The sequence below is a fragment of the Perognathus longimembris genome, chromosome 18 (genome assembly GCF_023159225.1).
Source record: "Perognathus longimembris pacificus isolate PPM17 chromosome 18, ASM2315922v1, whole genome shotgun sequence".
Lineage (NCBI taxonomy): Eukaryota > Metazoa > Chordata > Mammalia > Rodentia > Heteromyidae > Perognathus > Perognathus longimembris.
The window spans coordinates 35,792,161-35,864,249 of record NC_063178.1 but is presented as its reverse complement, the minus strand read 5'-3'; the positions used below and the strand labels follow the sequence as shown (position 1 = coordinate 35,864,249).

The following is a 72,089-nucleotide window of genomic DNA, read 5'->3' as shown; positions in this document are numbered from 1 at the left end:
CTTTTCTTGCTACCCTGGCTAATGTTGACGTTAACCCTCACCAGCCTTTCCAATTATTTTGGCAGCTCACTCCAAAGTGGGGTGACCCCCTTATTTTAGCAACTAAGGAAGCCCCCTTAGGAACCTGGTCGCCAGACTTAGTAGTAGACTTATGTGATCTGGCCGCAGGCAACTGGAATGTGCCAGATCACTTGAACCCGAACCTGAATAAGCGACTTCCCGAGTGGTGTGAGCAGGAGTCCTGTCCAGTTTGAAATAATCCTGCAGTCTCTTGGTAAAGTAGACTAAGGTTATAGGTTCCTGGCTAGGTAAGGTCAACGCCCCTGAGTCAGCCTGAAGAAGTTACAGAAGATGGATGATCTTCACCCATCAGCCCCCCTTTAAAACCAAGGGACCAGAGTTGTTTTTGGGAAGATGAGGCAGGATAAACTAGAGGCATGCAAAACAGAGGTACAGAGACTATACTTGTGATTAATGGTGACAAGCCCTTTGGTTACTACTTTGGGCCCTACTGGCCCATGTCTTATCTCTATATCATCCCCTAGACATGCAAGCCATTGAAATGGACAGAAGGGAGCCATGATTGGCTCCCAAGGTACAAAAGAGAAAAGGGGGAAAATGAAGAGCCAGACTAAAGCCATTTTGAAGTCAGGCCCCACTTTACCACGTGAACCTGAGATAAGCCTGCCCTGAGAGCAAACCCAGGCCACCAATTATCCTGGCTATCAGGACAAGCTTATTAGGGCCCAGCATGCAGGAAACTCCCCACTTAACTCTTACCTCCCCGGAATGCCTCGAGCCCTGAGCCAATCAGATTTGTACCCGTATCCTAATCTTGTTTGAACACCTGATTGCTGTAACTTTGTTTTTTGCCTTTATAAGCTCTGTGAAATTGCAGCTCGGGGGCTTCCTCCTAACCTCCGCTGCGTTGGAGTGTAGGACGAGGCTCCGAGCCACGGCTCGCTTGAATAAAGCCTTGCCTTGCTTTTACATTTCGGAACGTCTGGCTCTCAGTGGTCTTCTTGGTGGTCTTCTCGCGACTTGGGCATAACACTGTAAACATTGGTATGAAGAAACAGGTATTCAAGTGGTGAAACATTTAAAAGACCTTATGTGCCCTAGACCAATTTGTAGGGCTATTAATAGCAAGCATTGTAGCCTTTATTTCCTTAGCTGCCTCTGCTGCAGCGGCTAATGTGGCTTTAACACAGTGTGCAGACAGCTCACTACGTTAATCATCTTGCTCATAATATCACACAAGCCATGCACTTTCAAGGCAGGATTGATAAAGTAGAACAAAAATTAGAAGCATTGTATGAATCTGTGTTGTCACTGGGAGAACAAATTCGTGCCTTGCAAACTTTGCAAGGGGTGTGCTGTCATGTCATGCTGGGTTTGATTTTATTTGTGTGACCCTCCATAAGTATAATGGGTCGAACTATCCTTGGGAAAAAGTTGTAGCACATCTAAATGGTATTTGGCACCATAATAATTTGTCCTTAGATCTCTTTCAACTCCATCAGCAAATAGCTGCTCTAGTAAAAAGCTCTGCCTCTGGACTCTAAAGTGGCAGAAACAGCAAAAGAACTGTTTGAGCAACTTCAACAGTATGTCCCTTCCTTAACTAACATTAAGGGGCTGCTAATGACATTGCTTGGCCCAGGGATACTTTTGCTGATGGTTTTCCTATGCCTGCCTTGCATTATACGCATATTGCAAAACTCTTTCATGAGTTTAGCCAGTCAGCTGCATATGGTCAAGCTCCAAGTAAATGAATTTTTGCCCGAGAGGAACTGCAGCCAGAGACCGGTTTGAGGGCGGGGCCAGCTTGACTGTCCTAAGACAGGGCCATCAGCTTTGCTCTGGAGAAGATCCCCAGGACGAGTAAGGCAGGCTGGGCGACCCCCCCAACCTAAGACAGGCGGGTTCGCTTCTTTAAAACAAAGACGGGGGAAATGTCGGGAGCCAACAGCGAAATTCATCCTGACTTCCGGCTTACTCTCAAGGGCGTGCAAGGTCACGGCTTAGGGAGCCAACAACAGAGTTCATCCTAACCACTGGCTATGTTGTTATCTCAAGGACATGCAAGGATATGGTTTAATTGAAGGACAGAATTGATCCCGAGATGTTTTATTATGTCAACAAGAGTCTGTTATGTAAACCATTCAACTCTATCTTGTTTTACTTTCTGTTGTTTTTTACCGATTTCAGGGCCTTCCTGTTTTCTTAAACCTTAGTTAATCCTATGCTATTTCCTGATTGTCAAACTGTATACAAGCTGGAATTTAGAAATAAACATGTCTGCAGTCTTGAGTTACAATCTCAAGATGTAGACCTCCCGTACCACCACCCCCCCCAAAAAAAAAAGAACTAGGCACTTGCTGAAAGAGGCAAACAGAAGATGCTCCATGATGCTGGTGACATCCTGGGAGCAAAGCTCGCTGGATCTCCTCATGGACCTCAGAAATTTGAGCTGCTTAATGTTGATCCAGATTTTAATGTTAGATGGAAATACCCTTCCTCAGCCACCAGCTTCTCCCGGATGGAAATAGTGATGAGATTTGTCTTTGTATCCCATCTCTCAGGCCCATAACCTGTTCATTACTTTATTGATTGATAACGTGAGAAAAATAGACAAAAAGGAACAGGACAGAAAAGTTAGATGGGGGGCTGGGGATATGGCCTAGTGGCAAGAGTGCCTGCCTCATATACATGAGGCCCTGGGTTCGATTCCCTAGCACCACTTATACAGAAAATGGCCAGAAGTGGTGTTGTGCCAAGTTGCAAGACCACCCCCAAGAAGACCACCAAGATTCAGACACTCCGAAATGCAAAAGCAAGGCAAGGGTTTATTGAACGAGCTGCCAACTCGGGCCTCGTCCTACCCACCGACACAGCGGAGGTTAGGAGGAAGCCCCGAGCTGTGATTACACAGGGCTTATAAAGGCAAAGAACAAGGTTACAACAATCAGCTGTGCAAGCAAGATTAGCACACAGGTACAAATCTGATTGGCTCAGGGTTCGATTCTAAAATGGGGTTCACGTGGTGGGGCCTGACTTCAAAGTCTGGCACCTCATTTCCCCCTTTTTCTTTTTGGTACCTTGGGAGCCAATCATGGCTCCATTCTGTCCATTTCAATGGCTTGCATGTCTAGGGGATGATATAGAGGTAAGGCATGGGCCAGTAGGACCCAATGTAGTAACCAAAGGGCCTGTCACCATTTCTTACAAGAATATTCTCTGTACCTCTGTTCTGCATGTCTCTAGTTTATCCTGCCTCATCTTCCCAAAAACAACTCTGGTCCCTTGATTTTAAAGGGGGGCTGATGGGTGAAGATCATCCATCTTCTGTAATTTCTTCAGGCTGACTCAGGGGCGTTGACCTTACCTAGCCAGGAACCTATAACCTTAGTCTACTTTTCCAAGGGACTGCAGGATTGCTGCAAACTGAAAATTAACTTTCAGCTATACAGACTTACCATTAGCTCTATAGTGTTTAGTATCCAAATGTAAGCAACAAAATAATACATAAACTTCTCAACTGTGCTCTAAGGGTCGGGTGGCTATACCCGTATTCCTGAGCAAGCTCAAAACTACCTAAAATAAGGGGGTCACCTCACTTTGGAGTGAGCTGCCAAAATGACATCAACACTAGCCAGGGTAGTAAGGAAAGAAGGCAAAAAGAAAATTATAACAATATTCAGTCTAACTTTCTTTTCTTGAGGCGAAGGCGAAGCGGCTGAGTTGGGTGCTTGGAGACCTCCCATGTTCCATCACGGTAGTTGTCATCCAGGGCAAAGGGGTCAGCTGGCCTGGCGTGGGAGCAATGGACCCAAGTGGTGACGCCATCTACTTTAAGGGCCGTGGGAGTAGTCAGTAGCACCACGTAGGGTCCCTTCCATCGTGGTTCTAAGGATTTGGAGTTATGCCTCCGGACGAACACCCAATCTCCTGGCCTGAATAAATGGGGGATAGGGACAGAAGCAGAATCATATAATGCCTTGAGTTGGGGCCACATTTTCTTGTGCACGAGCTGCAAATAATCAAGTTTACACAAAAATTCAATATCATCCAAATCAGTGAGCAATTCAGTCTGAAGGCTAGGGATAATGGGCGGAGGGTACCCGTACATTATTTCAAAAGGAGTAAAGCCAAGTTGATAGGGAGAATTTCTTACCCTAAGTAGAGCAAAAGGAAGGAGTGACACCCAGTCTGCGCCAGTCTCTAAGGCCAATTTAGTTAAGGTCTCTTTTAGAGTCCGATTCATTCTCTCTACCTGTCCTGAACTCTGGGGTCTACAAGCACAATGCAATTTCCAATCTGTCCCCAGTGCAGCGGCTATTCCCTGACTTACTTTTGAAACGAAAGCCGGTCCGTTGTCCGACCCAATGGTGGATGGGAAGCCATACCTGGGTAGGATTTCTTCCAGGATCTTCTTAGCCACTATATTCGCAGTTTCATGCTTTGTTGGATAGGCTTCCACCCATCCTGAAAAGGTGTCTACAAAAACTAGCAAATATTTGTATCCAAATTTTCCAGGTTTGATTTTTGTGAAATCTACTTCCCAATACACGCCTGGCCTATCCCCACGGAAGCGAGCTCCTTTAGTAACTTGTTGATTGGGGGCATTGGCAAGCTGACAGGCCTTTAACAGATCTCAATAAGGACACAATCTCAGGTCTACAAGCTTTCTTTACTAAACAGATGTATGAGCTTAAAATTCTCACTGCCAGTCAGGGCTTTGAGTAAATGCGGGGGGTGAGATTTTAATCTATCCTCTCATTTGACAAACTTACCCTTACTAACCACTATCACAGATGACTGGTAGATTCCTGCCCAGTAGACAGACATGGGCATTGGAAAGGCTTGCTTACGAACTATTCTTATAGGACTTCCCGGCTTTAACTTTTGAAAGGCCAACAGTAGTGACTCTAGGATCTGACACCATCTCTGCCATCCAAGCAGTGGCTTACTGCCTCTGGATGCTCCATCACTTTTGTCCCAGGAGGAGTGACTTCCCACTGGACTTAGACTCAGGGCCTGAGCGCTGTCCCTCAGCTCTCCAGCTCAAGGCTAGCACCCTACCACTTTGAGCTCCACACAACTCTGTTCCCAGCACTCTGCTGGCTGATTAGAGACAAGTCTCTCACAGGGACCTTTCTTTGCCCGGGCTGGCTTCGAACCGCAGATTTCAGATCAGTGAGTCTTACAAAAGGCCACTTTACTCCAATTAGAAGCAACAAGGTGGTCCACACAGAAGTAGTTTTTAAGCATGCTCTCTTACCTGGAACTTATTAAGGGCCAGTATTAGATCTTGACAAACTTGTAGGAATCACCTGTGCTTCTCTGTGGGCCTGCTGGAAACTGTTACAAAAAAACCTACAAAGAAGCTGGAATGGCAATTAAACATTTTGGTAGCCATAATTCTCCTTTTCTCACTTTGCGATAATTATTTAGGACAATTTTACTTCCAAATTTCTTATCTAGAAATGTATTCTTGATTTCCAAAGCCTTTTTACTAACCCAACACTTTAGCTTTTATCTGCATTGGAAAAACTGAAGCTCACAGACATTCTGAAACCAGGTGCCGCCCTTTGCCTACAGACTGCTTGTTTCAAAAGAGCCTCTTTTTTTTTTTCAGTCCCAGTTACTGCATGGCATGAAGACCTTTGAACTCACATGACAATTTTTCCTTAATGCAAGAATTACAATTAAAAATACTTATCCATTCAGCTTTCCAATATATTAGTGAGAAACATTGGCCCATTTTGCCATTTCTTCCTACATACATAGAGTTAATGAGAGTTTACTTCTATGCCATTAGTTTAATATATATTCTGCTTAAGAAGGCTGGGTGGGGGTCCCCCCAGAGTTCTTTCTGTGGACACACACTCTGTGAACCATCGCCTGTACATCTTTCCAATGAGCTATGCAGGTTTGACACAAGAGACTGTTAGACTTACAAACAACACAGAGATGACAGCGCAGCATGGTGAGGTCACTCCCTGCCACCTGTGGGTAGAGGTAAGGCATGGGCCAGTATTGGAATTGTTGTCGACCGTCCGCATCCACAGGACTTATAGGGCGTAGGGGAAGGGTAGTAGATTTGTGAAGAGATGTAATTCTTTGGCGCCGGCGAGTTGATTGAGCGGGGCCCTCCGGGGCGGAGGGCACAGCTGAAACATCTTCCTCAGAGTCCTCCTCTTGGAGAGTTAACTGGGGTGGGGCGTATGGAGGGGGAAGCATTTCCTCCTCTGTGCTTCCTCCCTGGAGGACAGGTGGATATAATTTCTTTTCTCCCCTCTTAGGTTCTCTCTTGGCACCCCGTGTTTTTTGAGTGAATATTGGGGTAGGGGAAGGAGTGGAGGAGGGAGTTGGTAAGAAAGGCCGAACCCAAGCTGGAGTGTCCCTGTCAACTAGTTCTTTCCAGGTGTCTATATAAGGAATCTGGTCTATATAGCCTGAACGAGGGGCTTCGATTAGGCTTTGTAAGGTACTGATCTTAATGATGTCAAAGCTTCCCTCAGGTGGCCAATTAACTCTCTCAAGGGTGGGCCATTCTGACTTGCACAGGGTAATCCACTTTTCCTTCTTAAGGGCCACACCTCGGTTCTGAGCTATCTCCTTGATCTCCTTCCAGTGAACTAGAGTCAAATCTAGGGGGCTAGATGGAGGACCCCAAGATAGAACGTTACCCATAGCTCTGATCAGATGTTTAGTCCAAAAGGCTACAAAAGAAAAGAAACCAAAACAATTAATACAGAAGGAAAAAAACATAGGCAAGATCAAGAACAAGAAAAACTGGAGATTTCCCAAGTTGGCCCACACATCCCCCTGCAAGGATGCAGAAAGAGTGAATTCAAGTTGAAAGCGGGGCTCCAGAGATCCCCCTTTAAGGGTGAAGAGTCTGGGACATCCCCCGGTCTCACCAGGATTGTCAAGTAAGTACATCTGCTTCGACAACCCCTTCAAGAAATAAGCAAAAGCAAGACAAACAAACAGGCACATTACAGGACAAGACAAATGAACAGCGCTGTTTTCTTACCTTCGGAGTCTGGGATCTCGGGGTCTCTGGGGCTATCCCGGACGAAACCCCAAATGTTGTGCCAAGTTGCAAGACCACCCCCAAGAAGACCACCAAGATTCAGACACTCAAGTGGCAGAGTGCTAGCCTTGAGCAAAAAGAAGCCAGGGACAGTGCTCAGGCCCTGAGTCCAAGCCCCAGGACTGGCAAAAAAAAAAAAAAAAAAAAAAGTTAGATGGGTATTCGGGCACTGAGTTCTACACCTGTAGCCCTGGCTTTAAACAGAATTTTTCCTTCACACCAAACTTTTCTGCCAAGATTCTGATGTGTGCAATAGGAAGAGGTTGACCTACATAACAAATGGATTCCCTGCTAGACAATAACTTGTACTGATCCAAAAGTAACCCTGCCCTGTCAATCAATCTCTCTTTCTTCCTCACAAAACAGCTAGGAAATACTTTGAATATCTTCCATCTCAGTATGACCTATAATGTCAAGTTTCTCCAAGAAAGAGCGCCTATCAAAACTGAAGTTCGTTACATAATGAGTAACATGATGTATTTACTCTGGTCACTTACAGTAAATATGTATCAATTCATTTCTTACTCAAGCAGCAGTGCACCCTAAAGTCATAAAGTTCCACCTCCTATCCACAGGTAATGAAAAATGTCAGGCAATTTCTGTGTTAGTTATTCTCATATTCAGTGTTCAAGGTTTTAGTATTACGTTCTCAGCACCTGTCTAAACATAGTGTTCTGGAAGCAGATAGAGCAGAGTGAAGTCCTACAGATGGAACTCTTAGGAGCAAAGGCGAATATTGGCATGAGGAAATTGCTTCAGCTTGTTGAGAAATGGACACCTACAAAACCTCTCTCGTAGTGCTATGATTCTTGCCTTATCCGGGCCATACCAAATTGGAACTTGTTCTTTGCCCTGACTTGCCGAGCCTTGGAATCCATGTTTCCAAACACAGCACAGTGTCTTCCCCAGATCATTGTCATCACAAGAAACCTGCTTCTCTTGAAAGGGCCCGAGTTCTCAGCTCTGCTGCCAGGAACTGCTTTCCTGCCCTGCTCGGTTAAACTGGCTTCCCATAGACTCCTAAAGAAATCCAAAGAAAACAACTATGTGATGTTTTGAAATTTTTTAAATAGCTCTTCAAAGATTACGTTAGCACTGGTCTGACTTACAATGCACACACATAAAATGCCCTTGGCATTGGGTGCCCTGAGCCGTCTGTGCATCCCTGGGATACAATCAGCCTGGCGGGTGAGTTCCAGTACCGACGGTGCCATGCCACGGAATTCCAGTGGACAGAGAGAAGCTAAGGAACTTAAATGCATTAGATTAAGAAATTACACTATTAATGATGCTTTAAGGAAACCGGTACACATTTTCTTCATTACTTATTCTACAACACCTTTTATGGCTCCAAATTGACAGCAGAAATGTAGAATGAGTGCCACCTACGATCAAGAGAGAAGTAATTCTAGGTTCAAAAGAGACCTGGACAAGGCATGCATGTAAATAAAGCCAGAGGGCTGTGGAGAGGCCCAGATATCCAGAAAGTATGTATTATCTACATACACTCGGTGACCTACTTTAGATTGTTCTTTTTTTGGAAACCATGCAACTACTCTAAGTGAAATACATTTTGAAACAGAACTATGAGTCCTGGACCTGCAATGGAATACACAATTCAAAACTCAGATGTTGTCTTTTTTTTTGCCAATCCTGGAGCTTGCACTCAGGGCCTGAGCACTGTCCCTGGCTTCTTTTGCTCAAGGCTAGCACACTACCTTTTGAGCCAGAGCACCACTACTGGCTTTTTTTATACAGGAGGTGCTGAAGAACTGAAGCAAGCACTCTACCAATAGGCCATATTCCCAGCTCATGTATTTTTTTTTTTTGTGGCTGAAAACCTTAGTCAACATATTTACAGTATCCAAATATGTGACAAAAAAAGGCTCAGTGATCCAAAATCAAACAGTGCACAAAGAGTAAAAAGACAAAATACTCACCACTAGTTCAGAAAATAGAAAAACCAGAGTTCTGTGCCAGGGGCTGGAAGAGGACAACTTAGAATTCTAGTTTCCACGTGCTATGGGTCTATTATGCATGGACTAATAAGAAGACAGGCCTTCTTCAAGATTTGGCCCTTGAGTGAATTTTAAATTTCCATTTTGGGAGGGGGTGCTTGAACTCTGGGCCTGGTTGCTGTCCCTGGCTCTTCAACTCAATGCTAGTTCTCTACCATTTGAGCCACAGGGACACTTCCAGTTTTCTGGAAGCCTATTGGAGATAAGAGTCTCACACGTTCCTACCTCAGCTGGCTTTGAACCTAAATCCTAGGATCTCAGCCTCCTGAATAGCTAGGATGGCAAGTGAGAGCCACTGGTGTACAGCTGATTTTAAGATCCCTACATGATAGCCCAAAGGTTCACAGATTTTCTAATGCTTACCAAATTGTTTTGTTTTGGTACATAAGGGGGTTGGAACGGCTTTGTCACTGTCCCTTGAGTTCTTTTGCTCCAAAGCTAGTGCTCTACCACTTTGAAGCACCGCCAATTTGGGGGTTTTGAGTGATTTAATGGAGATAAGATGGGCCTGGGATGTCTTTAAACATCTATCCTCATATTTCAGCCTCTTAAGCTAGGATTATGAGCTAGGAATATGGCTTGGCGGTAGAGTGCTTGCCTAGAATGCAAAAAGCCCTGAGTTCAATCCCTCAGCACCACATACAGAGAAAAAACCAGAAGTGGTGTTGTGGCTCAAAAGGTAGAGTGCTAGCCTTGAGCACAAAGAAGCTTAGGTACAGTGCTCAGGCCCTGAGTCCAAGCCCCAGGACTGGCAAAAACAACAACAAAAATAGCAGCTAGGATTACAAGTGTGAGTTACCTGCACCCAGCTCAAAATTTATCCCTTTGCCTGATTATTGTCTCCCACTCACGTGAATTCATTATACAGCAGCTGAAACCAGGGACTTACCCATAGAATACCTGTAATTCAAAAGAACATTTCAAAGAGACCCAGACAAAGAGCCTCTGGGGAAGGTACTTACTTACACCCACTCAGCTTTTGTAAATTTAAGGGTTCTGTCGGTCTGCCCGCAGGGAGGGTGGAGTGTTATGTTGTAGTCTTGTGCACCACCCAGCGAAGTGGCATCTTGCTGACTCTGAGCAGGACATGAGCACGACTCCCTGTCACTTTCTGAGCATCAGAGTTTTGGAGACTATGACCTTTAGCTAAGATCGGAGAGCCCAGCTGCCATTCCAAACTCGCTAACTCCTCCAATGCCACATTGAGAGATTGGTGGCCGCTCCTCCGGAGACATACCCCCTCTGCTCCCACCTCACCCCCTTGATCTCTTCCCTTCTCTGCCACCAGACACTCAGTGCTCATCAGCAAGGCACCCACTGCTAAGTGGATTCCTGCTTTTGTAAAACTTTTTCACCTTGGTGTTGATTTCCATCACTGTAATAAAATCTTAGGACACAGACAATTTAAGGGACAAAGGATTTATTTTGATTCATTACTTCAAAGGATTCTGTTCTCCATTCCTGAGACCCATGCACTGGACACAACATGACCACAGTGGGAAAATGGAGCAGAGAATTACCACACCTCCTAGCAGCCAGGAAGGAGGCTGAGGGAGACACTGAAAATGACAGAGAGAAGGGAGGGAGGAGAGTGGAGGGAGATGGAGGAGGAGGACAGGGTGGAGGAGGGAGAGCAGTAGAGATTCCTGGTGGAGCCTTCAAGGACATACCCAAAATGACCTGTTTCCTCCACCCAGAAGTCTACAAGTGTTCCAGAACAGCCCAGTCCACTGGGAACAAAGTTTTAAAAGCAGGAGTATACTGGGAATATTACATTATCAAAGCACAAAAAGAGGAATATAGTCTATTAAGCAAATTAAAAACACACTAGATATGCAGGCACTTGTGAAAAGGTTTTGAAAATGCTCGGTATCTTGATATTTGGTCATTTATTTCTTAATTTGAAAAATATACATGCGGGCTGGGGATATGGCCTAGTGGCAAGAGAGCTTGCCTCATATACATGAGGCCCTGGGTTTAATTCCCCAGCACCACATATACAGAAAATGGCCAGAAGTGGCGCTGTGGCTCAAGTGGCAGAGTGCTAGCCTTGAGTAAAAGGAAGCCAGGGACAGTGCTCAGGCCCTGAGTCCAAGGCCAGGGACTGGCCAAAAAAAATGTATATATGTATATATATATAATATGTTTAATATTATATATAATATACATGCCTCTTACAGCAAACTATAATGCTATTTAACATACTTTCTAAGCTCCTTTTGTAACTTGTTAAGATAGACTCATCAGTAACCTGAATATAGGTAATTTCAGAAGTTATATTTAAAAGCACACTTTTTCCACATTATTGAAAATATGACACCAGTGACTACTTACATAAAATCCATAAACTCTTTCATTAAGGAGCTTCTCATTTTGTTTGTCTTCTGTTGATTCTTTGGGTAGAGCTCAGGGTCTGTGTTGGGCCTGCGCTTTTTTGCTCAAGGCTAGCACTTTACCCCTTGAGCCATCGTTTGCATAGCTGACTTTGGAGCAGTCAGTAAGAGTCTCATAGACTTCCTGGGTTGGATTCAAATAATTTTCTGTTCTCAGCCTCCTGACATGCTGGGATTACATATCTGAGACACTTGGGCCAGGCACTTTTGATGTGAATGATATATGTTTCCATATATTTTATGTAAGTTACCTCAGGGCTATCATAATGATTTGACTTAGAGGAGCTCCCACCATTACTCTGCCCAAAGGAGATGTTTAAGGGCCAACATTAGGAGTATTCTGAGGGCCTGACCAACGGACATGGGAACATCCATGTACTGAGGAGGTCAGAGGAGCCCCAAATGCCTTAGACTGCATACCCAGGCACTCACCTTGGAAAATGTCGTGGTACTCCTACACACTTGGGAAGGAGAGAAAACCCTGTGCTGTGTTTCTCAGGACATTTGGGGATTTCTGCTAACATGACAAAGTTGGAAATTATCTCAGTGGAAAGGATATTAAAGGAAGGGATGGCCCAAAGTATGGGCTGAATATCTTCCCACCTATCAAGGAGTTCAGATTTAATATTCTGGGTTAAACTTCATGATAAAAAGTAGAATAAGGGGGCTGGGGATATAGCCTAGTGGCAAGAGTGCCTGCCTCGGATACACGAGGCCCTAGGTTCGATTCCCCAGCACCACATATACAGAAAACGGCCAGAAGCGGCGCTGTGGCTCAAGTGGCGGAGTGCTAGCCTTGAGCAGGAAGAAGCCAAGGACAGTGCTCAGGCCCTGAGTCCAAGGCCCAGGACTGGCCAAAAAAAAAAAAAAAAGTAGAATAAAATAAATGTCAGATCTTCACAAACTATTCTCTCAATTATTTGAAATCTGTATTCCTAATTCTATCTGAAAATTAGGTTCTGTCCGGTTGACCTTTAGTTTGGATTGCATGTCATCAAAATCTACATGCGACGATTCCTTATTAATTTTATGCAATCTCACTCTTGTACATATATACTCATACATATCTATATATTGTTTAAAGACACTTAAACATCCAATAAATCAGAAATGACTCCACTTTCTTTTTAAGATCAAGCTTCCTCAGTGAATCTTACTGTTGAAAACTACATCGTTATCCACTCTGAGATTTTCATCACTCACGACACTAAACATCATATACAATATGGAACATTACATATACCACAAACTTGGCTATTTAATTAAAAAAAGCTATCAGTTATAAAAGTTCATCATTCATTTAGATGGGATACTTAAGTGTTTTTAGAACTTGTTACTTCAGAGTTCTTTGCATGCCATACCTGGTGCTTAGATGAGTATTTGTTCACAAAATTAAAGACAAATGAAGTATGTCAAATGATGTGCTCTCCTATTACTTACAAATAACATTGTATCCCAATGCTGGTGGCTCATGCCTGTAATCCTAGTAACTCAAGAGGCTGATTATCTAAAGATCCAAATTGAAAACCAGCCAGGCCAGGTAAGGTCTCCAGTTAGCCTAGAAAGGCAGAACTGGGGCTGTGGCTCAAAGTGGTAGAGTGCTAGCCTAGACAAAAAAGAGCTAAAGGATAGTTGACAGCCCTCATACCAAGTTCAAGCCAGAAGACCAACAAGCAACCAAAACACACGCACAAAAACATCATAGATGGAAAGATTTCTCCATTAAGGATGGATTAGGAGTTTCATTCCTTCTAAGGCCCTTAGGGTATTTGAAACTAACATTGTAACTACAGACTCCTACATTCGCTAGAATTCAAGCAGATTACACACATACATCTTTAAATGTGTTTGTGCATAGGGACTGACTAGCCAAACTGAGTTTGGGTCTCTAGGTGGCTTTTCTTGTTCTAGGTCATCATATATAAATTTTCACTAAAGATTGAGTCATAGTTCTCATGTGCATAATATACAAGCAACATATAATACCCCACAGAGCTATATTCTTTCCTTTTTGTATTCCCACATGACATTGAAAGGGCTGACTATATATACAGAAGGATTTCTCACATGAAAAATGTTCTTGTGGATTCTCATCAGTGTGCAATGTTTGATTCTATATAAGAGTAGATCAGTTCACAGATTTCCTACGAGTGACACTCATGGTTTATTTGCACTGTTTGTTCTTTTTTTTTTTTTTTTTTTTTTTTTTTGGCCAGTCCTGGAGCTTGGACTCAGGGCCTGAGCACTGTTCCTGGCTTCTTCTTGCTCAAGGCTAGTACTCTGCCACTTGAGCCACAGCGCCACTTCTGGCCACTTTCTGTATATGTGGTGCTGGGGAATCGAACCCAGGGCCTCATGTATATGAGGCAAGCACTCTTGCCACTAGGCCATATCCCCAGCCCCCACTGTTTGTTCTTTGAGGGAGCCAACCCTCCATGATGACTCAAGGCTTTCCCAGAGCTGCGATGTTCATAGTTTTTCTCACCCGTGGATAGTCAGGCCTAAAGCCTCTCACAAAGATGGTTTCTATGGGTGGTTTCTGCCTAGTATATGTGCTTTGGTGTTGTCTTAGATAAGTTGACTGACTGTAGACTTTCCCACACAGATGATACTCCTGAGTTCTCCCTCCAGGAGGATTGTTCTTACTTTCCAAGGTTACAGGGTGTACCAAAACCTTCCACACACAGGTTGCATTTTTGTGATTGCTCTCTCATTCTGGCAAGGCTTAAATGAGATACTGAATGATTTCACTCACTGATGACATGCACCATTTTTTTCTCTAGTGTGTACTTTAATATGGTAACAAAGGCTGGAGTGGAAATAGAAAACTTCCCCACAGAAGTGACACTCTCAGGGCTTCTCTCCAGTGTGTATCCTCTCATGTATAGCACAGTAAGATGACGTAGTGAAGGCTTTCCCACAGGTGCGACATTCATAGGGTTTCTCTCCAGTGTGTGTTCTCTCATGTGTGGCACAATACCTTGGACTAGTGAATGCTTTCCCACAGGTGCGACATTCATAGGGTTTCTCTCCAGTGTGTATTCTCTCATGTCTTGCACGATCAGATGACTGACTGAAGGCTTTCCCACAGGTGTGACATTCATAGGGTTTCTCTCCAGTGTGTGTTCTCTCATATGAGGTACGTTGAAATGACCGACGGAAGGCTTTCCCACAGGTGCGACATTCATAGGGTTTCTCTCCAGTGTGTGTTCTCTCATGTGTGGCACGTTGAAATGACCGACTGAAGGCTTTCCCACAGGTGCGACATTCATAGGGTTTCTCTCCAGTGTGTGTTCTCTCATGTGTGGCACGGTGACATGACCGACGGAAGGCTTTCCCACAGGTGCGACATTCATAGGGTTTCTCTCCAGTGTGTGTTCTCTCATGTAAGGCACGTTGAAATGACTGACGGAAGGCTTTCCCACAGGTGCGACATTCATAGGGTTTCTCTCCAGTGCGTGTTCTCTCATGTGTGGCACGGTGAAATGACCGACTGAAGGCTTTCTCACAGAAGTAACATTCATAGGGTTTCTCTCCAGTGTGTATTCTCTCATGTGCAGTGTGTTGAGATGACGTAGTGAAGGCTTTCCCACAAGTGTGACATTCATAGGGTTTCTCTCCTGTGTGTATTCTCTCATGTGAGGCACAGTGAGAAGGCCAAGTGAAGGCTTTCCTACAGAAGTAACATTCATAGTGTTTCTCTCCAGTGTGTATTCTCTCATGTGTGGCACGAGAAGATGGGCTAGTGAACGCTTTCCCACAGGTGCGACATTCATAGGGTTTCTCTCCAGTGTGCAGTAGGCTATGTTTCTTAAGGACACTTAGCCTTTTGAAGACTTTCCCACAGATGAGACATTCATGCCATTTCTCTTCAGTGTGTGTTCTCTTAGGTGTCTTATGGTCACTTGGCCTTTGGGAGCCTTCCCCAACGGGAGGACATGCCTGTGCTTTCTTTCCGGCATGTGCTCCTTCCTGATTTGCAGAATGAGATGGCTGAGTGACCGCTTCCCACACACAGAGGGGACCTTCATCTGCCCCTCCTCCAGTGGGCATGTCCTCCTGCTGCTGGATGTGACGGCTGAATGGAGGGGGCAGTACACAGGTGGCTGTCATCAACTTCCTGTCTAGTGTCTCCTCCATCCTGCCAAATGACCTCCCTGGATTGATGGAGTACATCCCCCAGGTCACTATCCTCACATGCTTTGTCTCCATTGTGTACAGTCGTATGGTGACGGAACTTTGAAGGAACAAAGGCTGTCCTACAAAAACTACAACCACGTGATTTCCATCCAGTGTGAGTTACATTGTGTTTACAGCGTTCATTGCTAACAACAAAGACTTTAGCACATAGACCACAGCCACACTGTCTGTTTTCCTTGAGAGACTTACTGCATTGTCTAATGTCCAATGAATTCTTCATAATGCCATTGCCATTTTGATGATCAATTTCTTTGTGTTCCATGTGCTCAGGCGTCCGTGAATATTCATGCTGGTTCTCTCCCCGGTGTAGGCTAACACAGGAGATGTCTTCTGCATCCTTTAGCACATTCTGTGTCAATGAATGGCTGTGAGTCTTTGTTTCTGTTGAGTCATTCCTGTCAAGTGATTCTTCAAGATAAAAAGTTTTCTGCTATGGGAAGATGAAACATGATCATCAATTGTTCACATTCATCTCCATGGCCATTTCTCTACATGAGAATGCTAGACTACTTAGCCTAGCCAAAAATATATTATACCTCGGCACTGATAGCTCACGCCTGTAATCCTACCTATCCACATGGATTAGCTCTGAAGTTCAAGGTTCAAAGTCAGCTAGTTCAGGAAAGTCCATGCGAGTATTACCTACAATAAATTATTCACAAAAAGCTGGAAGCAGTGCTGTACTTGAAGTGGTAGAGTGCTAGCCTTGAGCAAAAGAAGCTGATGGACAGTACCCAGGCCCTGAGTTCAAGCCTCAGGACAAGCAAAAACAACAACCAACTTATTTTTTTCCATATCCCCAGCTTGAAAGTGCCAAACACATGCTCCATGCACGATGTGAACAATAGAAGAATCTAGTTAATTTCCAGATAGTCGTGTGTGTGTGTGTGAAAGAGAGATAGAGAGAGTGAGAGCTAGAGAGAGACACAGAGAGAGACAGAGAGAGACAGAGACAGTAAGACAGAGACGAACAGAGAAAAAGAAAAAGACAGAAAGAGAGACACAGAGAGAGTATACACATAGAGGAAGAGAGAGACATAGACAGACACATGGATAGGAAAAATCATTGGCTTCGGTCTATTTTATATTGCATATCTGAGATTAAGTTTGTTTTTATTTTTGGTTTTGCTAATCCTCTGGCTTGAACTCCAGGCCTCGGAAATGTCCCTGAGCCTCTTTAGCTGAAGGCTAGTGCTCTACCACTTGAACCACAGCACCACTTCTGGCCTTTTCTGTTTATATAGTACTGAGAAATCAAAGCCTGGGCTTCATGTATGCTAGGCAAGCACTCTACCACTAAGCCACATTCTCAGACCCTGAGATGAAGGTTTTGAAATCCTTCCTTACAAAATTGAAACTATGTGGATCTTTCATCCTAGAAATTTCCTCAGCTCACCAATGAGGCAGGCACCTGCTTTACTACTCTTTCCACTACCAGGTTTTTACTGGTCACGACAGGAGTCACATCCCTGTAACTTACCACTGACGGGGTCACGTGGACCTGACCGCTGACTTGTTGGATGTAAAGACGGCAATCTTTGCCATGTGGAATGGAAATGCCTGTAAGAAATGTTTAAAAGGATACCTGGCATGAACCCAGGAGGAGATTTTTAAAAGCACCTTAATTCGCAATTGTGTAGTCATTCATGATTCAAAGGAAAGAAAACAATTCTTAGGAAAAGCACATCATGTCATATTCACAATCATGAATGATAATTTACATCATCACTGCTGCTTCAAATAAGGACTTGTGTGCAGTTGCTGAGATTTCTGCCTCAAGGCTAGTGCTTTACCACTTGAGCCACAGCCCCATTTTCTGCTTTTTTGTGTTTAGTAAGACAGTCTCCCAGAGTTCTCCTGTTTGGATGGCATCAAACTACCATCCTCAGATTTCAGCTTTCCTGGGTAGCAAGGATTGTAATTGGAAACAGAATAGCTAAGAGAAGACAATATAACTGTAATTTAGATAATACATTGAATCTCAGGAATCCCATAGTGGCTCCAAATTAGATTAAGATGCTGTTATTGTAGCTCCATGTTCACAAACAATGGGAAAATACAATGTATACCCTAAGGGTGGATTCAGAAGTAATCCCTCAGTTTCTACTTCTGCCTTAACAAAATACAAGCTACCGTCAAAAGTACATTCTCACAGGCTGAATTCAAGTAGGAATTCCAGTGGAAAGAAGCAGAGTGAATGTATATGTACATATATATATGCTTGATTTTATACACTCACATTGATAATTATATATGCACACTGGATGGGTCCTAGGACTCACCGATGGACTCCAGCAGACAGGCAACTTCTGACATCACATCTCTCCACAGCTTCCTCTGTGCTGCGTTCATCAGGTCCCACTCTTTGGGGGTGAAGTTCACAGTTACATCTTCAATGTTCAGAGGTTCCTACAAAACCCAAGACAGTTCCCATTCTAGAGTGCAGCAGGGACAAGTTCAACAGACAAGCCTTGAGATGATGCCAACGGAGGTAGGTAGAGGGGAGGCCGGGTATGCACAGATACCAATGGTTCTGGGCTGGGCTATGCCCTAGTATCAAGAGTCTCACCTCATATACATGAAGCCCTGGGTTCAATTCCTCAGCATCACATATATAAAAAAGGCCAGAACTGATGCTGTGGCTCAAATGGCAGAGTGCTAGCCTAGAGCAAAAAGAAGCCAGGGACAGTGCTCAGTCCCTGAGTTCAAGCCCCAGGACTGCCCTCCTCCCCGCCAAAAATAAACCAACAGTTCTTTAGGGCAATAGCCAGGCCCCCTTGGAATGAGTGGCCTCAGCACTGGCCACACTGCACGGTGAGGTGGAGGAGCAGATAAGCAAGGCGCATCCTGGAATACTCCATGGCATGTGGAAGAGACGATATGAAGTAACCACATTCCACATGGAACACCTTCCTCTCCTGGAACTGGAACTCGGGTCTTGGGTGCTGACCCTGAGCATGGTTGCTCAAGACTAGTTTGTGCTCTACCACTAGAGCCACAGCTCTCCTTCCAGCTTTTCTTGGTGGTTGATGAGAGATAAGAGTCTGAGGGAGGGGCTGGGGATATGGCCTAGTGGCAAGAGTGCTTGCCTCATATACATGAAGCCCTGGGTTCAATTCCCCAGCACCACATATATAGAAAGTGGCCAGTCTGGGGGACTTCTCTACAGGGCTTTGAGCAACAGTGGCCAGTCCTCAGCCTTCAGAGCCATGTGATTATGACTCCTTTAGAATAAAGTTTGTGCAGGCTTTGGGCTTTGACCTCATGATCTACAGGCTGTCTCAGAGTTTCCTTTGCTAAACCTTAGTATTCTCCCACCAGAGCTACACTTCCATTCGCCCATTTCCCCTCTTCTTCTCATTCTTCCACCCGTCCCTCTCCTCCCTCTCCTTTTCCTTTTCCCTCTCTCTGTCCCTCCTTCTTCTTCTTGGTAATTTAGTGGAGAAGAGAATCTCATGTGTTTTCCTGCCCAAGCTGGTTGCAACTGTGATCTTCATTCCGGTCTCAGCCTCCTGAGTAGATAGCATTACTGCTGTGAGTCACCTATGCTCCATGCTAAGAATTAAATGTTACTAGAAGCACTCAGGCACTGCACTCAGTGAAGAGGCATGATCGACTACAGAAAAGGAAGCAGGGTAAAAGGCTGCCAGGATTAAAAAAAACTCAAGCTTAAAGCTAGTCCATCAACTTCTCCTAAGATTAAGGGACCAAAGTTATTCACGGGAAAATGAGGCAGGATAAGTTCAGAAGAATGAGGCCCGGTGAAGGCAACTCAGAAATGTGGTGTTTAGAAACATACAAGCACTATCTCAGCTTCAGAGACACAACAGAATTCATCCCTTCCCAAGAGATGCATTCTCAGCCCAAGAATTAACATTTGTCTGACAGGATGTATGCCTTCCTGAGTAAAACTCTCCCCCAAAACTTAAGCAATCCCCAACCAAAATGTAGACAACAGGGGCTTTCCTTATCTCAAGGAAAAGGAACTGCTCCACGGCAGGATGGGTTCCACCTGCCAAGAGAGCCCCAAACACCTATATTGGCATAAAATTAAAGTCACACCCCTTCCTTTACCATATTAATAGTCTCAACAGCCAAGGAACTGGGGGTCTCTGCCTCTCCAAGACAGGACCCCCACTCTGTTAAGAGTGTGTCCTTCCTTTCAGCATTTCTGTCTGCTTTTTTTCTACTGCCTTGCTTACTTCCTCAGTAGAACTCAGCCAAGTTTCCTTATCACTGTGAATTGTCCAGAAATTCATTTTCTGGAATTGAAGTTAAGGATCCTAAAGAAGGAATCCCTTTGTTAAAAGGAAAATGTCACAAACCCTCACCTGCATCTATGCAAGAAGACAGAGATCTGAGGATCATTGTTCCAAACCAGGCCAGGGAAGGAGACTCGCAGAGACTCACATCTCCAGTAAGCCACACAGAAGATGCCAGAGGGGCATTGTGGCTCAAGAAGTAGAGCCTTAGCCTTGAGCCACATAACCTCAGTGACAGTGCCTTGGCCCAAAGTTCAAGCCCCAGCACTGTGAAAAAGTAAAGAAGACAACTTCAGAAAACCAGTCATAAAAATGTTTAGCCACTTTGCACCTTTCACGCAATGAATGGTTGCCATAAGTATACCTAAGAGTAGTATCACTCAATAAAATCTTTGAATAATATTATGAGCTTCTTTTTTTTTTCTGGTTCTGGGCCTTCAACATTATACCAGACATTATACCTGACATATACATATACCTGACATTATACCAGAGCTTTTCTGCTCCAACATATTGAGTCACACCTCCAATTTGCAGCTTTTTGCTGGTCAACTGAATACGAGTCTCCTGAGTTGCCTCACTAGGCTGTCTTCAAAAGTCCACCCTCAGATCTCAGGCTCCTGAGTAGCCAGGATTGCAAGCAGAGCAGCCCAGGCCCTAATATCCTGTGCAACTGCAGCAAGCAACACAGTAGTCATTCCTTCCTTGAGAACATAAAGCCAGCACTGTATCCAGAGCAGCTGGAGGAGATCCTTACATTCTTCAGAATTAAGGAGTTCCCACACAGCATGGGCTCTTCATGGTGTCATTTCTGGGCACAGATCATGACAGGGTTGGTCAGAAGGAGGTTCAAGGTCATTAAGACCAGTAGTTTTGCCAAGGCCAGTCATGGGGACACAGAGTGCAGTGATGACCATTCATTACTGATAGCACCTCTCATCCTCAGTGTTTATGCAAACTCATGGATTATACATCACTGTCTCTCTTCTTGTTCTTTCCATTCTGCTAAGTAGAAAGTGTTTTATATTATAGTAAATTATCCGAGAAGCCACATATTGAAGGACTGAGTCCTGGAGTTTTTATTAGAGCATTAGCAGTCTGCAGGCAGCCGGTTTTTACAAAGGTCTGCAGCCCACACATACCACACTGTCGGGAAACAGGCCAGAGAGGAAATAAAGAACAAAAACCATACCAGGAAACCGATCCAGCTCCAATGGAGAGCTGACTTGGGATGCCATGGTGACTGGAGACCAGCCAGGAGACAGGACACAGTGTAATGCCCAGATTTTAGGGCCCCCAAAGACAACCATCAGAGTCCAGAGACAAAGCCAAACCGCAATGGTCGTTCAAACTCGGACACCACCCCCACCCCTGGCACACTCATTGCCAGTGATGCTGAGAGGCCCCGAGCACAATTCCAGCACAGCTTTTATAGACAAGTACAGGGAAGTTGGGGAAGACCCCTGGTTACCTGTACACGATTGGTTGACATTTGCCCTAGTTTACTGGTCGCCTCAGGATTGGCCTGGGTTTTCCAGCCAACTGTATGGGCCAGACGGCCTTAACCTTGGGGTACAGATTCAGGTGGGCCTCCAGGAGTGGTCACATAGCTACCTCCCTGGAGACAAATTGTTCTTGTCTCTTGTGCCCAGATCCGGTCCGGGGTCTGAGACTGGGCACTTACTTATGTCCAACCTTGAGTGGGCTCCGGGCGTGGACAATTAATTGCGTCCCGAGCCAGATGGCCGTTATCTTCAGTGCCCAGATTCAGGTAGTACAGAGTTCACAGAGGGGTGTGGTGGGGGGAGTGTGGTTACAGAGCAGCTATGGGAAGACTACTGTTATTTTTCCACTTTCCAATGAGTTAGCAAGCAAAGGTACAGAAGCAAAATAGCTGTTATGGCATAATGGTCATAATTCTATTCTCTATGCTCTTCAACAGGAAGCAAACATGGAGACACAAACAATGGTACTTGAGCTGGCCTGACCCTAAATAGGATAAGGTCTGGGGGTTGGGTCACAGTTAGCTTCCAGAACCAGGCACTTGACTGACAGGTTCAGTAACCTATAGGCCAGCAGACACACCATGAAGACAAGATGGCAGGTAGTATAATTCACAGTGTGGCCAGTGATGGCGCTAGCCAGATACGACCAACCTATTACAAAAGAAGCTTCTTTATTGGGATCTGTCTAATTTTCAAAATTTTACCCAATGCTTTCATTTTTTCCTATATTCTACATTTATTCCCACTTTTCTCCTACATGTATACTTTCAGACTGAATTCTGTTCATGAAGTTTCCTAGAGGTAACAACGTGTCATCAAATGTGAAGATGGTGATGGAGGCCAGATCTGGAGGGCAGATCTGGCTGGTGGAAGAGTGAAGAAGCTGACTCCATCTCCATTATCTCCCTCAGCCCTGAGCTTCAGAGTTGAGGGCCCTGCCCTGACTTTTCAGAAGCCCTGGAAGTTTTCCTCCCTCACTGTAAACAATAGAAACCGTCCTCCCCACCCCCCCCCCATGCACCTGCCAACTCTAACTAGATAAAAGGTTGGTTCAAGGTGATACTATGTAACAGCTTGTAACTCCATTGGCCACCTGCGTGTGGCTTAGCATACCCTATAGATGTTGTGACCTCATTGGCCAGGTATGTGTGGTGAGCTTGACCACGTGGCCTTGGCCTTTATAACTCTATAAAGCAGCAGCTCCAGCACACGGCAAGTCTGAGCTGTGGCCCTGGCTGGACAGTTTATTCTAACTTCCCCAATAACTCCATATTTTTAGTGAAGACTGTCTCTGAGTGGTATACTCTTGGAGTGACAGGGAGACCTCCTCCCTCAAACCCTTACCCCATTACAACCTGGTTTAAAGTTAAATCAAACAAACAACTGGTTGTGACTGAGCTACATTAAGGCTTTTGGTTTCCCTCAGCAATGCCCCAATCTCCCACTCCAACCTGGGCCACTGGGAAGAGGAATCACTGTTTTGCTCAAACGTTGGACCCCCACAAGGACCACCAGAGACCCACACCAATGCAAAAACAAAAGAAGTCTTTATTGCAAGCTTCAGCTTGGTCCTCCGCACACTGGACAACCAGATGCTAAGAGGCCAAGCGCCTAGGGCTTTCAGCTGATTTACACATTTTGGTAGGGGAAAGGCAGGGACTTAGCATTCATCATAGCATCTTTTAACGAATCAACACACACTGCGGGAAAATTATAAAACAATTCTAAAGCATGTTTTGTGCATTTGGTGCCAGGAAGGAATCTGGAAAGAGTCATTGGCCAGATCAAGGGACCAACGCATTTAGAATTGATTGGTTAAGCCATGGGTGTGTAGCAAGGGGGGGATAGTGCACAGCTGCAGGGTTTTAGATACTGGAAACCACACCTGGGTGTGGGAGTTCTGGTAACTCTAAAACTTGTTTTTCTTCTCTGCTGGTCACTCTCATGGGTATTTATGGTTTATCTGAAAACTATCTGCCCCAGGGCATTTCATGGTTTTTCCTAGGTCCTTAGACACAATGCTGTTTACAGAAGCAAAGTTAGCAGTTGGTAACTACAAAATGGTGAAGACAATTTTTAGTTACTCACCATAGAACCGCTGAAAGCCCCACTTCTTAGCCTGTGGGAACAGGTGCAAACTCAGTTTTAGGTACCACAGTTAGCACCACACTGAGTCAACTGCACACATCAGTATGATTAAAGAGTCTCGCTGGACACTGGGGAGGGTGGGTGAAGTTTTCCCTTAAAAGTGGGGACTCTTAGGGTCATTGACTTCAATCACAGAATCAGAACTTCTGGACAAGTAGCCTTGGTAAGAACTTCGCAGAGCTTTATTGATTGCACAGGGAAGCAAATAGACAGGCAGACAAACAAACAAGCAGAAGGGAAGGGGCCCTCTAACAGGGCTGGGCAGGAGCAAAGGGGAGACAGATCCTTGGCTGTTAGGGTTATTTGTGTGGCATTCATAATCTGCTAGTATGTGCTACTGCCCTTGTGTTTGTCTGCTACTTTGTTTGCTTACTCCATTAAGCTCGGCTACGTTTGCTTACCATCCTGCCTTGCCCAGAAATTCTTATTCCCCAGAGTCAAAAACCATAAGGAAGAGTACCCACATTTAAAGGAAACTTCACAAACCCTCACCGGTGCCCCCGTGACAAGCCACTTCCCACGAGTCCACTAACAAAGGGAAGGAAGACATTCCCTGCTCTCCTTCCACACACCAGTGAACTGCAGGCCAGAGTACATGGATAGTTTAGTAGTGGGAGAATATTCTGAGTAGTGACCACTACTTCAGTCATTACTTGGAATTCCACTCGTGAACAAGTCTTATTTGTACTTAATATGCAGTGGAGCTCTGTTGGCTCTAGGATGTAAGCTGAGCCCATCTGAGCTGCTCAGGAAGCTGAGATCTGAGTACCCGGCCTCATTGCCAGCCCAGGCAGAAACATCTCAAGAGTCTCATCTCTAATGAACCACTGGGAAATATGAAGTGGGGTTGTGGCTCCCTGTGGTAGAGCGCTAGCCTGAAACAAAACAGGCCAGACACACCTTTGAGGCCGAGTTCAAGTCCTCTCACTGACAGAAAAAGAAAAAAAGATGCAAAAACCAGATGCCAAAAGTCTCATTTCTTTAAGGAAGGATTTTGCTACTCACCGGGGACTCCATCATTCCAAGACAATGCTCCTCTAGGCTTTCACTCCTGGGCAGTCCCAGCACTATGCTGAAAGAAGCATGGAGGGAGGAAGAAGCCAGTGGCCTCCTCCAGCCCAGAATTTCCAGCTCCAGGGAAAGTGAAGTCCTGGCTCCTCCCACCTGCGCACCTCCACCCAATCAACAACTCTGCTCAACAACTCTGAGGAGCACAGGGTGAACAGTCATGCCCCAGGGCTGTCCGTCAGCCATTAGAGGCCAGGCCTCTGAAAAGCAGAGACCGGCTTTGTTCATCACCCAGAGACGGACTGCCGAATTGTGGTGTGGGGAATCCAGTCGGTGAAACACAGAGAAGACACATTTTGAGGTGTGATTCGGAGTGTTTAGTAAAAGGCCTGCATCTGCACGCAGTCTCTTTTCACAAAGACTGGCGGCTCCGGGAATACACACTTAGTACTGTTAGAAAAAGGAGCCAGGAGAGCAGAAAGAGCCGGAAAACAATACCAACAACCCAGACCAAACCTAAGGGAGCTCTGACGCGTGATGCCTTGTTAGCAGAAGCAGGGCTAGGAGATGGAGCCCTCATGGGAGGCCTGGCATCAGGGTGTCTGCCCTGCTCTTCCCCTAAAATCTGGCCCCATGGTGGGGTGTGGGGGTTGGTCCCAGGAAATTCAGGTCCCAGCCCCATACTCTGGGGATTCAGGTGGGGCCCATTGGGGCTAAACCACACTGTGTGTTTACTAATCCCCTTTAGGTCTATGCAACCCCCTACATCTGCATTTCAAAGGATGGCTTGTCTCTCCTCTGGGCCTTGGTAACTTGGTGGACAGCCCTGCTGTAGTTGAGTGAAGATCTGTATTTAAGTTTGATGTTCATCACCTTTGGTTTGACATTTTTATTACCTGGGCTCAGGTCTCTAGGACTGACTTGTTCTTGAAATAGTTGACCCTTATATGTGGACATCCTTTTTAGGAGAGGATGCATGCTGCCATATATTTAAAAACAGGTGTTTTTCGTTGAGAGAGAATGCACGTTCCACAAGGATGAGCTGTTAGGACTGGGAATATGGCCTAGTGGCAAGAGTGCTTGCCTCCTACACATGAAGCTCTGGGTTCGATTCCCCAGAACCACATATATGGAAAATAGCAAGAAGGGGCGCTATGGATCAGGTGGCAGAGTTCTAGCCTTGAGTGGGAAGAAGCCAGGGACAGTGCTCAGGCACTGAATGCAAGGCCCAGGACTGGCCAAAAACAATAACAAAAAAAAAAAAGGATGAGCTGTTTTCCCAAGAATGCGTTCTTCCAGGATACATGTGAACATTTGGTATGTGAACCCGGCCAGGGTTCTGAACATAGGACCTAGGATCTGATCCTGAGATTCTTTTTCCCAAGGCTAGTCCTCTACCACTGGAGCCAAGGAGCCATTTCTGTTTTTGTTGTTGTTGTTGTTTTCTAAGTAGTTTATTGGAGATAAGAGTCTGGAAGATGTTCCTGCCTGAGCTGGCTTAGGAAGTTGATCCTCTGATTTCTGGCTCCTGGGTAGCTAGGAATGTTGTCCTGAGCAGACAGTGCCTTAATTACAGTGTCTTAATTACAACCACCAGGGCTGGCTCATTTCCAGGGCATGTTGACTTCTATTCAGAAGATAATTGCCTGTGCCTGTATTATAACTTGTGCTGGGAAACCGAGTCACGAGGGTATTAGAATAAATAGCGCAAACTCAACAGACCACATAAACTTTAATGGACAGTTGAAGAGGGCCATCGGAGCCACAGTGACCTGAGGAGCGTCAGGAGACCCTGCAAACAATTCCGGGCAGGGCTCAAGGGTCTTAAGTAGGGTTGGAGTTGGTCGGAAACTAAAAGTTTCAGGACATGCTTTGCAAGTTTGTGGTTTTGCTCTAAGTAACTTACCCAGGCCTGGGTCTGGGAGCCTGCTCTGCAAACTCACCAAGCAAGCCCGGTTTTAACCCGGCATGGTCTGCGTTGTGAATGCAGGTGCCTTTTACCTGGGAGGAGCAAGGATACGCCTCCACGTTTTTGAAAGTGTAGATTCCCATCAAGTGTATTACTATATTTAACGTAGTGTTATTGGGTTCGCAGATCGATGATTAAAGAGACCACTCAGTCAGATGACAATCGGGAAATCAACAAGTTATTTTTTTTTTATTTTTGGCCAGTCCTGGGGCTTGGTCTCAGGGCCTGAACACTGTCCCTGGCTTCTTTTTTTGCTCAAGGCTAGCACTCTGCCACTTGAGCCACAGCACCACTTCTGGCCATTTTCTGTATATGTGGTGCTGGGGAATTGAACCCAGGGACAATCTGGGATATAAAGAATTTGAGCGAGAAAGTACAGGCAGGGTCAAGGCTGGAACCTCAAGATAGAGCTGAGAGCCATCTCAGAAGGCTGCTTATAAGCCCCAAACCACAGGAATTTCCTCTTTATTCTAACTATAGGAGTCAGTCACACACAGTTCAGGGTGTCTTGACCTTTACTGGAAATCACCTGACCATAAGGTGATAAAACAGGATGCAACTCTGCAGTGGAAGGGAGGAAGGGAGTAGGGGAGGAGGGGATGAGGGGCGGAGGGCTCACAGGTGTGGACAATACCCAGCCAATCAAAACAAGTTCAAAACAAGAATGATAAGTACAGCTCAGGGCAGGTTACATTAAACAATGCCAATCATAGTTGTTCAAAGCTAGTGCCAGTCGATAATCATTGATCTGCATTTACATCATTTCAAAAGCACTTTCAAAATTTCAATGCTATATTTGCTGTATACCAGATACCCAGGTGGGCCTCGATCCCACAACAACAGTCAGCAGCACTCAGTCTATCAGGCTAGGAGTCTTTCATTCAGATGTGCTCAGTATCTGCTCACTGCCACACGTACCACACGCAGGTGATAGCAACAGAGTTACAGAAGTGGAACTGGCATTTAGTGATCACAAATAGCAATTCCAGTAAAACTCTGGTGAATAAAGCACTGAACCATTAAGGCATTCATTAAAGCAATGAAAATACTCCTTAATACTTGGTTCTGGGTGTGACTGGTATTTAATGAGGACCCATCTAACTTCTTTAAAACATGCAAGTGGAGTAAGGAGCAGGCTTGATCTCTCTCCTTCCTTTCTTTTGCAGGCTCCAGCAGCTCCAGGTCCACCTGGTTTTGGCTCTTGTTATTCGACTCAGGTTTGCCCCTCCCAAGGTCAACTACCTTGTCTAAGCCTGCTGTTTCTAGGGACCCAAAAAAGGAGGCTCCCCTGTGCCTTTTACTAGGTTTCCACAAGTTGACTAAAGATTTGAAAGGACACCCATGGAGGTCTCAGCATCATCTCTGGGCTCTCACCGCAGGAGGGGCCCAATCCAATTCCTCTGGATTCTCCTATTGGCTGTCTTTTGCCTAACCTGGAGTCACTAAACTCTGGGACCTAAAGCCTCCTAAGCTCATATGTGTAAGGTCCACCCTGGGAGGCTCCATGACGATGCCCCCACTGGTTTAATTCTGAGCCCAGGACCAGAGTTACCTAGGTAACTGACACACAGGGAGGCAGCTACCTCTACTTTCTCTGAGTTCACATCCAATCCACCTGGCCAGATCTCCTGCCTTTCTCTATATAATCTACCTAACACCAGACTCCCTCCATTTCCCCCCCCCCCCCCGCCCATTTCCTTTTAGCTCTATTTCCTTTTGTTTTCTCTGCTTCCTTCCCCTCTGTCTTCCCAGCTGCCATCATGTGTGGGCTGGCAGTTTCCTCCTCCCCCACCCCCACCAAGCTCCATTCTCCTGGATCATGTGGCAAGTTTCCTTCCAGGTGAACCTTCCAATATGATCATGTCATCAATTCTGGCCTCAGTATTTCTTGACCAATGAGTTTAGGTGTCTCCATCATGGGACACTAGATCCTGACATCTTGGGGGACTGGCACATCTCCTGTAGGTGCTTGATGTAATAGGGAGGTCAGATCTGGCCAATGCCATTATTAACTGTGGAGGGACTTCAGGCTGATCCAGCTCAGATTAGAGCAGAAGCCAACTTCTTCTCCACCCTATCCCTGGAAGCTCTCCCTTATTATGATAAATTATGCAAATTGACCACCTGAGGCTTGGGAGCTTCAAGGGAACCTGTGCCCTCCCATTGGTAGGCATATCCACCTGACATCAAATCCAGGTACCCTCCAGAGTGGGCATATCCACCTGATGTCAAATCAATGTGCCAATTCTAACTAGAATGATAGGTTGGTCCAAATAGATACTATGACTGACTGTGACTCTATTGGCCACCTGTGTGTGGCCTAGCACATTCTGTAAGTGATGTATCCTCATTGGCCACCTGCGTGTGGCAAGTTTGACTGTGATGTTTGCCTTATAACCAGGCTGGAAGGCCACACGAACGCGGTTCCAGCTCCAAAGTCAGGGCTGCGAACGTGCGGGCAGCTCCAGGTCCCAAATTTGGGCCCTGATCCTGCACACATGGTCAGCAGTTTTGGTTCCCGAGTCTGGGCTGTGACCAAGGCTGGTCGGTTCACTTTTTGTTCATTTTTTACTTCTCCAATAAGTCCGTCTTTTTGTCAACTTGTAGCTGGAGACTGTGTGGTGTACTCTTGGGGGAACCAGGAATCCCCTCTCTTGCGGTGGGACCTGCCGGGAGCCAAAATGGCTGTCAGGATGTAACATAAAGAAACTATAAAACTTAACTGATAAGAAAATCTGGCACTGTTTGTCATGCTCTAACAAGAAGACACTATAAGTCTTAGCTGATAAGAATGTTTGATGCTTTTACAACCTTGCCTGTTAAGCCTAACATCTTGTCTAGTTTTAATTAACAACCTTGTAAACTTTACTCAGTCCCTGTCCTGAGAAGGACCATCCCATGGTTCTGTAACCTAGCAACCTAATGACCCTGTCTGTGTGAGTTACCCTTTGCTGATTACTATATAAGCTGCCCTGCGAAAATAAAGTTTGAGACCTTGATCAGAATCCTGTCTTGGTCTCCCTCCTTGTGTCTGGTTTGTCTCTCATTCAGGTCAATTCCCCCTCGGGCTCCTGTTGACGAAACCCCGCAGGCCGGGGCAGGGACCCAGGTTCATTGTAGCCAACCCCCATTCTACTTCATACTGGTGCATAGATTTGACATCAGGTGGATACACCCACTCTGGAGGGCACATGGATTTGACATCAGGTGCATATGCCTACCGATGGGAGGTCACAGGTTCCCTAGAAGCTCCAGGCCTCAGGTGGTCAATTTACATAACTTATCATAATAAAGGAGAGCTTCCCTGGATAGGGTGGGGGAGAGCTTAGTAGAGATGGAGTTGGCTTCTGCTCTAATCTGAGCTTGAGTCAGCCTGAAGTCCCTCCACAGTTAGTGATGGTACGGGCCAGATCTGACCTCCCTATTACACTCGGCAAGTAGGGGAGCTCTCCAACTTAGGTCCTGTCTCCTTTCTTGCTCTAAACCGCTCTGCTCTCCGTGCTCTCCTGCATGCTTAGTCCCTGCTGAACCGCTAGACTCTTTCACTGGACCAGGCCGAGGAGGCCCCACCTAACCCCTTACGGGGGTGGGGGCAGCTGACCTCAGTCCCCCTGTCACCCCTGGCCTCCGCGGAGGCAGCACCCCCCACCCCCGCCAATCTCCTCCTCCTCCCTGTCACCCTCCTCCTCGTTCTCCTCCTCCTCCAGCCCTCTCTCTCATACAGCCTCTTTTTTTTTTTTTTTTGGCCAGTCCTGGGGCTTGGACTCAAGGCCTGAGCACTGTCCCTGGCTTCTTTTTTTTTTTTTTGCTCAAGCCTAGCACTCTGCCACTTGAGTCACAGCGCCACTTCTGGCCATTTTCTGTATATGTGGTGCTGGGGAATCAAACCCAGGGCCTCATGTATATGAAGCAGGCACTCTTGCCACTAGGCCATATCCCCAGCCCCTCATACAGCCTCTTTCAGCCCCCTTGTCTGTTACTTGCTCTTGCCCTATCCAAAGCCCTTCCGCATCAGCTCCTCTCCTCCCACTCTGGACCCTCTCCTTCCTACTCAGGACCAGACTGTTGTGTCCTCTAATCCAGTAAACACCACCACCGACTCAGAAAAGCAGGGCAAGGAGCCTTTACTATCTCAGGACTACACTGCACAGGGCGAGCAGCAGAGTGCAAGGCCAGCCTTCTTTCAGCAGGGTTTAGGCAGGGAAAACCACACGCGGTGTTTTACATGGAAGCCAGCGGATTTACAGAAGCAGAGCCAGTATTCAGTAATAACAGGAAACTGTGAAATTGATTAGGGCACCTCCTAACAAAAGTGCTTACACACAAGCAATACAAACATCTAGGGGAACAAGGAGGGACAATCAGGACCCCAATTATTTTTGGGAACTCATCTCCAATTAACCTCCAGAAAATAGAAGTGGAGCTGTGGCTGAAAGTGGTAGAACACTAGCCTTGATCTCAAAAGCTCAGGGACAGAGCTCAGGCCATGAGCTTTAGCTCCATGACCTACAAGGAGAAAAAGAAAAAACCTAAATGTTTATCCTTAAGAAATATCTAAGTATTCTAAGCATTACCTAAGTATTCTGCTCGAAACATCCATTTAAAGCATAAGAGCCCATTTGGTAAACTTCGGGGCTGGTACTCATTTACAAGGAGAATGAACATTGTCACGGTGAGGTTTAAGAAAGACACTGTGTTCTTCTACAGAATAACATGAGCCCAGCAGTGGGAACTCTGAGGCTCCATGGACTGCTCTAGTATTCCTGGACGGGTCTCTGTAACCATGCTCAATTTCACCTTCTGCTCCTGTGTGCATGCCCCTTTACACATAAACATTGCCTCTGTCTCCTGATCCTCATACTGTTGTGCCAAGTCGCAAAACCACCACCAAGAAGACCACCGAGACTCAGACATTCTGAAATGCAAAAGCAAGGCAAGGCTTTATTTAAGCGAGCTGCAACTCGGGCCTCGTCCTACCCACCGACACAGTGGAGATTAGGAGGGAGCCCCGAGCTGTGATTACACAGGGCTTATAAAGGCAAAGAAGCAAAGAACAAAGTTACAACAATCAGGTGTTCAAGCAAGCAAGATTAGGATACAGGTACAAATCTGATTGGCTCAGTGTTTGAGGCAGCCCAGGGGTGGGCAGAGTTAAGCATTCCCAGAGGTTAGAGTTCTAGACCAACTGGGCCCTAAAGGGCTTATCCTGGGTTTGCTCACAGGGCCTGCTTATCTCAGGTTCGCGTGGTAAAGTGGGGTTTGCGTGGTAAAATGGGGCCTGACTTCAAAGTCTGGCACTTCAATACTTCAGACTCAAATTCTCATTCAGAGAAGTGCCATCAAATTGCATGCCACTCAGACAGAACAGAGCTCCCACTGCGACTCTGGGGACAGAAACACTATCTAAACCATTGCTCATTATAACTCAAGTGCTTGTTATTTACTACATAAGATTTCACCTGCTGCCGAAGTGTGTGTAGATTGTGTTTCTACTGCACAATGTTCTATGGTCAGAACTATGCAACCACATCTTCCCAAGGCCCTGAGGGTTCAGGCCAGCAAGCACTCTCAGTTCTTCCCCAAGGCTGTTCAGCACACTGAGCACCTCCGTCCCCAGTGTCCCTTAATGAGGTGCAGAGGGACGCTCTCTGCCCAGAGAAAGACATTCCGCTCATTCTAGACAGCCACACACAGAAGCTTTCTCTGTCCCCTTCAAATAAGCTTTTCAGTTCTCCAACCATGAAGCCTGCTGTCCTCTTTGTCTTCATTTTCTGACAAGTTATATCAGGTAACAACATTGTGTGTGGAGGAGCTCAGGTAACAGTGCAGGCCTGGGGCTGTTAGGTCCCCTCCCTTAGGGCTCCACACAGATGCCCCCACCTCATTAAGTCTCCACCCAGTTACCTGGGTAACCTGAAGACCTGGAGGCAGTTACCTCCCCTTTCCCTGAGGTCACATCCTAATCCACCTGGCCACACCCCTTGCCCCTGCCCTAGATATAAGGCAGGGCTGGGTAGGGGTCGCACTCTCTCTCTCCCTTCAATCCTGCCATGGATCATCTTGGTCACAGGCCAGCAGTTCGGTAATAAACTTTCTTTCCTGCCTGAATACCCCGTGGTGTTCTCCTTTACCGGCTACCTACTTTAAAAACCTAACATACATGGAGCCCTCAGGGAGAGGACCTAACAGGGCCTGGTAGGATGTCAGGAGTGAACAGCCCCTCTCACCTGTGCCATGAAAGAGGAAGAGGGGGTCTTCCCAGAAATTTGGAAGGTCTCTATGAGGGCTACAGTGCTGTAAATCATACCTACATCCAAGTTCTGCTTTAGCTGACTGGATGTTTAAAAGGCAGAAGGAATCCATGGATTTGGGTGGAGCTTCTAAACAGAGTGCAGCCCAAGGGACCTAGGGTGTTGGAGCAGGGGATTGGGAGCTTCCAGATGATAGAAGTCTGGCCCAGAAACTCCCTTTACCAGGCCTCTCTGCCTGTCTGTACTGGCGCGGCTCCTATGCTGGGGCCTCAGTATGAATTTGGTGCTGGACTAAAGAGATTTGCAAGCATTGGAAACAGCCCCCCAATTTGTCTAATAATTAGAAGGAGCTCCTGGCAATGATGCCTAGGAGAACAGACACACTGCTTTACACCAGTGGAAATATCTTCCCATCTTTTCCTAAGAATTCAGAACCTCGCATGTTAAGGAAAGAGTAGAAAGTCATGGGTATTTAAGAGCATAGGAGATCCTTCTTATATTTTTAGCAACTGCTAATGTACTAGCTTTAGGTAAAACAGGCAGGTCTGAAAATTTACAACAGAATATGTAATGTGAAGCACGACTATCCCTTGTGAATCCAGAGATTCTCCCTCCATGTGTGCAGCTGTGATCCATCTCCTGTAGCCCAGTAAATAATACTTCAGGCTGGGTAGCAAGGGGCAGCTTTAAGGACAAGTCTGATGTTGCAAATGCAATAGAAAAAAGAGGCACTGGGGGGTGGGGAGGGAATGCAGTTGGGAATCTAATGTATATTACAAAATTAGCAAGACTGAGCTGGGAATGTGGCCAGCCTAGTGGCAGAGTGCTTGTCTGGCAAGCATGAAGCTGTTGGTTTGATTCCTCAGTACAACATACACAGAAGAAACTGGAAGTGGCTCTGTGGCTCAAGTGGTAGAGTGCTAGCCTTGAGCAAAAGAAGCTCAGGGACAGTGCCCAGGCCCTGAGTCAAGCCCCAGGTCTGGCAAATAAAATAAAATAAAATAAAATAAAATAAAATAAAATAAAATGAACATGACCATGGGGAGGACAGGGATCAGTGAGAATGTTGAAAGAGGTGATATTGATCAAGCTACATCATATTAATAAATTGCTTAATTAAGTGACAACTCCTTAACTACTTCAACATAATAATAAGGCTGTACTGAAGTGTAGAGAGAATAGAGATGGAAAGGCAGTTTGGTTTATCAGATATTTGTTGAGTATCCACTATATGTTAGAAAGCAAGTGTATCAGGAACAAACCCATAAGATGACTTTGATTCTTGTGTCTAGTCACTTTGCTATGCAATCCAGGTACAAGTCAGTACACGTCCAACACAGAGCTCTCAAAAAGGAACAGATAGCCTAGCACATGACAGCCAAGCACTGGTGCCTCACCCCTGTACATCTAGCTACTCAGGAGCCTGAGATCTGAGGATCCTGTTTGAAAGCCAGTCTGAGCAGGAAGTTCTGAGACTCTTATCTCCAATCAAGCACCAGAAAACCAGAAGAGGGGCTGTGACTCAAAGTGTTAGAGCTCTAGCCTTGAGCACCCCAGCTACACAAGTTCAAGCCCTACAACCAACAAAAAGAAAGAGAGAAGAGTGAGACAAAAAAGAGAGGGAGGGCGGGAGGGAGGGACAGAGGGAGGAAAGGAGATAGGGAGGGAGGACAGAGGGAAGAGCAACCCCATGATTAAAACAGAAAAACCAGAAGGAACACAAGATTTGAAAGACTAACCATAAGTTGAAAAGGTCTTGTAGGTATAGACTTCATACGAACAATTGCGTTGATTATTTGTGAACACTTAGAATTTTCAAGGATTTTATCTGTATGTTAATGAGTGTTTGTGCCCCTGTGTCTGTGTTTGCTTATATGAGAAGTACATTTCTTTTTTTTTTTTTTTTTTTGCCAGTCCTGGGCCTTGGACTCAGGGCCTGAGCACTGTCCCTGGCTTCTTCCCGCTCAAGGCTAGCACTCTGCCACTTGAGCCACAGCGCCGCTTCTGGCCGTTTTCTGTATATGTGGTGCTGGGGAATCGAACCTAGGGCCTCATGTATCCGAGGCAGGCACTCTTGCCGCTAGGCTATATCCCCAGCCCGAGAAGTACATTTCTATCTGTTATGTCACATGAGTTTTGCTGGTCTGGAAATACTTTCCCAGAGCATGTGTCAAGCCTCACGTTTAGAATCTCAGGGAACATGCTAAGAATCACCTCAACTGTGCTTTCTGTTCTTTGAAGGGAAGGGTATGCATTTCTCAAGATGATGTAAAGGTATTTCAATAAAACAAGAAACCAGCTTTGTCATGATCAGCACAGAAATGGTTGCTGGGGACCACCTCATGTGGGTAACCTCCTCCTGTAAGATCCTTTCTTTTTCAAAGTGCAGCCCAGTCGCCTCTGCGCACCATTGTGGCCTGCCTGCCTCCTGAGCACTTACTGAGCAGCCACTCCTGCTAAACATGGAGGGAAGAAGAGAGGCAGAATATGACTGGCAAGCCCAGTGTAGGGCAGCAGGAATGGGAAGACACTGCAAAGGCCAGTGGAGAGGATCACAGGATCTTAATGAGATCACAGGAAAGCCTGGGTATATGCAAAGGAGAACAGGGAAAGCTGTAAGAGAAGGAACTAGAATAAAGCTGAGCACGCAAGCTATAGCCGTGGTGTTGTCACTGGATGACAAGGTGACCTTAGGGGCCCTTGCTTCCTAACCTCACTCACAGTTCTTCTGTGGACAGAAGAGGTAGCCTAGGATGGTGTTGGAACACTCAACTTTGCCTCAACAGCAGATGTCTATAAATGATAGTTTGTAATATATAAATGACAAGGCTCACTCCCAAGGAACTCCCAACGCAAAAAAAATGTTCTCTGCATAACCTGAACTGTTGCAATGAGTAATGATATGATATTTTCACAAAGTCCTGTGATTGAAGACCTCAGTTCCTTCAGCCACAGTAAAATAGCACAAGACATGGAAACACAGAGTAACAGGAAATTTTCTTACGAACAGGTTGCAGGATGGAAAAGGCCAGTATTGTAGCAATTGTCTCACAGCCATTTAATGAATTCTTGCCATATTCCAAGGATGGAAACTGATTGTGAGATACACACACACACACACACACACACACACACACACACACACACACACATTACCTGGGGGGATGAAACAGCAGATAATAGCAAGCACCAACACAAACATATTTACACATTGTATATGGAGGAATATGGTTTCCTTCCCCCAGGAAAATACACTCTCTGCCCATTTCTTTGAAGTGTATTGTCCTTTAAAGTTGTATTTCAGTTCCACTTTTGAAACATATAACTCTTACAGATGTATAATAGAAATACACATATTAAAGGTATATGATGACCTATCATGTAAGAGAGGAGAGAGGGTGAAATATATTTTTTTTCTTTAAAAACATTCTTCTCCAAGAAAAAGCACTGATACTATGTAGAATTAGTCTGTCTGAGGAGAGAGTAGGGAGTAAGGAAAATGAATAGAATGTAATGTGAGTAAGGGAAACGAATAGAAGGTAATTTAAGGAAAATGAATACAAAGTAACAGGCTGGGAATACGGCCTAATGGCAAGAGTGCTTGCTTCATATACAGGAGGCCCTGGGTTGGATTCCCAAGCACCACAAATACAGAAAATGGCCAGAAGTGGTGCTGTGGCTCAAGTGGCAGTATGCTATCCTTGAGCAAAAGGAAGCCAGGGGCTGGGGATATAGCCTAGCGGCAAGAGTGCCTGCCTCGGATACACGAGGCCCTAGGTTCGATTCCCCAGCACCACATATACAGAAAACGGCCAGAAGCGGCACTGTGGCTCAAGTGGCAGAGTGCTAGCCTTGAGCGGGAAGAAGCCAGGGACAGTGCTCAGGCCCTGAGTCGAAGGCCCAGGACTGGCCAAAAAAAAAAAAAAAAAAGGAAGCCAGGGACAGTGCTAAGGCCCTGAGACCCAAGCTCAGGACTGGCAACAAAAACCAAAAACCAAAACCAAAACAAAACAAAAATACAAAGTAACATGGGTCCTGAGAACTCAGGCAGGGCTGATGGACACTCTACTCCACCTGTTATTGCTTAGATGGACACTCTACTCCATCTTTTATTACTTAGAAGCATCCAGCATTGCTGGGTTCTTTTCAAGAAAAATTCCCAAGCTTTTAAAGCATAGGTGTAAGAAATCAAGTAACAACAAGCATCCATCCAAAGCTGTTTCCAAACACTGTCCCCATCCCCACATAGAAAGGTAAAAATACAGTAAGACTGCTGAATGGTCACCATGCCCCTCTTTCTGTGCAAAGGCAAGCTCAAGGAAATCTGTGATTGACCGAATGGCTCCTGCCAAAGATACTGCATTGAAAGGAAGGTGTATGTGGGACGGTGTTTAGACAACAGATTCTGCTGCCTGCCCCTGGGCAAGCATCCCAGGATTGAGAACACCATCCCCAGGAGTCACTGAAGCCTCTTGTTGGTTTAAATGTTTCTTTCCCCCCACCCCGCCCATCTTTCTTTTTCTCACCAATATTCTTTCTGATTCCACAATAAGCAATAAAGAAAGATAAACAGAAACCTATTGTTAAATTCAAGTTACACCTATAACCCTCCATCGCTGGTTGGCTCCTGGCCCATTCCATCCTTCTCTTCGGTGGGGTTGGGAACCAGCTGGGCAGGGAAGGGCGCTTTCACCACACATGCAGGGTTGTGCCACATGGAAGCCCTCCACTACTCATGGGAGGGGACACGCCCCTAATTCCTGCACACCAGCAGGGTTTCCCTGTCTGTCCAAGGCCAGATGGAAAACCAGATGTCAGCCATTACCACAGATCTGGGTCCTGAACACAACAGTGCTCGGATCAAAATCTATGTGTGAGCTTGGCCAGAGTATTTGTAGCCAGTCCCCATTACTGAGCATTTCCTCCCATTGCATAAACCACTGCATTGCTTGGTCTTGGTCTGTGGTGGTCATTTCGGGGGTCCTGAACACAAGCAAAACAAGAGTGCTTGCCTCATATATCTGAAGCCCTGGGTTTGAATCCTCAGTACCACAGATATAGAAAAGGCTAGAAGAGGCACTGTGGCTCCAGTGTCAGAGTACTAGCCTTGAGCAAAAAGAAGCCAGAAACAGTGCTCAGGCCCTGAGTCCAAGCCCCAGGACAGGCAAAATGAAAAAAAAAGAAAAGGACAAGTAGAAATTGTGAGCAGGTGAAATTTGAGCAAAGTATGAACAGTAAAATGCGACTTCAATGGGGCAAATAATGTAGGAAGCATTTTAAGAATCTGACTTTTCCCATAGGTCCAAATTTAAAAGCTTGGATATCTGTTTTATCCGGGTCCTTTTAAGAACTCATAAAAATTCTTATATGCCAATGGCAGAAATGACCATAGCTCTCAAAATAGCTTCTGTGATCATGGAACATAGATTTCCTCCTTTGTTCATCTCTAAAGTGGCTTTCTATGCAGTCATTTGTTGGATCTTGCTCTAATCTATGCACACTTTGGGCTCTACACTGACATGGTTGTCTTTTCCTAAATGAATGTAAGTCATGTCTCAACTTATTTCTCAGATTTAGTCAGAAGAGACGACTGTGGTATTGACATACTCTTGTAGCAGCATCTCGTGTACAATTATACTGGTAATTATTTAAACATAAGGCACTTTTTTTTTTTTTTTGGCCAGTCCTGGGCCTTGGACTCAGGGCCTGAGCACTGTCCCTGGCTTCCTTTTTTGCTCAAGGCTAGCGCTCTGCCACTTGAGCCACAGCGCCACTTCTGGCCATTTTCTGTATATGTGGTGCTGGGGAATGGAACCCAGGGCCTCATGTATACGAGGCAAGCTCTCTTGCCATTAGGCCATATCCCCAGCCCAAACATAAGGCACTTTAATGGTCAAATGATTTTAGATCAAAACAGTCACAACCTCTTAAAGAATCTTGCTAAGGTCACATAAGAGGTTGCAATGCAGCAAACTGAATCAACTCTTTCATAGGCTCTGAGGGTGTGCTCACTAACACATGCGTGTGGATACAGCCATAAAAATGTTACCTGACTTCTATCACACCTTTGTCTTTTCAAAATACCCTATTAGGTATTGACAAATCTGAAAATGAAATTGCACAATTCCACTCCTACGAGGTGCCTGAAAATTCCAGAAAGAGGCTGAAGTATTAAGGAAATGGAAATGGGAATGGTTACAAGATCCTGGGAGGGAACAATTTGAAAGACCGATATTAAATTTCAGTTATACAAGTTGAATAGGTCTAGGCATCAACTAGACAATGGCCATGTCTATAGCCTTTACAATTTTGTTAAGAGAATGGATATTATAGTAATTGTTCTTTTTTGCCAGTCCTGGGGCTTGAACTCAAGGCCTGGGCACTGTTCCTGAGCTTCTTTGGCTCAAGGCTGGCACTCTATCACTTGAATCACAGCGCCACTCCTGGAGTTTCCTGTTTTATATGGTGCTGAGGAATGGAACTCAGGGCTTCATGCATGCTAGGCAAGCACTCTACCACTAAGCCACATTCTCAGCCCCCGTGTACTCTTTTTGCTCAAAGCTAGTGATCTACCACTTTGAGCTACAGCTCCACTTCTGGTTTTCTGCTGGTTAATTGGAAAGTTTCACAGACTTTCCTATCTAGGCTGGCTTTGAACTGTGATCTCCACATCTCAGCATCCCAAGTAGCTAGAATTACAGGCGTGAGCCACCTCTCTGAGGTTTGCCTCTCTTGAACTCAGGGCCTGGGCACTGTCCCTGAGCTTCTTTTGCTCAAGGCTAGTGTTCTACCATTTGAGCCACAGTGCCATTTTTCACCTTGTCTGAGTTGTTTGTAGCAATAAGTCCCATAGACTTTCCTGCCAAGACTGGCTTTGAACCATTGCAGGGAGCCAAAACAGCTGTCGGGATGTAACTTAAAGAAACTACAAAACTTAACTGATAAGGACATCTGGGTCTGGCTGTCATGTTGTAACATAAAGAAACTCTAAAACTTAACTGATAAGAACACTTGATGCTTTTACAACTTTGCCTGTTAAGCCTAACATCTTGTCTAGCTTTAATTAACAACCTTGTGAACTTACCCAGTCCCTGTCCTGAGAAAGAGCATCCCACGGTTCTGTAACCTAGCAACCTAATGACCCTGTCTACGTGAGTTACCCTTTGCTGATTACTATATAAGCTGCCGTGCAAAAATATTGAGACCTTGATCAGAATCCTGTCTTTGTCTCCCTCCTTCTGTCAGGTTTGTCTCTCATTCAGGTCAATTCCCCTTCGGGCTCCTGTTGACAAAACCCCTCTGCCCGGGCAAACCATGACCCTCAGTTCTCAGCCCTGAGTAGCTAGGATAACAGACTGAGCCACCACTGCCTACCTCTACTTACCCATTTTTTCTTTATTCCTCTCATTCCTTCTTTCCTCCTCTCTTCTTTCTTCTTTCCCTCTCTTCTCCTCTCCTTATGTCCTTCCTTTCCTTCTTTCTTCTTTACCTCTCTTCTTCCCTCCTTCCTCTATTCCTTCTGCTCCTCCTTATCTGCCTGTCTGTCATCTGTCTGTACCTCTTTTTCATCTCAGTAATTTGGTCAGAGTCAACTGCCTGAGATGAAGCTACTGGTCTGGGAATAATCTTTGCTATTTTCTTTTTTAGAGAAATGTAAGATGGCTTTATAAAAGTTGCATTCCTACAAAATTATTTTTAAGAATAAACCAAGCCAGGCACCAGTGGCTCATGCTTATAGTACAAACTACTCAGGTGGCTGAGATCTAAGGATTGTGGTTCAAAGACAGCCTAGGCAGGAAAGTCCAGAGACACTTCTCTCCAATCAACCACCAGAAAACTGGAAGTGATGTTGTAGCTCAAGTGGTAGAGTGCTCGCCTTGAGCTAAGAGCTCAGCCACAGTGCCCAGGCCCAGAGTTCAAGCCCTATGACCAATCAAAAAGTAATAGTAATAAATAAAATAAACCAAGAACCCCTCAACACTGGCCAGAACAAATTATTTTTTTTTATTGAAGTATCTTTTCACCGGCAAGTGCCAGCGTGAAAATAAGCAAAGTGGTTGGACTTCTCAGGTCCTGGCCGCGTGTTTGCAGTCACTCATAGTTGCCCCGCCCACAGGGCTCGATTTGTAAAACGCAGCACTTCAGGCCTCTCTGGCAGAGGCCTGTGAGCTCTTCGTTTTTATAGCAATAATCCCCGCATCCTCCGTTAAGCCTGAGGCACTTCTCATCAAAAAAGGCGTTCCTGGCTACACAAGGGAAGGGGTTGTTCGGGGTTAGTCGAGGTCTGCTCATTCTGAAGCATGTGTAGTCACACGGCAGGTAATACGGTGTCTGCAATGGTTTCTGGAAAGCTGTTCTAGGCCCTTCTCCCTGCCAGTAGGTACAGTGACAAGGGGTGTTTTCTATGTGGTATTAGGTAAAAGACCATGATGAATTGCTTCCTCTTTGAACATTTATTAAGCTCTCTGGAAATAGCTTCTAATACCCTTTCATCCAAATCTATTGGGCAATTTACCAGTGTGTTCCTGTATAGGCATCTAGAGTAAGGAACTGCCCTGGATTCACCTAGAGCAAGATCTGAAGCTAAGGAAAGTAGTCAGGCTAGAGTAAAGAGGGACTTTGTGTGTGTGTGTGTGTGTGTGTTCCCATGTGCACATGTGTCTGTTTGAAAGATTTTACTGGGGTAGATCCTGAAAAGGCTGCTTGGAAAGGCCAGGACCAATTTCTTCTCCGCATTTCATCAAAACGTGGATTAGAGAAGACACATACTTCAGACCAGAAGCGGGTGGTGGTGTTGCAACTGACTCCCTAATACTTCTCACTTATTTCAGATAGAATTCCAGTTCTGGATTTAGCACTTTATCAGTAGCAATTGTAAGAGCAGCCTGCTTTCAGCTAAGGAGAGCCTCTAAGGTCAATGTGTGAAACACCCAATTCACATCTGTGCAAAAATTACAGCCAGTAGTTAAGTGCTGTCATATGATCTATGCATTAGCTGGCATTGGCATATCTAGCTTGGGAAGTGTCTATGCCTTCCTGAGCCACAGACTTCTAGTGGAACATGAGAGACACCTGTGCAGAGACTCTGTCTGTGTGCGCGCACATGTGTGCTCATGTCAGGCAAAAAAGGTTGACTTCATTTTTGTATATGTAACATTACATAATCTTGTGTTGAATAAGTTAAAAAAAAAAAAGACCTCTGATTACTCTCATGAGAGCCAGCAGAGTCCATTTGTCATGAATTCTGAAGTTCTCGATCCCCTGATTCTAACACAGACTCTCTTCACATAGAAATATGAAGTGATCAGCTCGTGTGAACATTCTGTGCAATGCACATGGGTTGAAACAACACTAGCACGTGGGGCGGATCTGGCTACCCTGGTGTCTGAGAAGCCCTTCCTTCAGCTCCCTGGACCCCGCATGGATCTGGACTGCACCTTGCTGTCAAGAAAGACACAGATGAGTGTCCCAGGAGGTGAATCTTGATTCCCACTGTGCCTCTCCCTGCACCTAGGCAGCACGGGCCCCGGTCCGGGCTACTTATGCCTGGGCTCCTCAATGCTGACCTGTAGGACTTGGAGAAGATGCCAAGTGTTGGAGAATTAAGGAAAACTTAGCCTCAGCATGGTTACACCAATGCCTCATTAGCACACTAATAGGCGCTTGGGAACACATTCCCAGTAAGGAGTTCTTTTGTGTTTGCGGGCCAAAGGAAGCCACGTTTTGTTGTGAGAATCTCCCTTCCCCCCTGCTAAGAGTCTCACTGAGGAGACTTGCTTGACCAGCTAGTTGCCTTTAGTGTTAGATTCTCACTGTAGATAGGGAAGTCTCTTCACAAGTCTTTGGGGAAGTCCAGATCAAAGTTGTCTAGCCTTGAGGAGATAGTAGCTAGGAGATAATTATAGTTCTACCCCGACTGGTTATAGTTCCTTGTTTTGATATCAACAATCTTTGTAGTCACTACCTCCTGTAATAGGAAAAGCATTTTTATTAAGTTCCTCCCCTCACAGTAGTAACTTCCTCCAATTTTGTATTTGAGACAAATGTCATGCTGTATTGATTTTTACCCTTGTAGTTGTGAATCTGATTTCTAACCCTATATAAACCCTGGCCCTCTTGAAATAAAGTATGCATTGGTTCACACACCTTGCATCCCCCGTGTCCTGACTACAGCTGCAGTTACCCAGGCCCAACAGCCGAGCCCTCCTCAGGTCCTGTGTCTATAAAATATTCATAAGATGGGCCTGCTGTGCACATTTTTTCCCTCTGAGAATCATTAAATATGAAGTAGGGAAGAGATTTCCTTCAAGGCGCTGGCTCTGGACAACAAACGCATTACATTATGTGGGGATCTTACTATACTATTCAGCTTTATGGGATAGGATTGAAAGGTGACAAGGTACATCGTGCCATTTCTCCAGAGTCCATGGGGGACATGAATCCTCCACACCTACCCCTCTCTCTCCCTTCCTCCCTCCCTCCTCTCCTCTCTCTCCCTATTCCCTTCATATATATGTTAGGTTTTTAAAGTAGGTAGCTGGTAAAGGAGAACACCACGCGGTATTCAGGCAGGAAAGAAAGTTTATTACCAAACTGCTGGCCTGTGGCCAAGATAATCCATGGCCGGAGAGAAGGGAGAGGGAGAGAGCGACCCCCACCCAGCCCTGCCTTATATCTAGGGCAGGGGCAAGGGGTGTGGCCAGGAGGATTAGGATGTGACTTCAGGGAAAGGGGAGGTAACTGCCTCCAGGTCTTCAGGTTACCCTGTTGTGCCAAGTCGCAAAACGACCACCAAGAAGGCCACCGAGACTCAGACATTCTGAAATGCAAAAGCAAGGCAAGGCTTTCTTTAAGCAAGCTGCAACTCGGGCCTCGTCCTACCTACCGACACAGCGGAGGTTAGGAGGGAGCCTCGAGCTGTGATTACACAGGGCTTATAAAGGCAAAGAACAAGGTTACAACAATCAGGTGTTCAAGCAAGCAAGATTAGGACACAGGTACAAATCTGATTGGCTCAGGGTTCGATTCTAAAATGGGGTTCATGTGGTAAAATGGGGCTCACGTGGTAAAATGGGGCCTGACTTCAAAGTCTGGCACTTCATTTCCCCTTTTTTCTTTTTGGTACCTTGGGAACCAATCATGGCTCCATTCTGTCCATTTCAATGGCTTGCATGTCTAGGGGATGATATAGAGGTAAGGCATGGGCCAGTAGGGCCCAAAGTAGTAATCAAAAATAACTCTGGTCCCTCGGTTTTAAAGGGGGGATGATGGGTGAAGATCATCCATCTTCTGTAACTTCTTCAGGCTGACTCAGGGGCGTTGACCTTACCTAGCCAGGAACCTATAACCTTACCAAGGGACTGCAGGAGTACTGCAAACTGAAAATTAACTTTCAGCTATACAGACTTACCATAAGCTGTATAGTGTTTAGTACCCAAATGTAAGCAACAAAATAATACATAAACTTCTCAGCTGTGCTCTAAGGGTCGGGTGGCTATACCCGTATTCCTGAGCAAGCCCAAAACTACCTAAAATAAGGGGTCACCTCACTTTGGAGTGAGCTGCAAAAATAACATTAACATTAGCCTGGGTAGCAAGGAAAGAAGGCAAAAAGAAAATTATAACAATATTCAGTCTAGCTTTCTTTTCTTGAGGCGAAGGCGAAGCGGCAGAGTCGGGTGCTTGGAGACTTCCCATGTTCCACCATGGTAGTCGTTGTCCAGAGCAAAGGGGTCAGCTGGCCTGGCGTGGAAGCAATGAACCCAAGTGGCGATGCCGTCTAGGGTTCCTTCCACCGTGGTTCTAAGGATTTCAGTCCCCTGCTCTGAATAAATGGGGGGTAGGGACAGAAGCAGAATCATGTAATGCCTTAAGTTGGGGTCACATTCTTGTGCACGAGCTGCAAAGAATGGAGTTTACACAAAAATTCAGCAGCATCCAAATCAGCAAGCAATTCAGTCTGAAGGCTAAGGATAATGGGAGGGGAAGACCCGTACATTATTTCAAAAGGAGTAAAGCCAAGCTGATAGCGAGAATTTCTTACTTTAAGCAGAGCAAAAGGAAGGAGTGACACCCAGTCTATGCCAGTATCTAAGGCCAGTTTAGTTAAGGTCTCTTTTAGAGTCCGATTCATTTTCTCTACCTGTCCTGAACTCTGGGGTCTATAAGCACAATGCAATTTCCAATCTGTCCCCAGTGCTGCGGCTATTCCCTGACTTACTTTTGAGATGAAGCCTGTCCATTGTCTGACCCAATGGTGGATGGGAAGCCATACCTGGGTAGGATTGCTTCCAGGATCTTCTTCTTCTTTTTTTTTTTTTTGGCCAGTCCTGGGCCTTGGACTCAGGGCCTGAGCACTGTCCCTGGCTTCTTCCCGCTCAAGGCTAGCACTCTGCCACTTGAGCCACAGCGCCGCTTCTGGCCGTTTTCTGTATATGTGGTGCTGGGGAATCGAACCTAGGGCCTCGTGTATCCGAGGCAGGCACTCTTGCCACTAGGCTATATCCCCAGCCCCTTCCAGGATCTTCTTAGCCACTACATTCGCAGTCTCATGCTTTGTTGGATAGGCTTCAACCCATCCTGAAAAGGTGTCTACAAAAACTAGAACATGGACAGTACAGCCTTTTAAGCAAAATTACCTTTGACAAATGTAAAAACTTCTTTGTATGTCAAGTGTGTGGTTTTCGGAGTAGACTTCACACAAATGTTAACAGGCATGTTGCTATTGAGCATATTAAAATATATCCTCATGTTTGTGATGACTGTGGCAAAGGATTTTCAAGTGTGCTAGAATACTGCAAGCATTTAAATTCACATTTATCTGAAGGGATTTATTTATGTCAATACTGTGAATATTCAACAGGACAAATTGAAGATCTTAAAATTCATCTAGATTTCAAGCATTCAGCTGAGTTCCTGCATAAATGTAGTGACTGCTTGACAAGATTTGGAAATGAAAGGGAATTAATCAGTCACATTCCAGTCCATGAGACAACTTGACTGTTCACTTTACATAATGTTTAAAATGATAAATTCAAGGTTTTTTTTTAATGCTATGATGAATTACTTTAAACACAATTTAAGATATTTACCTTCAAGTAAGTTTTTAAAATTTTTCTTGGAATTGCTAAATTTTCAGTATATAATGATTCCTTAATTGTGGTGTTTTCAGTTACACAGTAATTCATAGTTGTCCTTTCTTTTGGTGACATACCCAGTTTCTTCACATGTGCTCAAATTTCATGAATTGAAAAGAAACAAATGTACTGAAGAAATGACTGTTTGCTTTCCTTAACCATAGAAGGTGTTACCCTTCCCTTTTTAAAAAACTCAAGCTTAGCTTTTTGTGTATGATGTCATTAAATGATTGCATTAAAAAAAAATAAACTCTAGACTACTATGATATTATCATGCATGTATATAACATTGTTTGATCAAATTCAACCCTATTATTATTATTTTCTCTCCTCACCACCCTCTTAAGACAATGTAATAATTTAATAGGTTTTGTTATTCTAGTTTCATACATGTGTATGAAGTACTTTGTACAATCAACATACGCTAATCCACAACAGAGGAGAAATATCTGGATTGGTTCTTGAACCTACTTGCACATCCAAGCCCTCTACATTCTTTTGGATTTGCACACATTCCCCCTCCCCAACTGACTGCCTGCAAAGGTATCTCAGCCACTTCTTCTTGGTCCAGGTGAGTTCGCTATGTGTGAGACTTGGAGACTTGGTCGGGGTAAATGCAGGAAGCCGTTCATGGAGGATGAGACAGTGTCTGGAAATTGAAAGTAGAACATTTTCGGTTGCCAACAGAGGATCTGATTTATAGGGCTGTCCCTCTTCTGGCCCAAGAGCTGGGGGTGGACAGATCTTGAAGGAAGAACAAGAGAAGAAAAGAGATCTGCTTCCCAGATCACACGTGGAGTTTCTGGATCAACCTCATTTCATTCTCTGCTTCTGTTTGTTTCTTTGTCCACTTTTGGTTTTGTGATATCTCTTCAAAAATCAAGACATGAGTAAATACCTAATGATAATTGAGTCAGAGACTTCTGTATGTTTATAGAGCATTTTATAATTTATTCTTTTGTTATCCTTTTCTCGTATGTCTCAAGGTGTTCTATGAGAGTAGGTATTATTATCTCCATTTCTATTGAAAGACATTGAGACCGAGGAGGTTGCTTTTTACTTAGAACTATAGTGGGCAGCCAAAGAATGATGTGCACACTACTGTCATTTTCTCTGTATCTATCTACATGTACCATTTCTTATAGAATGAAGATAGACACAGAAGTGGCATCACCTCTATGTCACTGCACTTAAAAATGGTACAGGGGCGCTGGGGATATGGCCTAGCAGCAAAGAGTGCTGGTCTCATATACATGAGGCCTTGGGTTCAATTCCCCAGCACCACATATACAGAAAACAGCCAGAAGTGGTGCTGTGGCTCAAGTGGCAGAGTGCTAGCCTTGAGCAAAAGGAAGCCAGGGACAGTGCTCAGGCCCTGAGTCCAAGATCCAGGACTGGCAAAAAAATAAATAAATAAAATGTTACAGGACACAGAAAATTTCTTTAATACACGTGATTTCTCTTACAGTAATATATGGCCATTTATTGATTCCAGTATTCATAGTATGTCTAACGAACAACCCCATGCACTCTGTTAATATCTGTGACACTGATTTTACATTTCTCCTCTTCCTTTTAAAGAAAATGGCTAGGTAGCAATTTAAAATACTTGTCACTGAATGTAAAAAAAGGATGTGTTAATTTTGCTACTTGAAGGAATGTTTTGTCACATCTCAAAATAAAGGTCAACATGGTCAGTCAGAGAACTCAAACTTGATCTCTCGGTTTTAACATCATTTATCTTTTATGTGTCCCAATTTGTTTATTTTGTTTTTTGGGGGACAGGGTCATGAGACTTGAACTCTGGGCCTGAACACTGTCCCTGGCTTCTTTTTGCTCAAGGCTAGCACTCTGCCACTTGAGTCACAGCGCCACTTCTGGCCATTTTCTGTATATGTGGTGCTGGGGAATCAAACCCAGGGCTTTAAGTATACGAGGCAAGTGCTCTTGCCACTAGGCCATATCCCCAGCCCTCTTCATGCTTTTCCTGAACAGTTTTTTGGAGATAAGAGTCTCACAGACTTTCCTGCCTCGGCTGTCTTTGAACGGTGATCCTTAGATCTCAGCCTCCTGAGTAGCTAGGATTACAGGTGTTTATTCAAGTTAAAAAGTATGCAGCCAGTGTAATAGCAAGAATTATTCTATTAGTATAACATAACCCTAATTATACGTGTTTGCGTAAAAAATGCATGTTTCATTTTTTGGGAATGAAAAGGTTTTAATTTTTCCTAATTTACTAGTAATGATATTGCATTTATTTTTGTGGAGGTTAGAGCTCAGACCAATGTATTCAGGTAATACATACATTCCTGATCTTTTTATTTTTGGCCGGTCCTGGGGCTTGGACTCAGGGCCTGAGCACTGTCCCTGGCTTCTTTTTGCTCTAGGCTAGCACTCTGCCACTTGAGCCACAGCGCCACTTCTGGCCATTTTCTGTATATTTGGTGCTGGGGAATTGAACCCAGGGCCTCATGTATACAAGGCAAGCACTCTTGCCACTAGGCCATATCCCCAGCCCACATTTCTGATCTTTTGATGCCTATGTGAGAGTAATTCTCATGGGAGTCTGGTGATACGACTTTGCTTCCCTTTCTAGTAACTCATAACCAACCACTTCCTTCACACAGCCAGGGAAGGAGCTTATAGAAGACTGCGCTGTATGAAAATGGACGGGCGCTGTGAAGCGGAATGCCTTACCTTCGATGTCAAGATCGGGGGCTGCAGATCTGAGCTGACGCCCTTCTGCTGTAAGAAAAGTGTGTACTTCAAGACCTAGGCACTTGCTGCAAGAGGCAAACAGAAGATGCTCACAATGCTGGTTACGTCCCGGGAGCAAAGCTCTCTGGACCTTCTCTTGCACCTCAGAAATTTGAGCTGCTTAATGTTATGGTGATCCAGATTTTAATGTTAGATGGAAATACCCTTCCTCAGCCACCAGCTTCTCCCAGATGCAAACAGTGATCAGGTTTGTCTCTGTATCCCATCTCTCAGAGACATAGCCTATTCATTAATTCATTGAGTGATAACGTGAGAAAAAGGAACAGGACAGAAAAGTTAGATGGGTATTCGGGCACTGAGTTCTACACCTGGAGCCCTGGCTTCAAACAGAGGTTTGCCTTCACAACAAACTTTTCTGCCGAGATTCTGATGTCTGTGATAGGAAGAGGTTGACCTACATAACTAATGGATTCCCTGCTATTCACTAACTTGTACTGCTCCAAAATTAACCCTGCTATGTCAATTAATCTCTTTCTCCCTCACACTCACAGCTAGGAAATACTTACAATATCTTCCATCTCCAGTATTATCTATAATGTCAAGTTTCAGCAAGAAAGAGCGCCTATCAAAACTCAAGTTTGTTACATAATGAGTAACATGATGTGTTCACTCTGGTCACTTACAGGAAATATGTATCAATTTATGGCATACTCAAGCAGCAGTGTGCCCCAAAGTCATAAAATTCAACCTCCTCACCACAGGTAATCTGAGGAAAAATGTCAGGCAGGTACTGTGTTAGTTATCCTCATAATCCGTCTTCAAGGTTTTAGTCTTACAATGTCAGAACATGTATAAACATGGTGTTTTTTTTTTTGTGTGTGTGTGTGTGTGTGTGTGTGTGTGTGTGTGTGTGTGTGTGTGTTTTGCCAGTCCTGGGCCTTGGACTCAGGGCCTGAGCACTGTCCCTGGCTTCTCTTTGCTCAAGGCTAGCACTCTGCCACTTGAGTCACAGTGCCACTTATGGCCATTTTCTGTATATGTGGTGCTGTGGAATTGAACCCAGGGCTTCAAGTATAGGAAGCAAGCGCTCTTGCCACTATGCCATATCCCCAGCCCAGAACATGTATAAACATGGTGTTCTGGAAGCAGATAGAACAGAGGGCAGTCCTGCAGATGGCCCTCTTAGGAGCAAAGGCAAATATCTGCATGAGGAAATTGCTTCAACTTGTTAAGAAATGGACAACTACAAAACCCCTCTCATACTGCTATGATTCTTGCCTTATCGCGGCCATACCAAATTGGAACTTGTTCTTTGCTGTGACTTGCATAACCTTGGAGTCCAAGTTTTCAAACACAGCACATTGTGTTCCCCAGACAATTGTCATCACAAGAGACCTGCTTCTCCTGCAAGGGCAAGAGTTCTCAGCTCTGCTGGGAGGAACTGCTTACCCGCCCTGGTCGGTTAAACTGGCTTCCCAAAGACTCCTAAAGAAATCTGAAGAAAACAACTATGTGATGTTTTGAAATGTTTTAAAATAGCTCTTCAAAGATGACGTTAGCACTGGTCTGACTTTATGGCAATAAACTTGTCTTTCTTTTCATGTGCTGAAGTCAGAGCCTAGGCACAGTCCCTTAGCTTTGTCACTCAAGGCTGAAACAGGGGTCCAGTTCTGGCTTGTTGCCAGTGAATTGGAGACAGGGCAGGAGCAAGGTACCCTCACCCCATGGAAAATTCCCGAGGGCTCCATCTGCTCAGGGGCCCCAGGCAGCCATGTTTTCTGTGATGACTTGGCATGTGACTTTTACACATAGAGAAATGTGCACACACTTACAGTGTAATTGTGTTAGCCCTTGGCAATGGGTGCCCTGAGCCATCTGTGCCTCCCTGGGATGCAATCAGCCTGGCCGGGGAGTGCCAGTCAACCCTATAGTGCCATGCCACGGAATTCCACTGGGCAGAGGAGACAAGCTGAGGAATTTTAAGGGATTAGACAGAGAAATTACAACACTATTAATGATGCTTTAAGGAAACCTTTAGCCATTTTCTTCATTACTTAGTCTGTTGCCCTGTGTCTTATAGAGCTACATTTATCTGATTTAGGGAAGGGAAATAACAAAATGGTGAAAAAAGGACAGAGGGTGAACTAATGCAACAGCGATATGCACAAAATCCTGTGTTTGAAATGAACTTTAAAATTTGGGCAGCAGGGAGTCAGAGAGGAGAGAAAGTGGGAGAAAAATGAGGGAAGAGAAAACAGTGTTCAATGAGAAATGTACTCATGGTGGCTGGAAATGTGGCTTAGTGGTAGAGTGCTTGCCTAGCGTCTATGAAGCCCTGGGCTCAATTCCTCAGTACCACATAAACAGAAAAAGCCAGAATCCGCACTGTGGCTCAAGTGGTAGAGTGCTAGCCTTGAGCTAAAGAACGACTAGAAGGAGATAAGTTTACATTGAAACTAACTGAAGCAAAGAATAGCTCAATGCTATTCTTTTCAAAGCACAGAGCCATGGGATTTCTGGTCAACTTATTGTCTTGCAGAGGGATTTTCCTAGGGCAGCTTTAACATCTGTGTTCCTCAAGCTGTAGATTAAAGGGTTCTTCATAGGAACCACAATGGTGTAAATCACAGAGAACTTCCCCTCATCCAGAGACCCAGGAATGGAAGGTTTGAGATACATAAATGCACAGAATCTGAAAAACAGAGATACAGCAGTTATGTGGAAGCTGCAGGTAGTAAAGGCTTTGGATCTACCCTCAGTAGATTTTATCTTGAGGATACTGAAAACAATGAACACATAAGAGATAATGATGATAGTACTGAACAAAATGATGTATTTGGTCCCTCCAATGAGAACCTCTATTTTGGTGGCATAGATGCTGGTGCAGGAGAGCTTGAGCATTGCCATAACATCACAGAAAAAGTGATTGATGGCATAGCATCACAGAAGTCAGACTTAAGACAAATCCTGTTTCAAGCAGGGAATCAGTGAACCCCACGAAGTATGAAGAAAATACAAGATAGGAACACACTTTAAGGGACATGGCAGTGTTGTAGAGAAGTGAATGGCAGATGGACACATAGTAGTCATAAGCCATTGCTGTCAGCGTGTAGCATTCAGTAAGGACAAAGAAACCACAAAAGTAGAGCTGGGCCACACATCCTGCATAAGAGATGGCATTCTTTTTCAGAACAAAGTTCATCAACATTTTAGGGATAATCAAAGTAGAATACCAAAGATCTACAAGATACAAATTAAAGAGTAAAAAGCACATGGGTGTGTGAATTCAACGTAATTAAAATGATCAAAAGCATATTTCCCAAGGCAGTGACTAAATATGTTACTAGGAACAGAATAAACAGGGGTATCTGCAAATCAGACTGGTCTATTAAACCCACCAGAATAAATTCAGACACAAGAGATTAATTTACAAGACCCATTCTCCTAGATCATTCTTCTGTAAGAGAATCTGTGGACACATAAACAAGTGAAATTAGAAGAGATTTAGATGTTCTTAGAAAATAGCACCCACAAATACTAGGTCCATTCTGTGAATATCTGGAACTCACTCACCCAGTGCATAAATCGTGTCTTTAATTCTGTTTTCTAGAGTAACATCAAGCAACATAGCGTTTTCCTTATTATACTCTTAAACATAATATAATTTATACTATTGCCCACAGTCTACACAGCGAATCTTGGTGTTTTCATATGGTAGACGAGAGCATGGAGTTGGGGGGAGCTGACATTTTCTCTTATCATCTCCTCATTGCTTCAACCCTCTATTCAGTAGTCAAAGTAGAGACAGAAATCACAGCAACCATTTACTAAACACTGAGGCTGGCCATAATCTAGTGGTGGTGTATGTATAAAAGTTGCTTCTATGTGATTCTTAGAAGGCTAATTAGGTCCCCCATGTCACAGTAAAATATGAAACTGTAGAAGAATGCAACTTGTGTCTGCAGAGAAAGGTCTGTTGTTTAAAACCCTGCACTCCTTGCATTTTCTGACTGTGAATTATCTCAATTTTTTTTCTCAGAAGAGTCTTCTGCCTGGTTTACTTGAACATTACCATTGCATCAATTGTATTTCTAGTTCTTAGAATTTTTGCAAAAACATTTAAAAATAGGACATGAAACAGAAACCAAAAATCATGACAATGATAAAAGAAACAATAAAACAAACACTTAATGATTTCTCCTAGATGTGTTAGCTTCAAAAATACCATTCACCAAAGCAAAGTATAGATTGTTACCATAAACAGTGAGAGAGAAAAATCTGGTGATTTAATTTTTGCCAAGGCATAAGAGGGTTCAATTTTACACACAGTTATTTAATGCAACTAATAAACACCTCTTAACCATAATGACCAATATCACATTTTGTAATTGGAAATTGCGGAGGATCCATTTTAAGTTTATCTTCTTACTATATGTGCGCTTACATATTAAAAACACAGGAGTAGGCCTACAAGTGATGGACATATTCATTAGATATTGTATTAGATCATTTTGAACTATTATTTTGGGAAAAATGACAAGTTGTATGACATGTATATTATCTTTAATGTTAATTATATCTCAGGTTGGTAAATTGATTACTTCCTAACAAATAAAATTTTAAAACTTACCCTCTTTGGAAGAGAAAACATTTTTCCTGCTTATAATGGTGATTTATCACTGTGGTCCTGGCTTCTAGGGCAGAACATGAATCTCAGGTTTTCTTCTTCAGATTCTAAGATGAGGCTGCCTGTACATAAGTATTCATCTATCTGTGCTACTGGTCAGAATTTTTCATGAAAATGTGCAAATTTCTAAACAGATGTGGGAAACCAACAGATTTGCGGGAAAAAAATATTTTCAAACTATGGGCCACTAGAATGTTCACATGAGTTTAAAGATTTAGTGAAATTTAGAAGATAACTCACATCTCAGTGAAAAAACTAGATCTACTAAGACCATAACGCTATTGCATTTACTGAGTAAAATATAATGTGTCTTTTGTGCACTAGGGAATCATTATTAGGCTGAAGTATTACATTCTCTTTAGGGATTGTACATCCTTTGTACTGGATCAATTATTGCATCTCCTTATCATTTTGGTCTCTTAAGGGACTTTTTTTTTTAGCTCTTTTACTCTTTGTTTCCCTACCATTAATAGCAATGGTAACAACCAGATTCCCTGACTTATATTTTAAACATTTTCAACTTCACATAAACTTACTTCACATATTTTTTTAACCTGAGACATGTCTGAAATCAATTTTATTGGTTTGCATCACTTCTAAAGCTTTATATAACACTAAATGCATCCTGAATATTTTATCCAATCTGTAAATGTTATGAGTAAAGGTAGAAAATTTGCACGTCTTATTAAGAAAGAATGAGGGTTATGGACTTAGGGGATCTATTCTGTGTTTGAATATTTTCCTGCATTTCCTGACTCCAATGCTTTGGATATACAATGTAGAATCTCTGTGTCTCCTTATTTTTGTAAATAGGGGTGGTCAAAATAATATTTCATTCTTCAACTCAAATGTTGTTAAATAAAAAATTAAGAATGATGCTTCAAATAGTGTCCAATATATGGGAAATAGGCTAATATGAGTGAGGTACTCAAAGTGGAATGGAATATGGAGGTGTTAGAACCATTAATACACATTTTAGTCTAAAACAAGAAGGTAAAATACAATAGGAATGTTTTAGTTTGTGTGCCAAGACACAAAATAAACAAATCTAGTAGGGTGTAAAATAAGTGTACTGAGGGGCTGGGAATATGGCCTACTGACAAAGTGCTCGCCTCATGTACATAAAGCCCTGGATTCAATTTCTCAGCATGACATATATAGAAAAAGCCAGAAGTGGTGCCTTGGCTCTAGAGGTAGAGTGATAGTCTTGAGCAAAAAGAAGCCAAGGACAGTGCTCAGGACCTGAGTTCAAGCCCCAGGACTGGCAAAAAAAAAAAAAAACTGTTCTGAGAGAAAAATTATTTAATGCAACACCTAAAACTTCTCTATATGGGTTTCAGAGATTTTCCTACTAATATCCTTGAATATTTGGACTTCTAAAGGTGTAAAGAAGCTAGTATATCTCAAGGTCTTAGGGGTATATCTCAAAATTTGAGGAATTCATGCTAAGCATAATAAGCAAGACAATGGAAACTAAATAATGCTGCTCTATCTCTATGCTACTAATAAGCATTGAGTAATATAATGGGTGCCATGGTCAGTACGAATGAAAACCCAGGTGCTGTATTCCAAAAGATAAAAAGATGTAATTGTGAAAAATTCTTAATCTTAGTATTTATAATAGAACATTTGTTAACAATAGTCAAAAATACTTCAATAGTTGACTGGAATTTGCCAGCAGGATACATTTTAAAAATAATCTTATACATACAGACATATCAAAAAAAATAGAAGATATGTTTGTAGAGACGATTGAAATGTTAATTATCTTAATTGTTGGTTCATTTCAGAATGTATGATCCACATTACTAACATAAACACTATGATTTATCCTCATATATATGATTTTTTTGTCAAAGCTATATTAAATGTGCTGTTATCTTAAAAGTAAGACATTAAACTTGGCTTTGACATTGACTCCCCTTTAAAGAAAATAAAATCTAGGTTCTTGTTTGTCATGGAGATTTATTCCTGTGTCTGAAAGATAAATTAATGCTAGAATCAAGACTTCAATCCCTCTGGTTTCAAAAAGGAGCAGCCTAACCCTAATGTTGCACACTCCCTGGAAGTTATTTTTGAGCTATTGACTGTGGTTTGCAGTTATAACACCTTATTCTGTAAAGTAGCAATGAAAGATAAACAAACTTTATTTTTGTCACAATTGCCACCTGATGAGACACTTCAACATCTTATGCCTTTAATTATACACAACTTCTTGCTGCAAGGAGGGTACAAGCAGGTTTGGTTTCATCCACCCTGCTCCCACAGTGTGTGTGTGTGTGTGTGTGTGTGTGTGTGTGTGTGTGTGTGTGTATGTGTGTCTGTGTCTGTGTCTGTGTCTGTGTCTGGGTGTCTGGGTGTGTTGGGGGGAACTTCCGAACACTCGGTTTCTCAACGATTGAAGCTATTGTGATCTTCTGCTAGGACTATCCTAACTATTACCAATGAGGGAAACCATAGACTCTGTGTTTCTTTGGAGCTTGCCTCACTTCACTTACTATCTTTTACAAGTCTTTCTTTTTCCTCAGGAAGAGGGAATTGGGGAGGAGGGAAGGTAGGAAAAAAATCAGGGAGGAGGTAACCAGTTTGACGAGAAATGTATTCACTACCTTACATATGTAACTATCACCCCTCTGTACATTATCTTGACAATATTTTTTTTTAAAAACTGAAAAAAATAGAATACTAGGACAAATATACCAAAATTTCCTGCTCTTTAACTATTAACAGAGAATGACACTGTTCAGGATCAATATTTTCTCCTGCTCAGACTTTTCCTCAAGGTAGCTTTAATATCAAAGTCATCCTCAAGTTGTAGATTAAAGGGTTCATCCAAGGGAAATGATTGATATAAGAAGACATCATTCATTGATATAGCAGAAGTAGTTTTGAGACTTTGGGACCTGCCCTCAGAGAAGCTGATATGGAAGATGTGGAAGAGGATGAAACCTTAATAAATAAGGATTGTGATGCTGAGTACAAGGATGCTGATGCCAATAATAATGAAAATCTCCAGTTCATTGACACATATACCACAAAGGAGAGCTCCAATGAAGGGAGGATGTCACACATGTAGTGGTTGATGGTGTTTGCCTCACAGAAGGTCACACTCAGTAGGGGCCATAGCACTAGAAAATTCCATGAAGAGGGAACCAAGTCTAAGAAAGCAACACAGTTCGGGGGACATGGCACTGTTATACAGAAATAGATTACAGATGTCCATATAGTAATCAGAGGCCATTGCTCTCCGCACATAATACTCACATATAATAATGTACACTCTGTAGGAGATAGTATTCTAGCCTAGAAGATATTCTGTTCCCTGCTAGGCCTTCAACATAAGCTCATGAAGATAAGTTTGGACTTCAAAGACTCAATCTCTGAGAAAGGAAATAAATTTAGTGTTCATGTCAGAACTGCTGTGATCTCCTTCTAAGTAAAAAGTAGATCACTGATTTCACTTTGCATGTGGGGTTGGAAAATTAGATTGTAATGTGTATGGGAAGCAGTGTGCTACCTCTTACATATTCCACTGAGACCACTAACTACAACCAAAATGACAATGGAATTTATTTCTGATGACACAGAAGAGAAGTATGGGAATACACTATAGGAAATACACTGTATTCACTTAGTCTTTCATAAATTATAAGTACACTAATCTGAATGCTTCAGACTTTTTTTCTAGTTAGAGTAGAAAGGAAAATAAATGCTTGGCTTGATGAAAACAATAAGGAGACTAGTCACCATTGTGGTCCACTAAACTGTGCCCCTGAAGTTTTTTCCATAAAAATAGATTCAGGTTTGTTTCCATGTAAGGACCCACTAACAAGGATGATTAAAGTTGCTCTGTCATAATTACAGACAAACTTTTACTAAAATGTTACCTGTATAATTAGCAGAAATTGTAATGACTTATTATATTTTAATTTTTATCAATCACAGCACAGGCATCTAACATTTATGCCCAGGAGACTATAAATCCCTATTGGGAAGTTCACAGCTATTATCATCGAGTAGGACGTAAACACAGACACTAAGAGGAGCTCTTTGTGGGGACTTTCTTTTTTTTTTTTTTTGAGATTTGTTTTTCTTTCATTGAACTCGGCCTCACAGTCACTCTGGGGGCCTTTCTAATTAGGACTAAAAGAATTAGAAGTCTTAAACAAATTCCAATAATGGATGATTTTGTAACTCTGGCAGCAAGGCTGGAAATTTTATTGTTCTCCTGTTTGCCAATCTATTATTCAAAGTTTGATTTCTACTTCCTGGTTATTCTCAGGCACCTTAATTGTGAATGTTATATGATGACATTTTTGCCAATCAGTGGGGAACATTCTGTAACTGGATGTGGTCAGCGCTAACAATTCCAAAGCCAGTTCATCCTACAGAACAAAGGCAGGTGAGATTCATAAGAGAGATGAGTACTGATTTACTTAAGTTGTAGCCAGGTGAGTTAATATCATCTTCATTACTTTTGGTCACTGTGGACAATGAAATGAATGAAAAATGAGAATTAGTCTCGGGAATAAAAATAATCAATAGTATGGAACTCTGCTGCCTCACTGTGTCTCCTCTTAAACTCAGTGCATGCCCTCATATTTTGTTGGGTAGCAAGACCAAGAAGAATAGCGCCAAGTGACAGGAAGGAAACGGGAGTGTCAGTGGAGGGAAAATTTGTTCTTTTCTTCATATGATCTATGTAGAGAGAATTTGCATGTCATAAAAATACAGAAACATCAGTACAAATATCACCTGTACTGACGTCATGTGTTCCTTTCACATCTCCATGTAAGATCTTTGAAAGAACATTCACCGACCTTGCTTCGTTTTCCATCTAGCAAGAAAAACAAATAGAAAAGTGAGTAAAAACATTGATGTTTATGATTAATTATAAATATTAAGCTACCACATCTCTCCCCCATACCTGTTATCATTTGGACAGACATCACTGATTTGAGGAAATCCTTTCTAGGAAGAATGTCTGTATGACTTGCTGTTCTACAGAAATTTCCTGTTTTATTCTGATCATCAGAAGGGAATAGAGTAGTGAAAACATGAATAAGGATCAGAATTGAAGATATTTTGAGAGACACATCTCCACAGACTCAGTACATCAGTAGGGAGAGTTTTACTTTAGCCACACCACTTCCTAAATCTCTAGGGAGGACAAGAATAAAGATTTTTCACAGTCAGCTCATGTAAAAATACAAAACGATAGAGTCATTGGAATGTTGATAAGTAGGATAAGACTCGTCATTCAGGCATCATAAACAAAAAGAGAAATACTTGAATTGTACCCCTTGTCCATAATTGAGAGATTGAAGGCGGGGATTTGGGGAACCTCTTAATGCATTACTCTGTCATTTCAGATTTACAATGATGAGAATACTGGGTGGAAATGACTCCTTGACTTTGTTTATTCTTGCTGGATTAATAGATCAGCCAGAAATCCAACTAACCCTCTTTTACATATTTCTAATAATCTATATTGTCACCATAGTGGGTAATCTAGGCTTGATCACTCTTATTGTTCTAAATGCTCACCTCCACACTCCCATGTACTATTTCTTCTTCAACCTTTCCTTTACGGATCTCTGTTACTCTTCTGTTTTCACTCCAAAAATGTTGATGAATTTCATCTTAAAGAAGAATGTCATTTCCTACATTAGGTGCAAATTTCAGCTCTTTTTCTTTCTCTTTTTTGTAACATCTAAATGCTACATGTTGACCTCGATGTCCTATGATGGCTATGTGGTCATATGTAATCCATTATTATATAAGATAACCGTGTCCCAACAGGTCTGTTCCGGGCTGTCTTTTGCTGCCTACACAATGGGCTTTGCTGGAGCCATGGTCCACACGGGCTGCATGCTTAGACTGACGTTTTGCAATGTCGAGGTCACCAACCACTACTAGTGCTTTCTTGTACCAGCACCTATGTCAATGAGATTGTAGTCATCATTGTTGTAGGCATTAACATCACAATCCCCAGATGTACCATCTTATTTCTTATGTTTTTAACATCAGTACCATTCTCCAAATTAAATCCACTCAAGGAAGAGCAAAAGCCTTCAGTACCTGTACTTCCCACATAATGGCTATATTTTTAATGTGCATCATTCATGTATCTTAAATACTCTTCTGGATCTATGGAGCAGGGAATCTTTTCTTCTGTTTTCTACACTAATGTTGGGCCCATGCTCAATCCTTTGATTTATACTTTGAGGAACAAGGATGTCAAAGTGGGATTGAAAAACATTCTGGTAAAAATTCAAAGGGGAGACATGTTTAGAAGCAATAATGAGGCAACCAGTCACAAATTTTAACCATTTTGTAACATTTATCTATGAAAAGTTGTTTTTTTTTTTTATTATTGAGAAACCTGTGACTGTACAAATGACGGCATGTGTTGTTTAGTTGGCTTTTCTTTTCCAGTGTAGCTAATATTATTTTTCTGTATTTTAGTATATCTAACTAATATACTTCATAGTGAATAACAGATCCCTACAAGAGCATAAGGATTTGATGACTTCTTTATTACCAACCATTAAAGGCAAATATGGAATCAGATCCTATTTATCTTACATTTAATTCTATTTTTCTTAACTTTTTTCTTTGCTATATGACAGTTTTGTTTGTTTTGAGAAAGGTGAAATGTGCCCCACATTCTAGTTACTTCTGAAAGTATTATTCAATTTATTATTGAAGGGCATATATGTACTCTTCACCTTTTATTGTCAAAGGCAGCTTTACTGGAAGGTCCAGAAGGAGTACATGTGCATTTTAGATTTCAAGAAGGACCCATATTAGTTCCTATTGTAAATCTTTTTTTTTTTTTTTTTTTTTTTTGCCAGTCCTGGGCCTTGGACTCAGGGCCTGAGCACTATCCCTGGCTTCTTCCCGCTCAAGGCTAGCACTCTGCCACTTGAGCCACAGCGCCGCTTCTGGCCGTTTTCTGTATATGTGGTGCTGGGGAATCAAACCCAGGGCCTCGTGTATTCGAGGCAGGCACTCTTGCCACTAGGCTATATCTCCAGCCCCCCTATTGTAAATCTTGAATTCCTTACTTGCTAGTGTGGCAACCAGTATTCGAAAAGGAATGGATAGTTTTTGTTAAGAATCTTAAAATATTAATTCCCAGCATGGAAACACCAAATATTGAATCATTAGAAATACTTTATCCAATTTAGATGTACCCAATAAAGTTTACCATGAAAAAAAGTGTATTGGTCATGATGAACTCTCTTTGTACTTTTCTCCATATCAATCTGTATAATGCTAAAGTCACAAACTGTACTTAAAACACAGGCTGTTTTACTTAATTTCTTGACTCTACTACTGCTTTTTTCATCTGTATATTTAGAATGTTAGATATATTTGAAATTTAAAAATATCTTATTGGATAATGTCAAGAATAATTTACCATTATAACTAATATAACACATTACAAAATGTTGGGGCATTGGCTTGGCAGGTCCTGAGAGACCGCCCCTTTCTCCCGCCCTGGGGCTGCACGGCTGTTAGCCACTCCTACCTTTTCCCGGGGCCTGGAACCAGAAAGGCGGCTCTGACCAGCCCTGCCTTCTGCCTCAGCCACATGTGTGTCAAAATGGCATGGGGCCAGGTCCAGGGGGCGGTCCTGTGGGCTGTGATCTCCGCCTCAGGGGGAAGTTCTGTGACATTACTGTGATGAAGACCCCAGATCTGCCTATCCCTAGTGACTCCAGATCTCTCCTCTTTCTGCCGCCATTACTGTCATATAAACCACTCCCCTGAGTAAACCGGTGGATTTCCCAGAAGTTTTCCCTGAGACAGCCCATGTGTCCTGCCTCCTTATTCTTAGCGATTGGGGGCAGGGGGGGGGGGCGTCTCCCAGCCACACGCCAAGGCTTCCACGTAGCCCTCACTCCAGCTTTGCTGTCTGCGGGATGGGGCGGCTTACGCTCGAGGGTGAAAGGGGACTACACAGGAGGTAACAAGGCCCAACAACAAAAACATATTAAAACTAATAACACATTTATTGCTGATAAGGATCATATGAAATATATTTTCAGTAAAACACTTACCTCTGTTTAAATTGAAGGAAGTTTTGACACCTGTGAATAAAATTTCAATGTGTATCTATATGCAAAACTTTTAGACTAATCTTTCTTTCACATTAAAAATTATTAACAATATTTATTTGGGCTTGAAAATTGAAATAAATTGCATATCAAAACTTGAAGAATGGCGCTGGGGATATGGCCTAGTGGCAAGAGTGCTTGCCTTATATACATGAGGCCCTGGGTTCAATTCCCCAGCATCATATATACAGAAAATGGCCAGAAGTGGCGCTGTGGCTCAAGTGGCAGAGTGCTAGCCTTGAGCAAAAAGAAGCCAGGGGCAGTGCTCAGGCCCTGAGTCCAAGCCCAAGGACTGGCAAAAACAAAACAAAAAAAAACTTGAAAAATGCATTAACTAGTCAGTGCTCTGGGAAGTGAAGTGACTATAGTCCTAGCAGAAGTTCACTTGAATCTGAGTTTGAGACCATCCTAGGCAGTATTGAGATTGACAGATCCACTCTGTAGAACCATATTAAGATTAAATATCTTTGGGTAAAATTTCATAGCTTTTCTTTCAAATGGTTCTCCTTTCCTTCACTTCTCCCGTCCCTTCTCTTCCCTTGTAACAAAGGCTTGAGTATCAGACATCAACTTCAATATATGGATTTAGATTCTCTTTACATTTTATCTTACCTTGACACTAAATATTTTTCCTCTTATAACATCAGCCATGTGTTTACATTTTGAAATACATGGCACTTGTCTGAGCATTTTTAGCAATTCAGTATCACATCCTCCATTTCACTTATAATATCTCTTAGTTCAGTTCTGTATTTTATGTGTATTCTGTATTTTATTTGATAATATGGTATGATTTAACTCTTTTCAGTTAAATTACCACTAACTTCTTTAAGGGTACATATTTTCATTTTTCAAAAAGTAAAGAAAGATGAAAATACTCCATGATGTGTCTCAGTTAAAGGGATGACCATTTGATATACTTTGCTGTAATTGACTATGACAATTACATAGACAAAGAAAGGAAAGTATTAGAGAATTCTGCAATGTAAGGACTAGGCTGGAATCTTTCTGTATTCATTCATTCAACGTTTCTCCATAGGTGCATTGATATTATTAAAGGCATAGCAATGACCTTCATCATAAGCTCCAGCCTGGAACATAAGCTCTAGCCCAGACACAAGGACCTTCTGAAATACATTGATTTTGCACACTTTTATTTCATAGTACAGAGAACTGTTTCTGCAACAGAGAAAGTGTTCAGAAAGATGGAATCGGTTTAAGAAGTGAGGCTGAGTGTTGTACATACCATGGCTTTGGAGAATCAAAGAGTGTTTTCTCTGTTCCATTACTTCACAGATGACTAGGACTGCAAGTATGTGCCACAGAGATTAACAGTGTTAGAAAAAGACATGTAGGAAAATTTATGCTGTGTCATTCACAATTTTCTATAGGGTTACAGAGCTGTGCACAGTGCTAACTGCTAAAAAGAGTGACAAAAGTATTAAAACAAAGGGTGTTAGGATATTAGCCTGCCAGAATTGGCACACTGTTGATACATGTGTTAACTGAAGAGGAAATAAAAAGTTGAAAAAATAGTTTACATAAAGAAGAATATGGAAAGTAGAGAAGGTTCCGATGTAGAAAATGAAAGTACATTTATGATAGGAAATGCTAATGTGTTAGGATTACATCTACTTGAACAATTTCCTAATTTGTTTGAAAAAATGAGTGTAACTAAACAAGAACTAATGATAGACCACACTTCTCACCAGATATGGAGCAGTGTGTGAAGTGTACAGGTCATCAGTATTCCAACACAGAGAGAAACCAGTGCCTCCTAAGAGCTGTAAGTTTCCTGGCCTATGAAGAGCCCTTGGGGATGGCCTTGGCAAGCATGGCTCTTGGTTTATCTACACTCACAGCAGTTGTTCTTGGGGTCTTTGTGAAACACCACAACACCCCCATTGTCAAGGCTAATAACCAGGCTCTCAGCTACATCCTGCTCATCTCCCTCATCTTCTACTTCCTCAGTTCCTTGCTCTTTATTGGCTGCCCCAGCTCAGTCACCTGCATTCTACAGCAAACCACATTTGGTGTTACATTCACTATAGCTGTTTCTGCTGTCTTGGCCAAAACTGTAACTGTGGTTATGGTCTTCAAGTTCACTTCTCCAGGGAGAACGATGAGGTGGCTGCTGGTATCAAGGGCCCCTAACATCATCATTCCCATCTGTACTCTGATCCAGGAGATTCTCTGTGCAATCTGGCTGGGAACCTCTCCTCCTTTCATTGACACAGATGCCCACTCTGAACATGGCCTCTTCATCATCCTGTGTAATAAGGGCTCCCTCACTGCTTTCTACTGTGTCTTGGGATTCCTGGCCTCCTTGGCCCTGGCCAGCTTCACTGTGGCTTTCCGAGCCAGGAACCTGCCTGACACCTTCAATGAAGCAAAGTTCCTCACCTTCAGCATGCTGGTATTCTGCAGTGTGTGGCTCACCTTCCTGCCTGTCCACAGTGCCAATGGGAAGATCATGGTGGCTATAGAGGTCTTCTCCATCTTGACCTCTAGTGCAAGACTCCTAGGCTGCATCCTTGCCCCGAAGTGCTATAGCATCTTGTTAAGGCCAGATAGAAATGTTCTGCATGCCCTCCAGAATAAAATGCACACTGGGAAGAATAATCCATTTTAAGGCCACATGTATGAATTTTTGGATTAAATCTACATTTCTTTATTCAAGCAGATATTATTTTATATATTTGAAATAATCTCAAGAATTACTGACTGCTTCTAATTTCTCTAATGATGGTACAATCACAAGTGCTGGCTAAAGATGCATTTTTTAAATTTTTTGATATTCTTATTTACTCTGCATTCATTCCATCATCCCAATTAGTATATTTTTCACTCTTGATTTGTTTTGTAATTTTTTTTCTTTATTAATCATTTACTTAAAGTTTCTGTTTGGGCATCTGTCTTGGGACTTGAACTTAAAGCCTATGTACTGTCAGTGACTTTATTGTTTTCTAAAACTATGGTTTTACCAGTTGAGTCACAGACCTCCTTTTGGCTCTGTGGTGGTTAACTGAAGACAAGAGTCTCAATGGACTTTTCTGCCCAGGTTGGTTTCAAAATCTGACCCCTGTATCACACCTTCCTAGGTAATTGAATTCAACTAAGTTGTACTGACATAATTTTAAAATACATTAAATTCCTCCTTCTATATCACTACACTGCTTAATCCCCAAATATATTATATTAATATTTTCATTTTATTTCTATTCACATATCTGCCTTTTGCAACATTCCTCAATCTGTTTTGTTTGATCATTCTCTCCCCATTCTCTGTATCCCTTACCTCTCTCTTTTCCTTTCATCCTTTGTCTTCTTGTCCCCCACTTTTCTCTCTCTATAGTTTTAAAATTTCAAGAATGGTTTTTATATGCAGCAAAAATACACTTCAATTTTATAACACGATGTATTGGATTAATGGAGTATTGGTGGGAGAAAGTATAGATTCATAATAGTTTGATTATATATGGCTGTATATACATTAAACTTATCCTAGCTTAATCACTTAAGAATATTATACATACAAAGTTATATATATTCAATATACATGTATGCTTTTTATGTTATCAATTGTTGTTACATCAGTTAACAGCAAGTAAATATTATATGTACAGTATCTTAATTTTATACGAGATGCTTTACTCATAATTAAATAGACCAAATTACTGAGTTTTATACTAGGTTTGACTACTGAAAACACATGGTCACATAATGGAAGCCCTATTTGCCCTCTTGTATTGTTATTGTGCCTTTGTTCTGAAATCTTTATTTCTAATACATAATTCCATAATGACAGTGGATTTCTATTGCTTTTGTTTAGAGTTGGAAATACAACTATGTATTGGCAAAAATAAACCCATCGTGTTCATGTTCATTTTACATATATTACGACTTATCAAATATTTCTATATCTTTAGTATTTTTATCAGGACACAGTCAATGTGTTTCAGTTTATATTGAAATTCCTATTTTCTCTTTCTTCTTGATTTTGACAATTTCATCACTAAGCTTGATTACTGTTGTTGAATAAAACACTGATTGCCCATTCAGTAGCAAGCACTTAACTCTTATTACAAAATATGAGCTCCCAGTACCCACTATGCAGAAGTCAGAGTGCATTTTGTTTTGTTTTGTTTTTGTTTTTTTTTGGCCAGTCCTGGGCCTTGGACTCAGGGCCTGAGCACTGTCCCTGGCTTCTTCTCGCTCAAGGCTAGCACTCTGCCACTTGAGCCACAGCGCTGCTTCTGGCCGTTTTCTGTATATGTGGTGCTGGGGAATCGAACCTAGGGCCTCGTGTATCCGAGGCAGGCACTCTTGCCACTAGGCTATATCCCCAGCCCCTCAGAGTGCATTTTGGCCATCAGGAAGGGGAGCAAGTTAGCAAATGTGAGTAAGAAAAAGGACATAGCGATGATACTTACGACATCCGGTCCATGTTATACAAATATTATAATCAATTGTAAAGGAGAAATTCTTATGCTGACACTGGTGTTCATAAGGCAAAAGTATCACAGGGAAGTACATATTAAATGTATACATATAATAATCTATGTATGCACAAGAGTATTCATTGACAGGAGCAGTGTATTGAGATTGGATCCCATACGAGTTCCGTCACAGGTCTATAGGATGATGTCCTCAGGCTTTGGCTCATCTTATTTTCATGTGAGGCACCATATGAGTGAAACTGTGCTACTATCAAGATAAAACGATGTCTGTCTCATACTTTTACTTTACAGTTCCTACAGGAAAGGTATAGAAAGACATATTCTCATGTGCGTGTGTGCGCGCACACACACACACACACGCAAAGGAAATAAAATCAACAGTTCTTTTAGATGCAAAGAATATCACATCAAACCCATAGTATCCAGGCTGGTGATTAAACTAGAACCAGCCAGCCAGGTACACACCTGTCATCCTAGCTACTCAGGAGGCTGAGATCTGTGGGTCATGGTTCCAAGCTAGCCTTGGTAGGCAGTCCATGAGACACTTATCTGCAATTGGCCCACAGAGAACCAGAAGAATGTTAGTATCTCTAGTCCCCCGATGCACCAGCAGAGCACCCTCCCTGCGGAGCCAGCCGGCAGTGAACGGGAATCCTGACTGAGGGCGGCGAGGATTAAGGAAAAGGAAAAATACAAGACAAGAGAAAAAAGACAAGAGGCAAAGATGGGGTACGGGAGGTCTCCATCTCGAGATTGAGACTCAAGACTGCAGAGAAAGTTTATTTTCAACTCCCAGCTTATATGCAGTTTTGGAACCAGGGAATAGCATAGGGTTGCTAAAATTCCAGAACACAAAGAAGCTTAGAAGTTTGCAACATTTGATTACAGTAAACACAAGGTAACAAAGCAATTCTGGACAGTGGCTGTGGACAAATATCTTTGCCTTTAGCATATCCTGGTGGTAACAGCACAGCCAGAGGTGAAAATGAACCTAGCTGCAGGTTTGGCTCCCGACATCTTGGCGACATCGGCACAGCCAGATGTCAGGATGAACTTAGCTGCTAGCTCGGTTCCCTACAATTCCCCTGTCTTTTTATTAAAAGAAGCGAACCCGCCTGTCTTAGGTGGGGTGGGTACCCCAGCCTGCCTTACCTGTCTCAGGGAACAACTTCAGAGCAGTGCTGAAGCCCCATGTCTTAGGTCGGTTAAGGCTGGTACTGCCTCATACCCGTCACTGGCTGTGGTTCCTCTCAGGGGAAATTCATTTACTTGGAGCTTGACCTTATGCAGCTGGTTGGCTAAACTCATGAAAGAGTTTTGCAATGTGTGTACAATGCAAGGAAGGCATAGGAGAGCCATCAGCAAAAGTATCCCTGGGCCGAGCAATGTCATTAGCAGCCCCTTAACGTTAGTTAAGGAAAGGACATACTGTTGAAGTTGTTCAAACAGTTCTTTTGCTGTTTCTGCCACTTTCCAAAGGCGGAGCTTGTTTTAGTCTGGCTATTTGTCTATGGAGTTGAAAGAGATCTAAGGACAAGTTATTATGGTGCCAAATACCATTTAGATGTGCTACAACTTGTTCCCAAGAACAGCTTGACCCATTATACTTATGGAGGATCACACAAATAAAGTCAAACCCAGCATGACAGCACACCTGTTGTAAAGTTTGTAAGGCACGAATTTGTTCTCCCAGTGACAACACAGATTCATAAATGCTTCTAATTTTTGTTCTACCTTAACATCAATCCTGCCTTGAAAGTGCAGGGCTTGTGTGGTATTATGAGCAAGCTGATTAAAATAGTGAGCTGTCTGCACATTTTGTGTTAAAGCCACAGTAGCCACTGCAGCAGAAGCACCTAAGGAAATAAAGGCTACAATGCCTGCTATAAATAACCCTACAAATCGTCTAGGGCGCATAAGCTCTTTTAAATGTTTTAATACTTGAATACCTGTTTCTTCATACCAAGCTTCAGATAGGTTTACAGGAAGCATAACAAATGGTGGTTGCTTAATAACAATTACAGAATCAGTAAGACCACTACACAAGCAATTTGTAAAAGAACAGTTAGTGCAGGTGACATTGAAATACATGGCTCGTATAGAAATATTAAAAGGTCCATGCATAATAGCATAAGGGGGTGTTACACAACTCATAATATTTTTTAAAGAAGTAGAAGTGGGTCAGGAGATATTGGTCAGGGCAGCCACTAACATCCAGACATGAAAGTGAGGGTGTCCATTCATCCACCACAGACCTGGGTTGTACTTTTTGTTGAGATTCGCTCCGGACCAGTCCATCAGCTGAGAATTAGTTCCTGAAATATTGGTTATAAAAGGGTGATCATGTCTATACTTTATGGGGTGCAGTTCTCCCGTGGATTCTACAATTTGAGAGGAGTTGATGCAGCGAGGTATCATGAAGGACGAGGTAGAATTGGCAGGTACAGGAAACCCAGTAGGCAATGAAGTCATTCGTATATTATATACTTGACTATTATCAGGAAACCAAATTCTATGACTTATGGATTGCATTACAGTACAGCCTGGAATATAACTGTTGGGGTCAGTTGTAAAGCATAAAGGGGTTCCAATGCCAGAAGCTGCAAAATCTCCCATCTTAACATGTTGGACAAAAGGGTCTGGAGCTGTACCGTATGCTGATCTGTTGACATGGACGAACACCTCAGCTCCCTCCCAGGTCGCGGGGTGCACAATCAGTGGATCTGGCATGTAAGCCCAGTGGGTCAGCACTTGTACCGTTCTGATGAGTTTCCACAATGCGAACACAACGCTCAGGTAGCCAGCGGGCATCATTTTCATCCTGTGAAAAAACTCAGACATGTCCTTGACTCCATGTCAGTATCGGATCGGGCCTGTGCCAAGCACTTGTTAAAGGATCTTTCCACTTAACTTGGGCAAAAGCTCTTTGCTCTCTCTTTTCCCAGAACCGCTGTGCTGCGGAGTGGCCATGGAAATCCAAATTTAAAAAATTTAGTAGGAATAAAGCATGAGAAAGGATATTAACAGGAGAGAAGGGGTATAGTTCCCCCCTTTTTAATTTAGAAATTTGGTGTTTTAACAAACCGTTGGCCCGCTCAACCTTGACCATAAGGATTATAGGGAATTCCCGTAGAGTGAACAATTTGATAAGATTTGCAAAAAGTTTGAAAAGCTCATCCAACATATCCCGGACCATTATCAGTTTTAATTTGTTTAGGAAGTCCCATAGTAGCAAAGCAGCGTAAGGCATGGGAGATACAATGTTTGCCAGCTTCCCCGTTAAGAGGAGTAGCCATAATAAAATTAGAGTACGTGTCTATTGTAACATGGACAAAGCGGAGCCGCCCAAAAGGGGATGTGGGTGACATCCATTTGCCAAACATGGTTGGCCACTAAGCCTCGGGGGTTAATGCCATTGGAGGGCACAGGCAGGAAAGTAGCACAGTTGGGACAAGTTTTTACAATTTGACGAGCTGCCTCACGAGTAATATGAAATTGCTGACATAAGGCACGACTGTTTTGATGGTGGGCAGCATGTGATTGCTTTGCCAAGTCAATTTGAGAAAGAAAAATTTGGGTAGCCTCATCCGTAATAGCATTGCCCTCACTTAATGGTCCAGGAAGCTTAGTATGAGCACGTATAAATCCAAAAAAGCACGGACAGGTGCGAGAGCAAAGAAGAAGTTGTATCTGGTGAAAAAGAGTTTGGATAGTGGAATTAGCTGTACCAAGAAAAGGGACAGTTTCAATGACCTGAAGGGCTCGAATAACATAATGACTATCCAAATATAAATTAAAGGCTTTAGTACGTAAAAGAGTAAGGGCCTCTAAAACTTCTTGAAGTTCAACTTCCTGGGCAGAAGAAAGCCCAGTGTCCCAAGATCTAGTTTCACCATCAATAGTAAGAGCTGCCGTTCCATTAGAGGATCCGTATGTAAACACCAAGGCAGCCATAGAAAGAGGAGATAGAGATACAATCTGAGGAAATATTAAGGTGTAAGAAGAGGCAAAGTGAAGTAACTTGTTGGAGGGATAATGATGTGAAATTGCGCCCACAAAATTGGCCCAAGCAATGGCCCAGGAATCACAACGAATATAAAGCCATTCTTGTTGTTGTAAAGTATAGGGGATATAAATAACCTGTGGATCTCATCCAAGATACTTACAAGATTCCACACGGCACATATGGACTAAGGTGGCTACCAATTCATAATAAGGAATTAATACTTTTGAAGGAGTAGCAGGCAAGAAAAACCATAAAAGGGGGTCCCTTCTGCCAAAGGACCGCTGTTGGAGAATGAGGTGTAGTTAAAATATAAGCTTCCCAAGGGGATGAGTAATCTATATAATTTACATGTTGGGAAGAAATGACAGAATTTACTATGGTCAAGGCTTTGGCTGCTTTAGTTGTCATTTCTCTGGGAGACGTAGGGTCAGGGTCCCCCTTTAATAGATCAAATAAGGGTTTTAATTCAGCTGTGGACAATTTAAGATAAGGGCGAAGCCAATTAATATCTCCCAGAAATTTTTGAAAATCATGCAAAGTACGTAAATGAGAAGTCTTAACCTGTAATTTCTGACTAGTAAAATAATAAGGACCCAAAATATGACCAAGAGGGATTTTTATTTTTCTCTGCCTGGGCTGGCTTTGAACTGTCCAAAGAATCTTAGCCATAAAAGCCCTTTTTATTTCCAATTAAACCAACAGGAGAACAAAAGGAGTAGTAGAGTTTACCTGTAAGTTGCTAAGAATTGACCACCAAGTAGTTCCCAGAGTTTTGCTGTAACACTTAAAGAACAGCAGACTGAATGGGGTCCATGTGCCATTAAATCTAATCATATTATTTAACCTTACCTTACTGGCACGTGAAAAAGTAAACAAATGAATAACAATAAAAGTCTCAGCTTCAGTGGATCTGAAGTCGCTGTGTCTTCCATCCCAAATTAGCAGGCCAGCAGGAGAGATGGCTTGCATCTGGATAAATCTGTAGTAGAGCTCCCAGGATAGGCTGTCACATTTCCTGCTTGTTGCCTGTAAATTTCTACACAGACTGGTTAAGGGCATTTTTAAACAGATTTTAGAAGGCTTGGGCCTTTAACCATCTTTCTAGTCACAAAATCCACAGATTGAAGGCCAACCAAGTCTGCTCTCTGTAGCAGCCAGGGCAGTTTCTGAGTCACAAGCAACTCCTAGTTTGGGAGCCGACTGTGGAGGCAGCTTTCTGTAGCCACAGACTGCCACGGTCCACTCAGCTAGCACACATGTCAACCTGTATCCTATAAGGCAAAATGTTAATTTGGGGTCAGGAAAATTTAGGTTAATAGTCACATCTGTGCAGTTATTTCAAAATGACTCTGGTCCCTTGGTCTTAAAGAGTTTATGAGAGCACTGCGAAAAAAGAGGGAAAAAAAATGGAGAAGCAAAGTCTTAGTCTATACCAAAGAATTGTCAGGATTAGATGTACACTTGACTCTTAGCATAGATAGACATAAAGAATAACACACTGGTTGTACATTATTGTGCTTATATCACATGCTGTATATTAGAACCTTTTGGAGTTTTTCTTAGACACATTTGTTTGCTCCCAAACATGATCAGTTTGGGTTTGAAACCTGTTTTTTGTTTTGTTTTTAAGTTTTACCAACACATAGACATAGATATAGACATACATACACATACAGACAATGTGCACACGTTTGGGGGCGCGCTTAGAATTGTTCTTTAATTGGCCATGTAAGTTTTTCTGGAATTCCAGTGGCAAATGATATTATTTTGCCTATATTCTAGAACCACGTGGTTAGATAGTAAACAACAACAACAAACAAAGAACCTTTTCAGCAAACCAAAATTTTCAGGTCATCCAAGAAGCCACATTTTGAGAAACCAGTTTAGCTCACAAAAGGAGCTTATGGGAGACAGGATATGAACACAGTCAGTGAGCTCACAGTAAGACATCTTCATCTTCTAGCATTTGAATTGTAAGGCACCTTTGAAATGCAAGGCCACAGGACTCCAAGTCCCTGCCCAGCCTCCAGGAATTTGGCATGCTTGTCACCTGGGGGATGGGCAGGCTTTCACTCCAACCAGTCCTATTGTCTACCA

General features: G+C 43.2%; 1 protein-coding gene and 2 pseudogenes across 1 annotated transcript; 1 reads left to right on the top strand and 2 right to left on the bottom strand.

The window, feature by feature from the left end:
• Positions 1-14,366: 14,366 nt before the first annotated feature.
• On the bottom strand, positions 14,367-17,261 carry LOC125366936 (zinc finger protein 709-like). Its single transcript, XM_048367627.1, has 3 exons — positions 17,223-17,261; positions 16,033-16,146; positions 14,367-15,488 (listed from the first exon to the last, which is right to left on the bottom strand). Exons 1-3 carry the CDS (start codon positions 17,259-17,261, stop codon positions 14,367-14,369), a joined length of 1,275 nt encoding a protein of 424 aa, XP_048223584.1.
• Positions 17,262-51,233: 33,972 nt separating this feature from the next.
• LOC125366935 lies at positions 51,234-52,132 on the bottom strand (annotated as a pseudogene).
• Positions 52,133-58,779: 6,647 nt separating this feature from the next.
• Positions 58,780-59,745, top strand: LOC125367300 (annotated as a pseudogene).
• The last annotated feature ends 12,344 nt before the right edge of the window (positions 59,746-72,089 follow it).

What these genes read in the sequence shown, in the direction of transcription:
- LOC125366936 (XM_048367627.1), bottom strand. Translation starts at nt 17,261, where the DNA reads ATGGCAAAGATTGCCGTCTTTACATCCAACAAGTCAGCG. An exon ending in TTACATCCAACAAGTCAGCG is followed by an intron (nt 16,147 to 17,222) that starts GTCAGGTCCACG and finishes ATCTTCCCATAG; the next exon opens with CAGAAAACTTTTTATCTTGA. An exon ending in ATGCAGAAGACATCTCCTGT is followed by an intron (nt 15,489 to 16,032) that starts GTTAGCCTACAC and finishes TCTGCAAATCAG; the next exon opens with GAAGGAGCACATGCCGGAAA.